At 45.9% G+C, this 51,171-nt stretch overlaps 2 protein-coding genes across 3 annotated transcripts in view; one reads left to right on the forward strand and one right to left on the reverse strand.

The window, feature by feature from the left end:
• sfrp1a (secreted frizzled-related protein 1a) overlaps positions 1 to 7,772 on the reverse strand; it is a 10,955-nt gene extending 3,183 nt beyond the window's left edge. The window contains exons 1-2 of the mRNA XM_070834425.1: positions 6,977 to 7,772; positions 4,422 to 4,502 (exon numbers count right to left, since the gene is read on the reverse strand). Of these exons, the coding sequence (XP_070690526.1) occupies positions 4,422 to 4,502; positions 6,977 to 7,499 (604 nt within the window). The 5' untranslated portion in view covers positions 7,500 to 7,772. The remainder of the gene's footprint in view (positions 1 to 4,421; positions 4,503 to 6,976) is intronic.
• Positions 7,773 to 24,111: 16,339 nt separating this feature from the next.
• Positions 24,112 to 38,887, forward strand: LOC139203870 (golgin subfamily A member 7-like). Of its 2 annotated transcripts, none has more exons than XM_070833766.1 (6): positions 24,112 to 24,160; positions 25,836 to 25,961; positions 28,965 to 29,117; positions 31,536 to 31,637; positions 32,947 to 32,997; positions 37,319 to 38,887. In XM_070833766.1, the coding sequence occupies exons 1-5, from the start codon at positions 24,152 to 24,154 to the stop codon at positions 32,986 to 32,988; spliced, it is 432 nt and encodes a 143-aa protein (XP_070689867.1). In that variant the 5' UTR covers positions 24,112 to 24,151; the 3' UTR covers positions 32,989 to 32,997; positions 37,319 to 38,887. The 2 variants fall into 2 exon arrangements, with proteins under 2 accessions (XP_070689867.1, XP_070689868.1); XM_070833767.1 differs by having other exon boundaries at positions 37,322 to 38,887.
• The last annotated feature ends 12,284 nt before the right edge of the window (positions 38,888 to 51,171 follow it).

Genomic DNA, 51,171 nt, shown 5'->3' on the forward strand with positions numbered 1-51,171 from the left:
GCAAAGATCTGAGCTGATAAAATTCTTTTTCTCCACCGTTTAAACTCCAAATCCCTTTTGACTCACTTTTAACACAATCGCTCTTGACTTACAAACCAGATTTGGCATTTTAAGAAACTTCCAAATGTTTCATCTCATCCTTTGCACCTCCATCTCCCCGTATTAGTTAAGTGTTAAAGAAGAGTCGCCCTGTTTTTCCCAGTATTAAGAGTGCACATGGTAGGGATTAAGACTTTTATCCTCTGTCTCTAGTCTCTCAAGCGGTCTCTGTGAGGAGGCTTAGTGTTCACTGAAATCAAAATGGGCAGCGTTCATAATTAGTGAGTCACAGAAGAGAAGGCCTGGCCCACCGCTGAAAGGACTTCATGTCGAGAAATCCTCCATCCTCGATAATCCTTTGGCGCTATGAACTTTCTTTGCACCTCCAGTTGTCTTAATCTCTCCAGCAGCAGTGTACAGCAAGAATGGAATCGTTGAACTGCTCGTTAACAACGCTGTCTGCTTTTGCTTACGGCGGGTGAAACTCTCCCTGTATCCACACACAATTAGAATGTGCGACAGAGCAGGGGGATGTTGCAACTACTAGTTTGACTGTAACATGAATCCACGCTGGAGGTGGTCTGCATCTCTTTGCTCCTACAGTCTGTGAAGCTCAGTGAGCTGCCAGTGTTTCCATCACCACACAAAGGAACTGTTCTGAGAGAATAAAAAGGACTTTGAGTGCTTTAGTTTACTTCAGTATTTCCCCAATAATTCATCTTTCCTTCCCTGTATCTGCTGCAGATAGCAGAAATGGATTCTACACAAAAACATCCGTTCATTATCTATAGCACTCATCCTCAGAGGGTGGTGATGTATAAGATGGCTAACAGAACAGGAACCAGACATAAAACATTGTTCTGTTCCTTGTTTCTACTGCTTTATTGAGTAATTTGGACCTCTTCAGGCCACCAAACATAGAAGAAAAGAAAGCAATCAGTGGACATGTGCAGCCAGTAACGGCGTCAAACTGACACGTGTCAAACGAAAACTGGCAGCAGTTTGGTTTTAGAATGATAAAACCGAGGTATTTCGGTATTCATGTTAACCTGACTGTAAACTTTCAATAATCTCATGTAATGCAGCCTTTTCTGCTGAAACCTGAGCTGCTTCAGAGGCACAGGCAGGACCTGCAGCTCCCGGGGTGTCGTAAACCCAGCAGGAGTGCGAGGACTGCTCCCCAGTCACAATCATGGAAACACAAGCGACCCAATCAACTGGAGTGATCGGTCCTCCTGCACGGGACTTGCCCTGCTCTTTACTGCATCGCCGAAGGAGAGAAGAAAAGCAAAAAGAAAGAAGCAATTTGGCAACAGCAACAAAATGAGGCTGAGGGGAGATTTAACTGGAGGGTGCTGGAGGCTGTCGGGGACAATGACGTCCCGTAAAACCTTAAGCACAGAGATAAATTGTGGTGGGAACAAAGTGTTGAGTGGGATGAGTTGTAAATCTGTTACCAGCTGAGTACCACAAATAGTGTGTGTGTGTGTGTGTGTGTGTGTGTGTGTGTGTGTGTGTGTGTGTGTGTGAGAGAGAGAAAGACTAACAGTGCTGGACAGAGTTACTGGTTAACTAACTGCTGTATTAGTTCCACGAACCTTTCCACCTAAGCCAGAACAATTTCACATCCAACCACCCGCTGCAGCGTTCTCCGCTTTTATCAGGATCAAACTGCACGGAGAAGTCAGATGTGCAGCTGATGGGAAGCATTAATGTGGGGCGTCAAACCATAGAAAGACTGTTATTACAAAAAACAACTTCACACTTAACTTTTACCTTAAGCGAGAACAGACCCTTGACTACTTCCAGTAAGTGAGTTTTCAGTGAAGAAAAATGCTAATTCACTGCCAGGGTGGGGATATTTTACACATGATTGGTCTGTGCGGATTAATAAAGACTTCAGTGCAAGTCACTGATTCATCCCTCAGGCCTCTCCCTGGTTTTCCTCCCCCGTGTTCCATGGAGGAGAGCAAGAAATCTATCATGTCTATTTTATGGTCTTCTCCAAACAGTAACGGCAGGCTCTTCTGCTCCCAAACCGTGTCCGTGCACCTTCAGACAAGTCTAAACTAGCAGAACGCAGTCAGGACAACTAAGACATTAACTCGTGTTTGGCCTCACATGCATTCATAGGTGCAGTTTTCTCCTCAGACCAAAACCGACTTCCAGCATCGTGGAAAAAGCAGCAAACAAATGTTCAGCCCGGCTGGTGATACAGGTGCTGATGCTGTCACTTGTCAGGCTGCGCACTAGTCGTTTGCCCGCTGTAATCTGCTAATAAGCCACACTGACTCACATTCCAGAGGAGATCACTCCCTTGTGGGTTCAAACCTGCAACATAAGCAGCTCAGTGTCTCGTCCTCAGCCTGATAGTGAAACTGTCTGTGTATCCTCACATGTCTGCTGGTTGGGAGGCTTATGACAAGCCAGCAAAACAACATCCATCTCCATCTGAGATGAAACAAGCCGATGATGCCACTCTCCTCTTGGCAACTCGGTGCGCAGACCGAAAGAGGCGAGTCCCGTCGCCGCAGCATAAACAACAAGGCAATTCCTTAAACAAACAGAACTTTAAACTTTTTTCGGAGAACTGCAGAGAAGTCTGTTTCCAATGTGCATCCAGTCTGTGTTTGCTCGGCATGGCACCTGGAATTCAAGCTGCCACAAGCTTTGGTCCAGCCAGCGAAATAAAACATGAAAGCCAAACATCTTGCATCTTGTGTGCATTGTGCACTTATTATTCCAGGAAGTCCTCGTAGCTGCAATTCAGCTGATGTTTGTCTTTTTAATTAAACTCAAGGCTTTCAATGTCTTTTTAAAGCACCAGCCTGGTACAGGCTTCATCAGGCAACATTTCAGACTCAAATGGAGTCCACAACTAAATTAACCACAGCTGATCAAATGCCTCCATCAGCTAAAGACAAATTGTCTTTCCTGCTTCGTTAATTATGTTCTCATTCTGGTTTCTGATTAAATGAATGTGTGAGAGTTACATGTTACATGCATCATTTTATTTTCATGAAAGGTGATCCTTCTCTAAAATGTCCAAGCATTCCTATTTTCTCTAATTCCCTGATATACCTCTCTAAAATATAATATATATATATATATATATATATATATATATATATATATAATAAAATATATAGCATTCCATCCTTCCAGCACGGGAAGAGGCCGACTCTAAAGGCCAGGAAACAGCTACCGAATGGATATGATCATGTCGTGTGGTTGTTAATCTGAAAACGGCCTGTTGTGAACACCACATTAACATATCATCACCTTTGGACTTGATATGGTGAAGTTGTTAGGTGTTTATTTCCATGTCCAGCACTTCCACAGCAAATGACCACCCTTGTGGAGTCACGTTTGTGTTCCATGATGGTGGTCAGTCCAGTCTGTCTCTCTGTTAGCTCTGTGTTTGGTCTCCACCACCTCCTGAGGGACACACCTGGCTCTTTACCTGATAAATGCTTCACTGTTTTTAGAGCCTCTTCTGTGGAAACAGATGCCATAATGAGGGTGGTGAGACACACGGTGAGAGTGAACAAGGAGCTGGGAGCCAGGTTAAAGCTTTGTGAGGTACAAACATCGCCGCTTTAAGATTCAAGCTATCCAAGAAACCTGTCAAACCACTTAAAACAACGTCTGAGGGGATTTAAAGAAATGCCTCCTGTCCCCGAACACTCATCTGCCTACTATGAGCACATACTGTGCTTTCAGCATTTGTCACTTCATCTCACACTAGGCTGCAGAGTTACCGTTGTTCTGTTGTTCTGTGACAAGTATCCCATCATCTTTTATCCATATCAAGGTGTCAAACTGGAGCAAAGTAAGTGTTTGTCATGTCCTCAGTTTATGTATATGAGCAAAGTCAGTGACCGACTGATTTATATATCATTGCATTATTTTATCATTCAGGACTTACACATTTATAGGTGTTAGGTCTTAAATGAAACAAATAGACATTAACTGCATCTTCATGTGGATTATCCTCCATGTGCAGAAGGTGTTCTGCAGCAGTGCCCAGACAGCAGAACAAACATCCCACTTTAGTACTCCGAGGACTTTAATGGCCCCAATTCATTAGTCACAGAACATCATCCCGTACCAAAGCAGACAGGCGGCCTCCTGCTCCTCCGTCTGACCACCGGCCCGAACCAATAACAGGCCGCGTGGGAGCAGACGCATCGTTACATACTTTGTTAGAAATGTAAGGACAGTTTCAAAGCTTGAAAGATAACATAGGATTGATGCAACCTCATGGTGTCCTTCTGATTTCATGGAGGCCTGTGATACATGTCGAGGCGGATCAGAGCGGAGCGTGTGGACAGCGTTTCACATGGTGTGCTGGCGAGCAAGCGTGTTGGGAGGATTCTTACCAAACTCGCTGGCACACATGTGCTCCAGCATGGCATCTGTTTTCATTTCATTGTCACATGGAGGGCAGATGGGAGAGTAACCTGTGGATAAAAGAAGGGACACGTTTGGAAAGCAAGCGGAGAAGAGGCTGAACGTTATAATCAGAAAATGACATCAGAAATTCTGCACATCGCCACCCACGGGGGGATGTGGTTAGGAGAAACAAGAGGGAAACTAAACAGTCATTTCTCATTTGAAATGAAGAGGAGTTACCTACATTCCAACCGAAATGATTTATCCTGTAAATGTGAACACCCAGCTACCCTGAGCCTAACCTCGCCCTGCAGCCAGAGGTCCTGTCTAGTGTCTGGTGTCAGTCGCCTGTCTCTTGGGCTTCGTACGCTCTGATGACCTGACCTCAGTGAGGAATGTCTTCAGCTTTTATAGCCAGCTGTAACTAAGAGCTGCAGTAAACACTCTTCCTCACTCTTTGCTACAGACACAGTCTTCAAAAAGGGATCTTTCCACACTGCTCTACAGCAGAGTGTACGCCCTTAAAGGCAAAAAAAAGAGACGTATTAGAAATGTGGAAGGAATAAATGGTAATGATATTCAATCCAAGCTTAAAGGAATGCTCTGACGTTCCAAAGGAAGGTAATAGCCGGCTAAAAGACAAAAATCCAACTTACGACAAGGAGCCAAAATGTGTTTTTGCCAAAAAGTAATTCAGTCTAGAGGCATATCTGAGAATATTTTCAGTTCTTTCTTATACCTCAAATGATCCCATCGCGCCAAACAGCAGAAGTTTACTTTCCAAACAAACTTGGACCTGCACTGCGATGGCAGAATCTTGCAGCATTTCATTCAGAGCGACTGCATGTCGCAGCGAGGCTTTGGGTCACCGAGCCGAGGGCGAAAAAAAGGGGAAACTAATAGATTTGTCTGCTGCCAGTTGTCCATTACATGTGTTTAACAAAAGCTTGTGAAAGTAACACCCAGGTGGAAAGAAAACAGAGTGTTTACAGAGTCCCCTTTGCCTGTTTGAGCCTGGTTCACCTTTAAATCCATTATGAGCGGCCTGTAGTGAGCGCTGTTAGCTGAGCTCTATTAACAATCATTAAGCTTATTACGCTCCCCACTTTCCAGGTGCTGCTCTAACAACGTCTGTATCCCACTGGATAACAGGAGAGCTCTGAGATCTGTGTGATCTACCAACCCTGTTCCACCATGCAAGTCAGTAACAGCCACCACACACACACACACACACACACACACACACAGGGGGGACCCCACAGATACAGTGAGCACTGTGTAATCACTAGAAGATCCACAGTCTCCCCATTCATGGCGTACATGTTCAGCAGAAAACGTCTTCAAGTGGAGCATTTACAAATAACCCCCCCACCCCCGGCGTAGAGCTGAGCCAGGAGACCGGCAGAGACACTTCACAAAAGAAGTGTTGTGGACCCCCCCGAGCTTTTCTCTCTGGTCCTCTGGTATTTGTCAGCCTGCCCCATTAGGTTAGAGCTGGAAGGTTTTTCTGGTCTATGTCACCCCCCCCCCCTTACTGATGCTCACACAGCACCAACAGGTTTGGGGAATCTCTCGCCCACTTCCCCCCCCCCAGACAGGATGTGGGTCTGCCTTCACTTCAGTGCATTTGACAGTGCTGCTGTGCAGTGCAGTGAAAATGGGAATTAATGGATGCAGGTATTGACTTGTGGCTGCTGGACGTCTCCCCCCCAGCGTTGACCCCCCCCCCGCAGCGTTGTCCTCCAGTTCAGCTAACACCTTGAAATAAATCACTTCCATCTGCTGGACTTTTCAATATCCCAGCTTCAGTCAGTCAGCTGCAGGCAGCTCTACACTTTGTACACAGGACAGACAGACAGGGCTGTGGGGGGGGGTTACATTGTTAGAAGGGGCTCACAGCTGATCCCCCCCCCCCAAAAGGTTGTATTTGACTTGTTTGTGTTGGGATTTGCATCTGAAAACACACCTTCACCCCTGAAACAACATTGGGGAGCCCATTTAAGAGCACGGGTGTCGGCGGTGACGCGGCAGCAAACTGTGGCTGTTTGCTTTCTCACTCAGCTGCTTTCTGATGGTGGGGGGGGGGACGTGAACAATCCCAAATGGCTGCACTGAAGCCGATTCCAGATAACAGAGATACAATGAAGTGCGACCAGATTTATAAAGAGATTCATCTGCTGAGTCAATTATAGAGGGGGGGGGGGGGGGGATCTGCTGGTTTTCCTGTTTTCTGTCTCAACACCACAGATGTCTGGTCTGGTAGTCACATCATCCTCAGCTCTGGGGGGTGGGGGGGGGCGCAGGGGGCAGGTCCTCTGCACTTTTCAGACAATTAGGAGCTTTTAGTGACTTTTAGTATTCAGTATTTTCAGTTCCTGGCTTTGAAGCACATTAACACCTGGATGGAATTAAATTTGTGTGCTCAGATTTCTCTAAAAGGGGGGGCTGGGGGGGGTATTTCACATCCACACATTGGACCACAGCATGCACACCTTGCTAGTTTGACAAACGTGAACATGCAGCAGTGGAGAGGCTGACTGACCTGTGGGCTTGGTGGCCTCGGTCGCGTTGGGCTGCGTCATGGCGATGCACACGTCGTCTTGGGGAAACTTGTCACAGGTGAGCATCTCCGGCCAGGGGAAGCCGAAGGCCTCCATGATGGGGGTGCAGCCGTCCCGCACGGCCTCGCACAGCCAGCGGCACGGGTAGATGGGCCGCTCCAGGCACACGGGCGCAAAGAGCGAGCAGAGGAAGACCTGCGTGCCCGGGTGGCAGCTCTTGTGCACCAGCGGCACCCAGCTGCTGGCCTGCTGCTTCACCTCGGCCATGGTCTCGTGCTCCAGGAGGTTGGGCAGCAGCATCTGGTTGTAGCCCACGTTGTGGCACAGCCGCAGGTCGTCCGGGATGTCCACGCACTGGGGAGGCTTGCCGTAGCTGCGCCCGCCGTTGTACGCGTCCGACTTCCAGCTGAGGTACTCGTATTCTGACGCCGTGCACGCGGACATGAGCGCCACTGTGAGCGCCAGCCGGATCATCCTCCAGGAGGACTCAGGAGCGGACCTCATGGTTCTTGTTGCAGCAGTTAAACGAAGTCAGCGCAGCTCAGAGCGGCTCGGAGGGCGACTTCATGAAGAAACTCCGCGTGAGAACAGAGAGAAAAAGCAGAGAAACGCGTCAAAGCTGCTGACTTTCCGCTCTGGGTGAAGCCCACAGGCAGTCTCCTCTGGTGCGTGTGGCTCCTGCGGGAGTTTGGGGGGGTAGAGCCTCTGCCTGAGCCGGGCCTGGAAACAAGAGGAGACTGTAAGTGCGCTTCGGCCAATCGGAGTGCGTCTGCGCCTTTTGGCACTCTGCTGTCAGTCAAAAAGCTTAATTACCCAGTGCGTAACCCCCCCCCCATCGGCACGCACTTCTGTTGCCCAAACTAACCACCATGTAATAAAGTATCCCAGTAACGAAGGGAATGTATGATGTTTGATAGAAACCTGGAATTGTGGGTTGTGCCTGAGTTGTAATGGAAGCCGTTCAAAATAAAAGTGTGTTACGGACTCCTTGTTTGTTTTGCTTTCATCCCTGGTCCCAGATGATGATTAATCCCACTGAGCTGAGCATCATGTCCCCAGAGGGCTGTTACACAAACTCCTTTCCACAAACCACCAAGCTGTGGTGATTTAGCTGGAAACCACGGATCTCCTGCTGCTTTATTATTGTGTTTGAAAACGTAAGAAAATGTAAAGTAACATCACTACAGACAATATAAAAATGGTTTTTACATTGCTTTAAAAAAGTGGGAACCATCTTTGTTTGGATTAGTGAAAAGAGGAGCAACTGTGGAGATCCGTGGGAAATGCTCTTGATCTTACAGCCGATGGAATATTTTTTCACCCAGATCATTCAAAGAGCCTTTGAGGGTTCTGGATTTGCCTCCAGAGCTGCAGGAAGTTGTGTTAAACTGTCCTCTGGGGTTTGAAAGATTGCATGCTCCAATGATATGATGATACATTCGAGGTCTGGGCTGGCTCACAGTGAACACAGTGAGTCCCTGGAGACACTGACACAAGACCCTGAGAGGAATGAGGAAAATGAAATGCTCCTTCAAGAGAAGAAGAAGAAGAAGAAGAAGAAGAAAGTAGCGAATCAAGTAGCTTGGATCAAAGCTTTAACTGTGTATGAAGTTCATATCTGACAGTGAACTGTTGTCTTGACAGAACTTTCTCTCACCAGATGGGGGTTGGTGGTCTGTTTGTGCTTCTTAATCGGCCTAATTACACACTCCAGGCTGCTGAGCCCCGAGCGTCCATCTCCTCCCCGCTTTGCCCTGTTGCATGATAAGACCTGAGGTGTGAGATCCTTCAATTTAAATGTGGCCCATTTGCATTCTATTGTGTCGGTCACAGCTCCTGCAGAGCAGCAGAAAAAACAAAGCACCTAATTTGACTTGAAGTGTGGAAACAGCAAACACAGAGCTTTAAGAGTAATACTTTTGTCAAGCTTATTTATCCAATCAATGTGTTTTACAGCTGTGTCCACCGCTGAGGACGGCACTCGCTCTCCTTCTCTCACTTCTTGAAGTGCGGCCAGGAGAAAGCACGGTGCAGCAGCAAGCAGAATGTGAAAAGCATTACACAGGACGGATGGATGGTGACGGATGGCACCAGAATCCAAAAAGTGACTGTAAGTCCCTGCGAGCCAAGTCAAAAAGAGCAATTAAAGTGTCAGCGAATTGCTGTAAATCATTTTTGAGCTGTAATCAAATCAGAATCAAGTTGACATGACATTTAAAAAAGAATAGAAGCTTAGATTGCCATCAGGTGAATTCTCCTTGAAGTAAAAGCCTCTGTCACAGTGGTGATGTGTGTTGAGAGGGAGCCCTGCTGAACCTCCAAAGTTCTTTAAAGACAACACCTCTGTTAATGCTGATGGTTTAAAAAGGCGCAGCGGCTGCTTTATGGGCTCATGGCATCCAACAACAGTTTGTGCATAGATGGTTGCTAAAGCAAACTTCAAATTTAAGAGACAGGAGGGTTTTTACTCCAGACTAGACCTGGCTTTGCTCAAATGCATGTCAGGAGTGATGGACCTGCTAGCAAACACCAGCGGCACAAAAACGAGCCCTTACTTTCCATACCAAGTGTACGGCAGAGGAATGGAGGGAAAAAGCTTGTGCAAACAAGCGCAGATATCGCAGATAACGTGGATGTCACTGTTATCGCTTCCACGTTCACTTTCCAAACTTTGTGCTTTGACAGTGTGTGGCTAACAATAGAGAGACTAAATATTTGGACTTTCAAGCATCTGCGAGGACCGAGTGTCTTGAAGACAGGCTATCCATCTCTATTCACCACTGTTTAAAGTCACCATCTCGCCTACATTTGCACGCATGGCCATGAAAGGGCATTTTGGCCCCAGCAGAACAAACACATATGTCATTAAGCATGTGTCACCAGCGAGCGCTGGCTACACACTGGATCTGCTCCAGAGCACAACGTGGGCCGCAGACTGACAAGGTGTGTGTGCATGAAAGATGCTGCGGTCGACAAAGCTCCATTATAACTCATGTTAAAATATAGAACTAACAAGCACCCCTGTTCTCTGTCAGGTAGCAGCTGGAGTGCAGAGAGCTATGTCCAGCATAGCTTTTCCTTCACTTGAGTTTGAATGGCATCATTTTACTTAGTGACATATTGTCCACTGCTCTCATTTTGCTTGCTCTAAAGTCTCTTGAGAACTGCTGATGTCCTAAAGGCCTCAGTATGTTTAAAACAAGGTGTCCGTGGGAATGTCTAATAGCATTTGAAAGCTCTTACCCGATGGAGAAGCTTCCAACCTACCAAACCAGGCTCCTGTTGGCGTCTGCAGTTACCTGATGTCCTAAATCTGCAATAACTGACTTTTCAGACATGTCACCCTTTATGATTGAGATTGTGAACTTGTCAGCAAACACTTTCTTATTTCCACATTCAGCAGTCATTCAGCTGGAGTCGGGTTTGTGTCACCTGATGAATGGAAGTACGGTCCAGTCGTCTTTTAGCCCTGTGTTTGGTCTCCACCTCCTCCTGAGGGAAATATCTGAACCTGTAGCTGCTAAATGCTCCTCGGACTCCATCTGTCTGCCTTTTGAGTTCCATTTCAACAATGAGCTAAAACTCACTATAAAGGTCTTTGAAGCCAAGCAGGTGCTCTTCTGTAGGGTCATCACTCTGGCGACCTCATTTCACATGTGGCCATGGCTGAGCAAGGTCATTGGCTGTCAACAGCAAGTTAGAGATGCATGCCTGTTTGGCCTTTTGTTGTTCTCTTGCTTTACGTTCAATCAATCAATCAATCAATCAATCAATCAATCTTTATTTATATAGCGCCAATTCATAACAGCGTTATCTCAAGAAAGAGCAGGTCTAGACCAAACTCTTTAATTAGAGAGAGACCCAAAGATTCAGGAATTCAACATTAAGGATTCAAGAATCCCCACATGAGCTGCATCAGATGTTATATTTAATGATCCTTTAACAGGAAGAAACCTGGAACAGACCCAGGCGCTGGGGGGGGGGGGGGGGGGGGGTCCGTGTTGGGTGGAGGTTGGACAGAGAGAGAGAGAGAAAACAAACAGCAGCTATAGTATTGACAATAGGAATGTGACTAATAGATTAACACTATGGTAGCATTGAAAAACATAATGAGTGGCTGACGATCCGCAGCAGTGATTCATGAAGCCAGAGAACCACAGCAGGAGAACCAGGACCAGGATCCACAGGAACCAGAGAACCACAGCAGGAGAACCAGGGCCAGGATCCACAGGAACCAGAGAACCACAGCAGGAGAACCAGGACCAGGATCCACAGGAACCAGAGAACCACAGCAGCAGAACCAGAACCAGGATCCACAGGAACCAGAGGGATGAGAAAAGCACAGAAAGTCTCCGGGGAAGATACCAAGTTAGTAACGTTAAAGAGACATGAAGCATCTGGATGGAGAGGAAGAGGAGGAGAGAGGAGCCCAGTGTATCACGGAAGTCCCCTGGCGGTCTGAGCCTATAGCAGCATAACTAGGGGCTGGTCTAAGGCCTGATCCAGCCCTAAACTATAGGCTTTATCACTAAGGAAGGTTTTTAGTCTACTCTTAAATGTAGAGAGGGTGTCTGTCCCCCGAACCCAAACTGGAAGGAGACTCCACAGGAGAGGAGCCTGATAGCTGAAAGCTCTGGCTCCATCACTGCTTTAGAGGACTTTAGGAACCACCAGTAGGCCTGCATTCTGGGAGCACAGTGCTCTAGTGGGGTAGTACGGTACTATGAGTTCTTTAAGATTTGATGGAGCCTGAACATTAAGAACCTTGTAGGTGAGGAGAAGGATTTTAAACTCTATTCTAGATTTTACTGGAAGCCAATGAAGAGAAGCCAGTACAGGAGAAATATGGTCTCTTCTCTTAGTTCTCGTCAGAACACGAGCAGCAGCGTTCTGGACCAGCTGGACAGTCTCAGAAGTAATTCTTCAGATGGTAAGTGCAAAGTAGGTAAGACCTTTGAAAAGACAAGTAGCTGACAAGCATATCAAATGTACCAGAGAGAGAGGGCAGCTCAAAGGTCTTACAGCGAAGTACTCAGAGAGCAGTCATACCCATAACTGAATCCTATGAGTTATATCAGAGCTGTCCACCAACTTGACACATCTTGATCAGTGCACTTGTCAAAATGGCCTGTATTACTCAGCCTGTGAAGGCAGTTATACAGGGTGGTTTGTGGATCTGCAGCCTTTCTTTAGTCCAAAAACATCCCTGATGATGTCATTGGAGGTTATCTGGCCCTGGGTGCAAAAACTCTGAATTTAATTTTTAAAAGTTTAAAATTGGGGTTTTGCATTTAAAAAAAAACATGGGTACTCACCAAGCATGGGGTTTAATTAAAAGATCCTATTGGCTGCATTGTGGGAAATGTAGGGTACCGAGCAGAAACAAGTCCTGTTATGTTAACTGGATAGAGTCCAGCTCTAAGCCGTAGGCTAGCAAAAACATTGCTTTGCAAGCCTCCTGTCAGCTCCAGGTATAAATCACATTCAGGCATAGTCAAATTAACAGCAACTAACTGTGACTCTTTCTCAGAGACTATATGTCGAGGCAGAGTTAAATCAAGCAGTTGCCTCCTGAAACGGAGTTAACTATAACGGGAGCCATGCAGAACAGAAACCAAGTTTCTTTCAGTGCTCTGAGAGGCACACTGGTACATACTGAATCAGCACTCTGTGAAACCATGCTGTATGTTAATCCATATCAGAGATCTGTGCAGCGATGATCACACTCATCTTCCATGAACAATTTATGGTGCAGAGGCAGGTGTGGACCGTGTGTTTCTCCACAGCCACCAGGTCTGATCTCTACAATCCAAGCGAGCGCTGCTCACAGTGCTTGTCTGCCTGTGATGACTTGCTCTCACCATGACTAATGCAGGCAATTTTGCCATTTGGATGCAGATGAGGAGAAGAAAACATGCTGCAGTTACTTTAATTTGAATACCTGAGAGCTGATGCTGGGGAGGCATCGTTGCTGCTCAGCAACGGCTGCCCACAATGTTATTTCTTCAAAGGTGGGAGCACGTTCTTTCAGCTTGACTAGGGATGTCCTGTTACTCCATCCCTCTAACTCCCTATAACTAATAATGAGCAATATGGTAACAGTGAATAACATGACAATCAATGTTAATAATAACATAAAAAGTGGTGGCTGACGATCCAACGATCCAATAATTCATGGAAGCCACAAATCACTGCTGCAGATTGTCTGCTTATTCAGGTCTCATCACGTTTTCTGTTTGCAAGCCAGAAAAGACCGATTGTGTCAAGTAGAATGAAACATGCAAACAAACAGCGCTTTGCATTCCCTCATACATGGCAGTACGTACACTGTATAATATGCCATGTGCAAGAATCGCTTGCCTGTAGTTTTGCAAACCTTCACTATCCAGAGAGCAGAGCAGGCCTCCTCTTCTCTCTCCTCCTCTTCTTCCTCTTAGATCTGAGATTTGACAATTGGGCAGAGCCTCCATTCCAGCACCCTGGGGTAGACTTTCCTGGGGATGCTAAGTAGTGTGATACCCTGAAAACTGGACCCCTTTTTTGAAAATGGGGACCACCATCCCGGTCTGCCAATCCACAGGTACTGTCCCCGATCTCCATGCAAGAGGCGTGTCAACCTCGACAGCCTTCAGCATCTCAGGGCGAAGCTCATCCCTCCCTGGTGCATTGTCACCGCGGGGCTTCTTAACTATCGAGGACCTCTGTCAGGGACATGTGCTGATCGGGTTCAGGAGTTCCTCAAAGTGCTTTTTCCACCACCCAATGTTATGTCCCCAGTCCGGGTCAGCAGCTGGACACAGTGTGAGCCAAGCCCTGCTTTCCCTTCCTGAGCCACTGAACAGTTTGGGCACTGGGCACACCAGGCTGTGGACACAGAGATGGACACTGTTGTACCCACAACAGCATCCAGGTTCTCCCAGGATACATGCTGTCTGACAATTAATGAGTATTTGTGACCAAACAAGCCCCAAGTGCAGCCCTCCAACCCCCCCGCCCTCCCCTCAGCAAACTTAGAGCCATTTTTCACGCCATCGGTTATGTAGCATAATGCTGCAATTGCAATGCACGACAATAAACAAACCTAGCTGAACTCTCCCTCCTACCTCACACCTCAGCTGCCATGGCTCTGCTTCCTACTCAAACAGAGACTGTGTGGGGCCTTTTTTTCTTCTCTCTCCCGCTGAAGAAATGGAAACGGCCCATACTGTGGTCACTGTGAGCAGCCAAGAGCTTTTCAAATGCAAAGAAAGCCCTACATCACTTCCACTGGTGCTCCAGCTCACATGTTGGCAGCTGTGAGGGATTCATGTGAAACAAGCACATCAGTGAAAACACAGACTGGAATTCGAGCTACGCATGAGATTAGATTAAAGCCAATTTAAATTATCCATTTGCCTGCACCAAGCATCAAAAATAGCACTGAGGAAAGTAAAACGAAAGGAAGAGCAGCTACGGTGGCGGAGCTTAAAGAAAGAGCTTGTGTGCCAGCCGCTTTAGTTGCATCGTATCATGAGCTGTTGCCTGTAGCTGGGCCAGTGCAGGCTAAAGTCATCATTCCTGTCTCAGAACAACCCAGTTGGAATCCTACCAGTTGTTTTCCTTTGCCCCACCAAAGCGACCCCAGTGTGCTAATTAGGGAAGCATGTTGCCCCAGGTTCATCCACTACACCTGGAGATCCTCTGCACCGCTCCACCCTTTCCCCCCATGACACTGTTGTTGGTAATGTGTCACACTCATAGCTCACTTTAACGTCCCCCTTCCTTCCTTACTACCCAACCCCAAACTCCTGCAGTTTTATCAATATGTTGTACAACATAAACCTGTGCTGAACTACAACTGAAGTTGTATTGGACATGTTTGGGTGACAATATGCTTGGAATGTTTGGTCGATGGTCAACCGATCTCAATGATCAATCAGTCAAACATAAGTTAGCACATCTTTCATCAAAGGTTTCCCATTTGGTGTGTTTGTATTAGCTGCATAAAAGCTGCTGCTGTTCTTATCTTAACAATAGATTAAATCACAGTGTGTCACATGAAAGATGTGACTTACAGTGATGAGCCACAGGGGATTACCACCAGCTCTGCAGCCCTCAGCTCCGTGGAGCGTTTTTCTGCTTTTTCCAGTGAAAAAGCTCAGATAAAGCCACTGCAGGCCACTGGACTACCTGTCCAGCACCACATGGCAGGCAGACACATTTAGCATCTAGCTGGTGGAGCATTTTATAGCTAATAAGCTACAAAAAGAGAGGATATTAGACTTCCATTCCTCAGATAGCCAGAAACATGACTCATGTTGCTGGTTTGTGGCCAAAAAATCAGCATTGCAAGTTTATAAGGGAAGTTGTTTGAATTCAAAAGAGGAGAGGAGATTTAAAATGCTATACTGGTGTGAAAAGGACATGCATCCACTCTGACATTTCCTCTAAATACAAAGACAGGAAGAATAAGGCTATATCTTTCATTTGTCTTCCTCTTTTCAGTTGGCCAACACTTCTCATTTACGCATTTTTCTCTTTGTGTTGTCAGATAACTGAACAAGTATGAAATGGTCACCTAATCACACCTGCTGCTAGCAGGCACCTCCCAGTCTGGTGTTGTGTGGTGCTGATCAAATCATTGTTGGATAATCATGATATCGTTCAGCAAAACAAACATAAATACATCTTACTGACAGCAGCTGAGCTGTGTGATCAGCTGTATTGGATTTAGGAAGAGGCAGCCAATGGCAGGTTTAAGTGTTGGAGAGAGAGAAGAAGACCAGAGAGAAGAAGATGCAAGGCCTAATGTTGAATTACTTGACTCAACTCAAGCTTCCCTTTAACCCTAGGAGGCCCTTTTATATCCAAGTACTAGAGGCAGAGATGTGGGGATGGCTGGAGCTATTCTCAGCCACCCAGTTCCCAGCCCCTAAGCACCATGGGAAAGCCAGCCAAGTGAGTGTGGGTCAGGTCAACCTTGTCTCCTCGCCTGACTGTCAAAATCACAGTACCTTCCCCTCCGGCTTCTAGCACTGTCCGTCAGAGCCGGGCTGCTGGGAGCTGTGGCACAGAGGGGTGGAAAAGCAATTAAATCTAACATGGGTGAGTAGCTGCAGGACAAATGCCTCGTCAGCGTTTCTCAGCTCAGCCGGAGAAAAGCTGCAGTGTTGTTTTGTTTTTTTCCTGGAGAAAAAGAAGGTATTGAAAGAAGGCGTATTCAAAGTGAACAAGAAAACCCTCCAAAAGAGAGCCAAGACATTTTGTGTCACTGGGTGACCAATGCAGCAGTTAGCTAAAGCTTTAAGGGAGACACTAGCCCGATTCAGAGCCTCTTTCTTCCCCAGTGATGGCCCAAAACTTGGGGTCAGACGCATACTCCGACCCCTGACCCCCTGGTTCACGTCTCCTCGTAATTACCTTTGCGCATCAACCCCTCGGCCACCCCCACTCAAAGACAATGTAACAATTTGTCTTTTCAATTGTCTGTCACTCACTCTCTCATGGGCCTTTTCAGTGGGCGTATATGGTTTCTTTTTCCATTTGTATTTATTTATTTATCTTGTGTGGAGTAGTGGGGGTTGTCTGGCCCCAGAAACAGGGAGTCTTTGTTTGGGCTGGTTTCACATGGATATAACCCCCCCCCTCCTCCTCTGCTCCCCCTGCCTTCTATCCAGCTCCCCATAGTCAGACCCCATGGATTTGTTCGGGGGCTCGAGGGTGGCTGATCTCAGGGTCATTGTACGTGGCATTTCCATAACCATTGGCCAATCAATGAGACTTTTCTCCTTCCCGTGGACCACTGAGGTGCTTTTTAAGGCTCCCTATAAGGTGCATACTGTCTACTGTGACGCCCATGCTCAACTTTGTCTCCAAGTTTACCTGCAACCAAGCGGCACGCTGCCCAGACTCTCCAAAGTGTCCACTCACACCATTGATTCCGTGATTTTTTTTTTTACATAATACATTTAAAATGACAAATGAAAGCTAAACACACTGAGCAGAAATCTCAGAATACACTACATGGTCTTCCAAAGACAATACTTCAAGGTGTACTTACTAACTTTTTCAGTCTTTCATCTGCATCTTACCATCTCCAACAGGGGATGATATCATCTCCTTGATATCTGATCTAATGAAGACCACAAGAGTACAAGAGTAAGTGGACCTGTAGCTGACCTTGACCTCCAGCCTCCAGTGTGCCCTTTTTGGATTTATTTATGTCAGGTTTTAATATGTAGGCTCATCTAAAGACGAACATTTTTAAGCCTCTCTTTCCCATATCCTGACCCCGATTTAGCTAACTCAGACATGGGGATTTTGTCCCTCATTTCTTGCAGTGTAGTTGTACGAGAACAGGATCACTTCACGGCCACTGTGGACAGGAGGAATAATTACAGCAGATGTAAACTCTTGACACAGATAACTATGTGAGTTTTGTAGGAAGACAGACTGAGAGAAATCTGAAATGAGCCTTTAAACCTTTTGACTCTCCCTGTGTGTTTTTTTTTTCACTTTTTTATGGTGAAATTATTACTGCGCCATTAGTTTTTATTTTAAGGTTTGGTCATAACATTTTTATCACTTTTGGTTTCATTGTGTATGTGTGTGTGTATATGTTGGAAACATTACCAGTTAGAAATGACCAGTTACAGCTTATTAGTTCAAATAGAGCACAGGTTCTCTTTGAGTACTCCTTAAGAGAACTCTTAACATTAGAATAAGAGTGCAATGAATAAGAGTTCAAAAAAGGAACCTGCCTTGACAACAGGCTCCTCCACCACCTTCTTGTTGAAATGACTGCATGAAATGAATAAATGTACGCTTTCCCCGCAGAAGAGCTCCGAGGCGAGGTAATGAAAGCCAGAGGAGAGAGAAGATGATTCAGTCTCAGACCATGTGAGGTCACGTGGTTTTTGGAGGATAAACATGATCGGTCTTCCAGACAGCTTGGTTTGTGCGACTCACTCACTCTGATTGTCTATGGTGTTTCTTATAAAGCTCATAATTACGACAGTTGTTGGGAGGGAGATCTGTAGAAAGACTGTGGTTTGCTTTGATCAGTCTAATTTGCTTTCTCTGAGAGGGGTGAGAATTTGCGCGAGTGGTTGCAGTTGGTACAAGTGGAGACAGAGCAGCGAGAAGTCCTAACAACACTGTGCAATTAATCCCCTGTGGTATTTCAAATTGTGCAACAGGTATGCATTTAGTGGGCTCCCCGAATGCTCTCAGTCCTCCACATCTGATGAGGGACGGGAATAGAGCGCGAGTGGGGAAAGCAGTGGGGCACTGAGGGTAAACTAGGCCAGACTGAGGTTGGACTTGTACAAACAGAGCTGCTCTGGTGGGCGAAATAATCCCATAAGTTGATTTGAACCAGAATGAGACACAGAGACAGCTACAGATGAAAATGGTGTGACATTTTGTGTATTTTTGCTTTCTATGAGCAAGACACAAGCACGGCTCTTTTCTGTGCTCTACTCATTGACTTTTAGCTGTACAAGCAGGGACAGGTGGGCCTCCACAACAGACTGAAACATCTCAGCGACGTTTGACTAGCCAGCTATGAAATATTCGTGACATTCGTGTTCCCCAGACGATGAAGGCAGACTTTGGTCCTGATGTTCCCTTGAGCGTCACATTCCTGCCAAACTAAAGACATTTCCATCAGCCTCTGCTGTGCTTTGTGTTTAGTGCTGATCAGCAAACGTGAGCATGCTAGATGATGAACATGGTAAATGCTGAACACAGGTTAGCACTGTCACTCTCAGAGTTTTGCACAGCTGTACACTCTGCAGGGAACTGGCATGAGCCTCTAAAATCTGTAGACTACAAATAGCTCATTCATCTGCGGGACCCCCCAACCAGTTTACTTTGTCTTCCATCTCACAGACAAGACGACACAGACAAACAGAAAAACCAGCGTATGCAAAAGGACAAGAGGAAGCAAACAGAAAAGAGCACACATGCACTCATCAGAGGAGATGCTGTGTTGGACCTCGCTGAGAGCCTGGGCCTCGGTTTGGTCACTGTCAGACGTCTCCATGATCATCACAGGCCCTGTTACAGGAAGTGTGGCGCGCACAAAAAGCGACTGATCAAACGCTTTCCGTTGCCTCGCATGCTGTGTTTACTCGAACACGCCACAAAGACGAGAGTGACAGGCAGCTTGTGGACATCCTACATTCTGTGGCTGCATGAGGGGAAATAACTAGCCATTCATTCGTAACCCCAAAAATATTGTGGAAAAGCCAAGAAAATAAACAGTTTTCATGCCACTGTGACTCTGATTAAACACTCGCTGGAACACAAAGTGAGATGTCTGGTGAGTGGTGCTGTCAGCCTGCAGTCCTCTGCTTGTGGAAAAAGAAAAGAAACGCTGGAGACAAAAATAAAGAGAAACTCCACAGATGTGGTAAAATCACTGATTTACTTGGCTGAGCAGCTAAGTCGGACGGTCCTCAATCACTGACTCTGACACCGATCCTGGCGCTTGCTAGAGGCTGGCCGGAGGTGACAGAGCTGCACACGGACGCCACACTGGACGTCCAGTCAGTGACCGACAGGAGGGCCTCAAACTCATTAACAGGATCGCAGGAGCAAGGACCTCGAAGCCACCACAGAGGCACGTTGACCGTTTCACACAGGAAACCATGGGAGTGTGGACAGATATGGATGTGTATTTCATTATTAGAGCGCAGATAAAGCAATTGTGAGAAAAACCTTTTGTCTCTTGTCTGAACAAACACTCTCATGTGTCATGTGTCAAATGACATCAGACTGAGGCCTGGATGAAATGGAAGAGGAGAGCGAGGAGGAAGCTCATGCAGCCGAGCCCAAACTAAATTATCAGTCACTTTTTATTTAGATTTTGAACCAGTAATGATGAAGAAGGCTAAGAAAGGTAGTCCAGTGTGTCTTTGAGCACTGAGCAGTAGGTCCTGGTGGCAGGTGTGCAGAGGTTCATGAAGCAAAGAAAAGCGCAGAGCAGCACTGGACTGAAACAAGGGAAGACGTGGAAGCTTGTATTCACAACGTAGCAAATGAATTTTTACAAGATGCTGGCTATTCCTCCAGTTTGCTAAACATGTCAAGAGATGCTGTGTCTGCTGTTATTGATTGAAAAATCTGCAGCCAGGTCCGGCTGGACAAAACAAACAAGACGTTTGTGTCACGGCTCAAACAAATACAGCTTCTGATTACAGATATGTTTTAGCACAAAGTCTGCTTTGTTTAAAGGGAGGGTGAGTATGTTGCCAAAGGCTACCATATTTATGTACAACATCTGAGTGTGTGTGTGTGTGTGTGTGTGTGTGTGTGTGTGTGTGTGTGTGTCTAACCAATCAACACCACATGGCCGTGTGGTGTTGATTGGTGGAGACAAGCTTCTGATTTCGATTTCTTTTAAACCTGGTTGCAAACGTACTCTGGCTGAAAGATGACCTCTGTCCTGCAGCACACTGCAAACCTCAAATACAATATTGTATATATATATATATATATATATGTGTGTGTGTGTGTGTGTGTGTGTGTGTGTGTGTGTGTGATCACACCCAAAACTCTCTCCAGATGTGTTCAACGTCACTTTTGATCACAGTTTACTTCTTGAAGCACAAAACATAAATCATATTGTTGGACAAATTCAGAAATGAAAAAAACAAAATATTCACTCACGCTCCACTTACTAGCCTTTATTAGAGCTTTTAACTACATCTAGTGGTCTTCCTCAGCAGATGGTGTTTGTGTAGCTGGAAAACTGAATGGAGTCCCCTCCAGCTCCGATCTACATAGACCAATACACACCGTGGATCTGGGGGGTTTGTAGAGATGCTGCTGTATAGTGTCCTCATCATTTCCCAGGACGTCCCCCACTAAGAACTATGCAATATACATTTGAACTAATTAGAGGGATTTCCTGCAAAGACCAACGTAATTAAGCAGTTATTATGGTGACAATAGCTGCTCTGTTGAATGTATTCATTATTTTGGAAAAGTTTTATTTTATCTGAGTCCAAAAAGCCAAGTAACAATCCTAGATTTGGGACTGATGTTCACGTTGTGAAGCGGTAGTAAAAGTTTTACTGTGACTTAGCAGATCCTTGTTTTGGAGTTTCAGTCACTTCACTGTTGTCTTTCTATCCAACAGCAGCAGTCAGACAGGCACATAGAAGGCAGGAGTGAAATGAGTTTGTCAGTGAGAATGTTTGGCCGGCATGCAGCGTGTTGGTCAGTGGGACGGTGAAGGAATGCCCAGCTGCTTGTTAAGTCGGACATTTGGGTCCATTGTCTGCAGTGAGCAGCAGAGTTATATGGCTATAAGCGCTCTGACACCCAGAACTATAAACCTGTCTCGATTTAACGGGATGATTAATGCCTCTCAGACTGCTGGATGAAATATGAGGCAGTGTGACTCCACGGCCCAGTCAAAACATGCCCAACAGGAGAGCAGCCCACATCCGCCTGCAGCCAGCAGCGCCGCCACCACACAGCCAGTGCAGAATAGGCTGTGTGTCTCAGCACATAATGTGCCATGTGACTGTGTGGATTCTGGATTTCCTCAAGGCCCAGTCGAGTGGGGGGCTGTGGGGGGAGGGAGGGGGGTCCAACAGGAAACGGTGACTTAACCAACGGACTTAACAACACCAAACTGATATAAGACGCCCTAAGCAGGATATTAAACAGCTAATAAACATTTGGGGGTGTGTATGTTCCCCGTTAAATCCTCCCAAGGCATCTTGAGGAAAGTGATGCTGTCGACCACATCTGATGTCATTACACTGGTGATGGGGGCTGGCACACATACATGGAAACCATGTGGGACAGATGCATTCGGCCATGAAATACAGCAAATTCCTCTCTGTGTGAGTTCATGCTCAGCTTTGAAGAAATGCCTGTTACGTGGTGGCTCATGTGGGTGCTGATGGATGATAGGAGGACAACGTGACTAAATAATTACGTGGGCAGGTGCTCAGCAGAGGAGGAGGACTGTCGAGGATGGAAATGCCTTCATCAGGAAATAGAAATGAGTACCTGCTGGGGTAAGCACAGACAAGAGGACATGTTCTTCAAATGATGTGTTCTGAAGTCTTTATAGTTCTACATGTTAATGACATAGGTGGTTCAATCTAAAACAATAGTAATACATAAATAAATAAAAAAAAACATAAAATAATTATAATAATTATATATATATATATAATAATTATAATATTCCGCGACTTATGTATTCCTGTATCTACATTTCTATTATTTCTTGTTGATCAAATCAACATAAGTGGCACAGTGAGTCATGGTTTGAAAGCCTCTAAATACTAATACTGCTACTAATAATCTCTGCTATAATGTCTAATGTGGCAGCTCTGGTAACGTTCATACGGTGACCTGGACACCTGGACCTGAAGGACACGCTGCTTTCAGCCAGAGAGGACCAGAAAAGCTGGCAGAGTTCCACCACAGCGGCACGCGAGGCAGCTTTGACTTTCTGTCAGGGACATGAACATGGCACTGCTTCCCACCGGCTGAACTCACCGGCTAGAACTCTCCTTTTAAAAGGAAGCAGTGTGTGGATCTGCCCGGGACATGGCAGGCCTCGATCTTCACATGCTCAGTGGTGGAAGTATAGAAATATACTTCCTTTAGTTGAGTAAACGGTTCATGACCACAATGAAAAACGACTGCTGCGTTCAAAACGTCACTAACAAACGTGATTGATTTTGGGATTCTCAGTGAGGGAGTGGGTGTAATTTTTTATTCAATTTTTTGTGTAATATTCAAGTTGTTTTAAATGTAACATTACATTATTGGATTATTTGTGTTAGTGACGCGTCAGCACGCAAGCAGCGTTTTTATGTTGGTCAGCGGGGAGCTGCTTTTAACGACTTCTATCAAGACGTGAGCACTTATAGTTCAACACAGGCGCTTCAAACAGTGACAGTGTGAGGCCAATCTCTGCCCCCAGTGTTTACAGTGATGCTGGGGGGGGGGCCACTGTGAGTCCACGTCACTCTGTGAGAGCGCCACCGGAATCAAGCACTGAGCCCTCAGTGTTACTACACACACACACACACACACAGTCCCTCCAGGAGCAGCCTGTCATGGGCCGAGTGGTCCAGCTGTGGTTTCTCTCTGTGAGGGAGGGGGATGGGGGGGGACAGCAGTGGTCATCTAGGGAGGATGCGTAGTGTTTCCTCACTGGAGCAGGAGCGTCGAGAGCAGCAGTAAAACCATTGTTGTGGGCTATTAACCAGTATGTGCTGTAAATGCAGGGCCCAAATGGTGCTCATTAGTGGTCCATCAACAGAGGAGGAGGCCAAACAGGACCAATGCAGCAGCAATACTTGGATTTTGGATTCATTTATACAGACTGACCAGTTACCCCCTGAAAGCCAGACTCGAGCCTCGCCATGCAGGTCCCTGGCAACTTGTCCACGGGCTTGTTCTCCCGTCTAATACTGCAGTGTTTCTGCTGATGCCTCATTAGAACACATCATTTTTAGAGGAGTAAAGCAACATTACAGTCATACAAGATTCTGACGTGTGCTCTATTTTCACAGACGTGTGGGCCCGTTTGTGTCCAGTCCAGTCCAGTCCAGTCCAGAGCTCTTTTTAAAAGACGGACTTTAACTCAAATACGCATCTAACGTGAACACGGCCGGGAGCATGTGCCTCTCTTGGGTTTGACAGCTTGATGCTCTTGTGGAAACCCAGAGTGAGCCCTGTGCTTTTCCTGTCTTCCAGACCACCACTGGTGTTCCTTAATATCTGCGCCTTAAACTTGGATTGACATGCAAACCTGTGACACTGGCAGGAGTTGTTATGATTGCAGATGAGATGAAAGCCATCACAGTGATCAGGACTCTCGTATAGATATATAGATGATGTACAATCATGCAGCATTTGAAGCCACACACCATTGCATTTTCTTATATTATTACTACACTGGAAGTAACTCCATATGTGAATTGCTGGACTGGTTGCCAGTCAATGAACACACAGAGACCGACAGCCACACGTGACTTTGTACTGGGGGAGGACGCCTGGAACACGAGCAACCAAATCCCTCTGGTTTGAACATACAAGCGGAACCTTTGTTATGCACTACTGTTCCCACCGGAATGCTTATTTCGTCGTACTTGCTAAAAACTGCTAGTGGAAGATAAACAGAGATCGGGTCCAACATGGCAGAGGTAAGCTGACAGTGGTTTGGATCTCTGGTGATGATGTCTGGGGGGGGGGGTCTGGTAGAAAAGCGGTTAGCCGCCTGTGCTAGCTAACTAGTAGTAACTGTTCACGTCACTGCTAACCAGAGAGCTCAGTGCTCCTACAGCCTCACACACAGTCACCGCTGGGCCAGCGGACACACACGGCTCCCCCAGGGGCACGGAGGGAGGGGGCTGCGGCTACTGTGACCCCCTGACACCCAAACATGGTAGTCAGGAGGAGGAGGAGGAGGAGAGGAGGAGAGGAGAGGAGGAGGAGGAGGAGGATGACTGATGACTGGACTCCGTCACCTTTGGTAGTCAACACAAGCTCAGTACAGCCGACAAGACGAACCCGGTGTGGAGGTTATTCAACCCTCCAATCTTTATTTATACAGCAGCAGTCTCTCAAGGCAGCTTTTTCATTAAGGATCAACTCCCCTTTAACGGGATCAGAGAGAGAGAAAACAAACAGCAACTATATTACTGACAATAGGAATGTGACTAATAGTTATTCTGGTTATGGTAACAATGACAATAGTTAATATGTGAGTAATAATAACAGGACTAATATCAGTAAAAAGTGTTGGTGGCTGACGATCCACAGCAGGAGAACCAGGACCAGGATCCTCAGGAACCAGAGAACCACAGCAGGAGAACCAGGACCAGGATCCACAGGAACCAGAGAACCACAGCAGGAGAACCAGGACCAGGATCCACAGGAACCTGAGAGATGAGAAAAGCACAGAAAGGCTCCGGGGAAGATAGCAAGTTAGTAACAGACATTAAAGAGACATGAAGCATCAGGATGGAGAGGAAGAGGAGGAGAGAGGAGCCCAGTGCATCATGGGAGTCCCCCGGCAGTCTGAGCCTATAGCAGCATAGGCTCCAATACCTGATCCAGCCCTGAACTATATGCCTTATCACTAAGGAAGGTTTTTAGTCCACTCTGGATTTGACTGGAAGCCAGTGAAGAGAAGCCAGTCCAGGAGAAATATGGTCTCTTCTCTTAGTTCTCATCAGAACACGAGCAGCAGCGTTCTGGACCAGCTGGAGAGACTTTAACGATTTATTGGGGCAGCCTGAGAATAAGGAACAGAAATAATCCAACCTGGAAGTGACAAATTACACAGCTGATTGGCTGCTGCTTTCTCCAGGATCCTCTGTTAGACTTTATATATCTGAATGATCTGAGGGGGAAGGACACAGTCTGTATGGGATGTTGGTGGGTGACTGTTCTAATGGAGGAAGAAGCTCTGCCTCCTGGTCTCAGCTCTGGATTGTCAAGTTTTAGGACTAATAAACTCAAATCAAAGCCAAATTTCTCTTCTAATCAGACCAGGTCTTCCCCAGAAAGACTGCCAGTAATCTATGAAGCCCTCATTGTTTGCTGGGCACCAGCTCCACAGCCAGCGGTTGAATGATGACATGCGGCTGTACGTGTTCAGCACGTTTAACATTCATCTGTAGGTCTGACTTAAAATGTTGTCAATTTAATAAAGTGCAAAGCCGCTGTGAAGCCAAAACACATCTGCGTATATAAATGACACATCTTTTGTGGTAGTCAAAGGTGTTTTTCGACAGAAATGAAAGAAATCCCATTATACGCATGTTTTTGTGTCGGTCGGGGTCATGTCTCAGTTGTAATGTCCTGTTTTCACAGACTCACAGCTTGCAGGACATGAGGCAACAGGCAGCCATCACTGCCAAAGTCTTCATTCAGAGAGACTACACCAACGGCACTGTGTGTCAGTTCCAAACCAAGTTCCCCTCCGAGTTGGAGACCAGGGTAGGATACACCTCTTCAGCGTGTTCTTCATGATGGCTTGTTCAGGCATACCTAATGTGTTCGAGTGGTGAAGTGGTGGCCTCTGTCTCATCTTGTGGATGAATTGATGCTGGTGTCCGGACTGAGCAGGGCTGGGTGATACGACCAAAGCAGAGAGATAAGTTCTATTTCTCTGCTCTTTGAGTGCCTTTGACCCATTTCAGTGGAGATGCAGCGGAACCGTCTGCTCACTGTTCGCACACTGTCCCCTGGACAAGTACATTTTTCATCAACACACACAGACGGAGCCCACCGATCAGTGTGCTGTCCTTTCTTTTTTTCAAAACCAAAATTTGAATTATGTGAATGAATTTGGTGTATCGCACAGCCATACCCCTGTCGCTATTGACATGTATTGTCATGTGTGACAATACACACACACACACACACACACACACACACACACATGAGGAACAACTGGATTATCAGACCTACATGTTGCTTGTGGCCTACGTCAGGGTCATCCTGAATCACATTACGAAGAACTTTTAAATGAGGTGAGTGTGAAACAAAAAAAAGTCCAGCCAAAGAGGAGGTAACGTATTTTTGACAGGAAGAAGGTGAGAGGCATTTTGGATTTTGTGTTATCTCCAAAGTTTATCTCCGGGGGTCATGAGCACATCTTAAGTCAGTTATTATAGTGAGTGAGTTCTTAAATATTTCCACATTTCTTCTTTATGTGGTTTTATAATGTGGGTCATTGCTCTCCTTCTTCTGGGTGTCTTTAATCTTAGCTTTCTGACACCAGTGAATGCACACAGTAACCACGTAGCACCTGTTTAAAAAGTCTTTACAAAGACCTCCTCTGCACAAGCTTTGGTGCTGTCCCATGAATGGCTTTCTCCTGTCTGTGGACCAGACACAGTGTCATCCATCACCATCTTTGGAAACTCATGTGAAGACTCAGGCCTTTTGCTGTGATCGGTGTCTGTGCTGTGCTTTCAGTTCAGACAGCCCGCTGTGAACCAGGTTATTGTCATTTTCATTATGAAAAATGACATAATAAAATGATTGCAATGGCTGCTTAAGATATAGATGTTTATCAAATGCTGTCGTTCACTCAGTGTTCTGTAAGAAGCACAACACTGCTGAAATGATGGCCAGCAGCCATATCAGAAACCACATGTGAAAAATACTGTCAGCCACTTGTCCAAAGGAGCCGTGCTGGACTTTGTCCTAATGCGAACCGCAGTGGAAGTGGGTAAAGAGCAGGCATGGGTAATGATGTGGAGGAGCAGGTCACAGGGACAGAGCAGCCTCGCCGCCAGCCAAACACTTCAGAGTTTGCAGGACGGAAAGCTTCAGTTTTGAAAGGCATGCACCACATGAAAAGAGCAGCTTGACAACACTTAACCCACTCTCTGGTGGTTTAATGGCACTTCCCTCTTGATTGGGTGGTCTCCCATGTTTTCCGCTGGGATTCAGTGCACACACACACACATACACACATACACACACGCACACACACTGGCTGGACAAACGCTTCTCCTCTGGGAGGTAAAAGCTAAGCCCCCATCATAAAAACTTCTTCCCACATGTATTTTAATGTTTTGCTCAGTTTGTGGAATATGCAGTATAACGCCAAGCTGTTTAGTGGCTTCCATTTTTAGGACAGTCTTTATGTCACTTGGTGACATGTTTGCAGAACATAATGTTGGGAAAAAAAAACCTCATGTTCCTTACAGCCAACATTTTTTACTCCAGCGTCTTTGCCATGCCGGCTCGGCCCTGTTTTGCAGAAGTTTGCATGCAGTAAGTTCACATTCTTGCAGACAATTATCTCAGGCTGTGGGATTTATTATTTTTGGTAGCCCTTTCCTGTTTTAATGCTTTCGCAGAATTGTGCCAAAGAATTGGGAAAGCTCTTAGTCTTCTAAATGCATTTGGCAGCTAGCTTTCCAAACCAGTCAAGAGAGTTTCATTAATTGTGAACTGACAGTTTTCACTGACCTGTGTCTAATCTTTATTTCCTCTGTTCACATTATATTTAGTGACAGTTACAATTAACAGAATATCCTCTTCCTCATTGAATTTTTAAACCTCGGTCAGTCTTGCACTCATCTAACATTTTTGGAATGCTAATCTGGCTGCGCCAGACGTAATGGAAAGATGCTCAGGCAGTGAAATGTGGTTTTAATCACAGTCTCTGAATTGGAAAATTAGAAGGAGAACAAAGGCTGTCAATGGTGGGCACCAGACATGCCTAAGACCACTGATGTGTTGGAGCTTGTCGCTGCATTCCTTGGACACAAGGGAGCAGAACATTGGAGGGTTTACAGAGGCTCGGGAGGTCCCTGCCTGGCCCCTCATCTGGTCTGGAGGCTCCTTCCTTTACCCTCAGAATCGCAGAGATCTTCAGATCCATTCTGGACACCATCATGAGACTAGTGTCAACACCCCAGGCAAAACAGTAACTCCACTCTCCATCAGTCTTTACTGCAGCAAGCCCTCATTTTAGGAGTTGTTGAGAAACGCTGGCGTGATTATCAGCCATTTTGTATCCCAGAAGCTGTCTGTGGAGACATGTTTATCTTATTCTGGGTGCCTGGGTTCCTGCTTTGTCACTTGGGGGGGTGGGTATTAGTATTTGGCAGTGCGCCAATGGCGGCTTTCAAATCACAATGTTGATCCGTTGGCCCAACCCTACCTGTCAGTTATTAAGTGAAAACATTCACAGAGCATATGGCCAAGACATCCTAATCATTTCAGGAGGTGTTTCCAGTGTGGGAAGGAGGCCCAGCTCTCCCTTGATGCTTGACCAGTCCAAGAAAATTCAGCCCCTCATTTATCTAGAGATGGAAAGAATGGGAGAAAACGATTGGGGGCTAATAAGACCAGTTTCCACTCCAATATCCCAACAGAGGCACAAAGCTCTCACACTGCTGTCCAAACACACACCTGGCTGCGTGCCTCGTCTAATGATTTTCACCCTTTGGTCTTTCTTCGTGTTTCCGTGTCTTTCAGATCGACAAACAGCAGTTTGAGGAGACGGTACGGACACTGAATAACTTGTATGCTGAAGCAGAGAAGCTGGGAAGCCAGTCATATATTGAAGGCTGCCTGGCCTGCCTCACGGCGTACACCGTCTTCCTGTGCATGGAGACTCACTATGAGAAGGTGAGACTATGAGTGGGGCTAGGCATTGAATCTCAGTACTGTTTTGGTAACATCCAAAATGAGGGTGGATCACCTAGAGTTAAGGGGGGGGCTTTATGCATAGCAATAAAATAATGTCATACAATGACTGTCGCACATCACAAATGTGATCACAAATCAAAAAATGTAACTTTAGTATCTGCTGACTGATGTTAGTTATATCCAGCAAAGGAGTTTTTACTTCTGTGATGTCACAAACATTTAAACTACAACCTCATTGATCACCATCACACAGCTAGAAGACAGTGTTGATTAGAGCAGGTTACCAGGTCACTAGCTTAGATATCCCTGTACCTGTTGTCCAAATCAATCAATCAATCAGACTTTATTCATACAGAGGCAATTCATGAGAGAGATGACAGAGAGACAGACCAAGTTCCAAGTTAGTAACAGACATTAAAGAGACATGAAGCATCAGGATGGAGGGGAAGAGGAGGAGAGAGGAGCCCAGTGCATCATGGGAGTCCCCCGGCAGTCTAAGCCTATAGCAGCACAACTAGGGGCTGGTCCAAGACCTGAGCCAGCCCTAAACTATAGGCTTTATCAAAAAGGAAGGTTTTTAGTCTACTCTTAAATGTAGAGGGGGTGTCTGCCCCCCGAACCCAAACTGGAAGGAGGTTCCACAGGAGAGGAGCCTGATAGCTGAAAGCTCTGGCTCCATCACTGCTTTAGAGGACTTTAGGAACCACCAGTAGGCCTGCATTCTGGGAGCACAGTGCTCTAGTGGGGTAGTACGGTACTATGAGTTCTTTAAGATTTGATGGAGCCTGAACATTAAGAACCTTGTAAGAGAGGAGAAGGATTTTAAACTCTATTCTAGATTTGACTGGAAGCCAGTGAAGAGAAGCCAGTACAGGAGAAATGTGGTCTCTTCTCTTAGTTCTCATCAGAACACGAGCAGCAGCGTTCTGGACCAGCTGGAGAGACTTTAACGACTTATTGGGGCAGCCTGATAATAAGGAACAGAAATAGTCCAACCTAGAAGTGACAAATGCATGGACTAATTTTTCTGCATCATCTATAGACAGGATGGGCCTGATTTTAACAATATTACGGAGATGGAAAAAGGCAGTTCTAGAAATCTGTTTAATGTGGGAGTTAAAGGACAAATCCTGATCTAATAAGACTCCCAGATTCCTCACAGTGGAGCTGGAGGCCAGAGTAATGCCACCCAGAGCAGTTATATTGTTAGAAAGAGCAGAATAACTGAGTTTAGCAGCAGAAAGTTGCTGGTCATCCAGGACTTTATGTCCTTAAGCATACTTGGAGTTTAGTCAACTGATTGGGTTCATCTGGCTTTATTGATAAGTATAATTAGGTATCATCTGCATAACAGTGGAAATTAATAGAGTGCTTCCTAATAACATTACCCAGACGACACCGACACTTCTTTATACAGACTGATACCGACCAATCAGAGGACATATCCTTGGGCAAGATACTGACTCCGAAGTGCTCCTGAATCTGGGCTTTCAGCAAGTGTGTGAATGTTAGCCTCTGACCAATGAGGGTCCCCCTGCCGTCAGTGCATGAATGGTGTGTGAATGGGTGAACATGAATGTAGTGGTACAGAGCTTTGAGCCAAAGGACAAGAAGGGAGCCACACAAGTACAGTCCATTTACCATAATCATCGTGAACGATAGAATATGGCACAGCCCTAATTTAATTTGGACAAGTCTACTAGTCCAATATAATAATCTAACCATACATTAACACATCCTGGGAGGGAACAGTATTCACAAAAAACGACCACCTGAATGTGGTTTTATTACGTCATATAGTGTTACATTTGTTGTCAGTGATTGACAAATACAAGAGGGCGAGTCTTTAAAAGTGGAAACATTGACTCATCTCTTTCTTTGATGAATTTCACTAGTGGGCTTCAAGCAGACAAATGGAGTGAAACGCAGTAGCAAAAAAGAAACATTCGTTCATTTATAGGAGAACGTCATGACTTAACGAATGACACAGGGTGGATGGGCCCATTACACTGGAGCCAAATGATGTCAGGATTCTCCCACTGTGCAGGCCTGCAGCTTTTCCCCAGCTAAGCTAAATGTGAACAAAGATGAGTCATTTCCAACTTTTTTTTATGTCAAACCTGATTTTTCTGTGAAGGCATGATTTGTTTTTAGGATATTTCTTATGTAATTAAAGGTCATCACAGCTTACAATAGAGGGCAGAACACAAACAGAACAATATGGGGTTAAAGCCAACAAGAGGCGAGCTGAAAACATGCTGTAAGTTGATTCGCTGATAATTCGTTGGACAATAAATGACAACTTGTGTTGTGTTGTGTGTAAAGAAACGATGTCTGTGCACCCGTGGTTTACTATCCATGAGAAATGTTTCAGATGTGATTGCTGTGCTCTTTTAGGTTTTGAAGAAGATTGCAAAGTACATTCAGGAGCAGAATGACAAGATCTACGCACCACGGGGCCTCCTGCTCACCGATCCCATCGAGAGAGGCCTTCGAGTCGTATCCTACCCTTCGCTGTCTGCTGGAATGGAAGGCCCAGCAGTTACAGCAAAGTGCAAACAGAACAAAGGTTTGCAGTTTGTTTGATCCACCTCTGTGGGGTCTGAGGTGACTTATCAGTCGTAGAGTACAGTTAGACTATCTTGTTATGCAAGAATTTGCTCCAGTAATTTGAATAATGACTTTAAGTTGTTGAACATAGTCTGAAATCAGAAAATGTAATCACACCACAGCTTTAAGTAAAAGAAGAAGCTTTCCCAGTGACCTAATAGATGTAGTGATTTACAGGCCACCACGCCTTTGTGAGGAACTGCTGGATGAAAAAAGGAAAGCAGCAGTCTGGGCAGCTCACAGGAAATCCAGCGCTGTGTGCGGATAGCCTGTGAAAACGGCAGATTAAAGTTACTATGTAATCCATTGCATCTGCAGAAAATCAGTGGGTGCACCAACATCCTGGCTGCACAGTTTGTGTGGGGGGAGCAGTTACAATTAATTGTAACTGGGCTGCAATGGGAGGTTAGGGATAACAAAATATGACTGAAATGGTTCCCAGCTGAGCTTTGCTGCGCCCCTGCCTGTGATTTTTATATGGTTGACAGTGATCTGGATTATTTCTCTGCCACTGTCGGGCTGCTGTGCTGCCTTTGGCGCGGCAGTGCTGAACATTGACACTGGAAAAAGGGAAGCACAATGATGGTGTCAGCACTGTCTAGTGATCGGAGCGTTTAATACTTCGGTCTGAGTGTGGGTCCTCCTCATGCTAAACAGAAGCTGATGTTTTGCTAATTTGGTACGGGTGGGGCTCCTTTTTAAATTCAAACAAGTTGTGTCTGTTTTAATGCAATGCTAGCGCCCCCTACATCTGTCGGGAGGCTTATATGATTGGCACAGGTACTTCTAATGACACGCCTCTGTTGTGACAGTTGAGGACGAGGTTCGTGCGTTGTTAGCCGCTGCCCCGCGTGAGATTCCAGGTCTCCCTTTGTTTCACGGTGAGTGCGCACGTTAGCCGCTCTGTGTCCTAATGCCTGTCATGGGATAGTGCAGAGCCATGAGGTTCCAGGAGCGGGCAGCGCAGTGGGTTTCCACAGTGGGATCACTTGCTGTCACCACAGACGTACCCACGCCTCCATAGAAGAGCTTCCAGTGTCCAGACGTACCACACCTGACAAGAAACCTTGTCTTGTGCCAACACTCTTAGGCTTTACAGGGCTGCGGCATGCAGCAGCAGCAGCCCTACGATGTCAGTTGAATGTAAAATGAACCCAGCCTTGCTTCAGATGCTTGTCCTTGACTGAGTCCTGTTCAGATTGAAGTCACCATCTTTGAGGACAGAAGCCTGACAAGATAAAAGCTGCCGGTGAGTCTCATCATTAACACTCCTTGTACAACATGGGCTTACGCTCACTCACTAGAATAGATCTGATGCTACATTTTGAATACGAAACACATTCTCCTCTTAACATTTGGTAAGTATTGCAAAGGAAAGGGGCGTTCGCTCATCATGTGCGCTGCAGCTCTCGTAGACAGTGGCTCCTCTGAATTCAAAGAAAATCCCACATGACAGTTGAAAGCCTCTTCATCTGCGAGTGAATGTGGCGAACTGCTTCACAGCCAGGAGGACGGTCTCCTGGAGCACGTGCAGGATAGCTGTGTTCATGACTTCATGACACGTGGAGGTCTGTTGGAGCGCCGCTGTCTACAGCACACGGCCGAGCCAAACCGGGCCGCTGAACCCATGAAGTGATTAAGTGACCTTTCAGCACAACAGCACACTCGCTGCAGTTCCACGTCTGTAAGTGGCTGTAATCAAACAATTATCACATTTCAGTTAAAATAGCCCATTTCCTTGTTTACTCTGCTGGCTGCTACCACGTTCGTGTCATATCCCCGAGTTTCACGGCCTCAGTTTGAAAGCCTTGCTCAGCCCAGGGGGAGATTCTTGTTGGATTTGTGTTTTAAAAGCCCTTCTATATTGTTAATGTGACTGAATCTGTAGCTTTAACTCCCCTTGCTATAAACGTCCGCCTGCTGCCTGCCTGTTTCCACAGTTTGTCCCAGCTGTCTGGTTGCTGCTTCTTGTCTAACTCTCTCTGGATTGTAGATGAGTTTAGTCCGTAAATCTCTTTCTTCTAAGAACTGAGGATGTCGGATAACATTACAGACAGACAGAGCTCCAGGTGTTCCTCATTCGCACTAGTGCAGCAGGTCAAACAGCTAAATCAGCTGCTGAACAAGAGATGTTTTGGGCGGTGGCAGATATTCTCACACACACACACACATATGCAGGGCATTGAATAAGTTCGCTTGAACTCAAACAGTAGATTTTTCAAGCGGTTTCATCTGGTAAAATGTATTCAGTGTCACCAAACATCAGTGCTCTGTTCCTGTCTTCCCTCTCATCCTTAACTTTGATGACACTGGAATCATTGCAGCAAGTCATGACTAAAATGTGAGTGCGCGCAACCGATTATGTTTTCCAACAAAGAAATCACTGTCTTCCCCGTTCGCCCTCTTTTAGAATCAGTTTCATTAAGAGCATTCCCAACAGTTAGCATTCCATAGCAGTTATTGACTATCCCACAGTGCACTCTGTTTGCTCTGAATGCTATTCTGAGACGGCACAGCGCGACCGTCAAACACAGATGGCTTTCATATCTTTATATCTGCAAATCTTTGACCTTGGCAGACGCGCAGTGGACTTTGCCCGAAGGAGTACATCTCATCTCATAAATTGTTTCAAACTCTGTTACAGTAAAGCCCTTCTTTTCCTCTTGTGTAGATGGGAAGCTCCTTTTCACGGTGTCATCCTGGGGCGTGCTGAGCCCACAGCATACTGAAAAGAAGTTTGGTTAGAGGCTGGCCAGGGCCCAGTCTGCACTGTAGCATCAGACAGAGGGAGACATACCCCATAAATATTTTACCTATGGGGAATGTTGTGTTTGGCCACACGCTTGAGACCACCGACTCCTGTGGATGGATAAACCGTTGCCCCACTACTACACAAATGCACACAGGGATTAATCTTCTCGTTTGAAATTCCTGCTGAGTGCCTCGTTATATGTTCATGTCCGATTGAGGAATGTAAACCCAGGACTTTTCTAAGTAGCTGTTGAGAGAAGAGTGCATTGGAGCCTTGCCATAGTCAAAGGCAGGATAAACCACACATACAGAACATCCGTAAGCCTCTTTATCCTGTCAGGGGCCGTCGGCTGTCTCCTCCAGGCCAGACTGATAGTCACACCAACGTCGGTCTACCCAAAGATCAGAACTGTGCTTTTCTGTGAGCATTGATGACAGACAGTGTTTCTACGGAACCGTGGGTCACACGAGTGGGGCCACATCACCAGACCCTGCTGTCCCCCTCTGCTCCGTGGAGGGTTTTAACATCTTTCAGCTCATTATTTTGATTTCAAGTCCTGCAACTTTACCGTTTTAGTTCACCTTCATCGGCTCTTTTCAGCCACAAAGCAACCGAGGGTGCGCGAGGCCGCCTGTCCAGCACCAAGCGCTGCTGGTGGACAACCAGCCGGTAGCATAACGGAGGCTGTAGCTGCTAAAGAGTTCACATTTATGGCCATATCTGTGGATTCGTAAGTAGGCAGTTTGCTTCCAAAAAGATGCTAATATGTCAATATGTATACGTACTAAGATGCTCATGGGATTTTTGTCCCTCAGGGACAATGTAACATTCAGAATGATGTTCAGGAGTGTGTAAGCACCTGCTTCTAACGTCTAATGGTGTTTTCCACAGCTGAGAACGAGCCGTTCTGTCCACACATGGAGCGGCTCCTCTTCCACGCCATGAGTCCGCCATGTTGCATCGCCATGTTTCTACAGTAGCCCAGAACAGACAAACAGGGTGCGGCAGCTCGGATTTGGAGCGAATGCAAGTTTGTAGCAAAACAGTTTCAGCATAAAGTTGTAGGCCAGAAAACCAAAATAATGAGCTGGAAGATGCTGGAAAAACTTGAAATGAAATGATGCTGAAAAAGGAGTTGAAGGGAACTCACTACAAAGCCCTTTTACATCACACGCTGTGGTTTTCTCCATGTCATAGAAAATACTGATTAGTGAAGTGTGACGTGTCCTATGGGTGGATAAGTTAGGATTGATTGAGTGCTCTGAGGAGAGTAAATCTGGGGTCAACACTTTGAACTGGCCGCCAGACTTACATATTTATTTGCAGCTTGTTATTCATTTTGTTTTCATTCCTTCGCTTCTTTAATTTTTATACTTAAAAATGAATAAAACCAAACAAAAGAAGAAGTGTTGACTTCTTCTTGGCCATAATAAAAGCCATGCCGGTATGGAGCCTCATCACGAATCTATCAAGATCCCCCCCCTCCCCCCGTGGCTGAGAGCCCAGCTGGCTTAAAGCAGGGCTGTTTGTCTGACTGGGAGCCTCCAGGACGAAGGGGCTGAACAGCGTGATGGATCGGCCTCCAGTGGGATGACTGCAGCGTAGAAAAACCAGACTTGGCCCGAGCAGCTCCTGACTGCTGAGCTTTCACTGGCGCAGAGTCTCGTCCACAAGGCGTTCTGCTGCTGATAACGTGTCGTTCGGCTCTACGTACAAACTCACCGCCTGACCGCATTACACCAACAGACCTGTGAATTAGGCTGCACACACAAGAGAATATTAAGTGTCAGAGGCAGTGTCGGACACCATGAATGCATACAGGGTGTCCATCATCACTTTCCTCACCCACCTAGAATATTCTGTACAGGCCCATATTTCATTGAAATGCGTCACTTTTGTAGTGCCACCCCGAGAACATTTGTGTCTCGTACTAGTACCAGCGGCTCTCTAGAGCGCTCGCATTCTGCATTCAGCCATTCATTCAGGAGTCGGGATCAAACCGCCACTCTTCTGATCGGTGGATGAACCGCTGGAGTCGCAGCAGACATTTTATATGTCACGCTAAAGTGTAACTAGGAGATGCTACATGTTTGATACCACTGAGTGTTTTCAGATGTGTCCGGTGTTTTCAAGGCCACCTCTCTGCATGAAAGGGTTTTCAACGTCACTAGAAATCATTACTATTATTATTATAATAATATAGTACAGCTCCTCACTCTGAGTGTACATGTTGTTATATGTTATTGTTGGTAGTAGTAGTAGTGGTAGTAGTATTATTAGTATTATATAATACATCTCCTCACTCTGAATGTACATGTTATATATTATTATTAGTAGTGGTATTATTTGTATTATTATTAGTAGTAGTGGTATTATTTGTATCATTATTATTATTATTATCATTATTATTACTTTTGTGTTTGAAGTTTATTCTTATTCTTTTGGAGCTTTGTGTAACAAAAAGCAATTTCCCCCTGGGGATTATTAAAGGAATTCTGATTCTGATTCTGAAAGCAGTTGATGGTGAAATGAGAATTGAAGAGCTAAAAACAGCTGATTTGTTAGTTGGAGTGGAATCACTGACATCAGCAAAAACCATCAGCCAGTGGGTGAGTTTGTTCTGTCCTGAATAACATTGTCAAGGTTGTACTTTAGGTGAGCCACCGTCGCAGTGCATGCTGGTTCCTGCCGTGGCTCCCCCCCACGAATGGACACGTCGTGGTTGTAATTAGTTACACTCGTGCTTTCCCTGCTGTGAGTCAGGGTTTATTTAATGCTCTCAGTGTTGTGACACTAACGAATGTGTCTGTTTGTGCAGCAGCTGTTTGGCAGAGCGGAGCTACAAGGTCTGCAGCGGCCCAGCACCAGTGCCCACCTCCCTGAGGACCACCCAGCCCACCCGCACCCTTAAAACTGCGTCTCTACAATCTGTCCCATCCCACCGACTATTGTGTGTGTCCCATTCTGAGCATCCTCTGTGACCAAGTGAGAGATTTCATACCTCAAGCTGTTCTTTCATCATCGTTCACCGATCAGGGCCACGGTCTTTGGTTGGAAAACAGACTGACTAACTCATTCTTCTAGCAGTTAGTAATTCTACTTTATTCTAAACTTTGTATTAGTCGTGTTTGTGAGCTTTTGTATACTCCTTTCTTTTTTGGACACTCGTTTTAATGAAGCCAACACACAGGGTAATGTGTTTTTCTGAAGGACTTTGGAGCTCAGCCATACAACATGCTGTAAGTGACCGTCCTGGCCAAAGAGTCAGGAAGAAGTCACCCCCCCCCCCCAAAACAGAGAAGTCTAGTTATTAGTGTGATTTGCTGCATGTGCCACACCTCTGACTTTGCTTCATCTTGTTCCATGTGTTGTGCTTGGTACTTTCTAATCTCTCCTGCATGTTTCCTTGTAGTGTTTTACCTTGAGATTAAAAACAGCTCAACTTTATCAGGATCCAAACATTCCAGTCAAACGTATGCCATTGATTTAAGAGAACCAAACCTCGTGCTCTCTCTGTATTTAGCATGTAATGTTGGCAATGCTAGAACTACAGCTCGTCTTCTTCTTTGTGTAACCTGTGCCATGCATAGTGTTTGGGGAGTACTGCTGATTTTTGACCCCCGCTTATTTTGGCTAATAAGTGTGTATTCGTATATTGTGAGATTACCTTTGACCGAAGTATTCAAAGTGCTCTTGTTAGTGACAGTGCCTGTAATGGCTTTGAATGTTGCCTTTGTTGAAGTCTAAAGGCCCGGTCACACCAGGATTTACAGCGAGCAGGATTTCACCGAGGTTTCACTTCATTCCAACGGGATTGCTGCTGTTTGTGGATTTGCTCATGGTTAAACCAGTCCTAATGTTTTGGGTCAGTTCAACACTGATGAATTTCACCCTCAAATTTGTGTTGGTGACCAATAGCAAGCCATCTTGACGATGCCGATGTTCAAAGTGGAGGACGCTGTCTCGGCCAATTAGCTGCATCGTACAATCAACTTCTCTCGAACGTCGTGTGAACGTAGTGACTGCTCCACAAAAGAGTAGTGAGACAGGAGTCGATGGCACAAATGTGAACGTGTTACCCCCCCCGTTCCAGTCTGATCTAAGGATTCATTTTCCTGTAGCACTTTCTGGTGTGGCCGCGCCTTACCTGTGAAGTCTTGGCTTTGCTCACTTATTGCTAAAGACATCTGATATAATGTTATTGAAACCTTAACAAAGGCTGAGTACACTGTAGTACAGCTAATGTGCAATTATGAAACAAGTACATGTACAAGGAAAGATTTTGGATGCCCTAGCTAAAAGATCAACTATCTAAATCATGTAAATGAGGTTTCATGAATGATTTAGCTCATACTTTATTTATCTGCAGGTCGGTTCATTGAACTTTGCCATGGTCTTGTTTTTTTTTTTAAGTTGAATGTAACGTTGTATTAATCTAAAACTTGTATGCTAATAAAATGTGTACATATTTTACACCATGCTGGCTTCTGGTGTCATGTTGGTGAAGAGAGTTGTTGGGCTCCTGAGGTCCTGACCAGAGGGAGGTGTTGCGGCTCCAGGTGAGGTCCTCGGTCAGATGGACCCCCAGGTACCTGAAGCTGGAGACCACTTCCACAGCTGCTCCTCCGAGGGGTCGTCTGTCCCTCCTGAAGTTCACCACCATCTCCTTGGTTTTCTTCTCCTTCGTGCACAGGTTGGTTTCTCTGCACCGACCCACCAGGTGCTCCACCTCCTCTCTGTACGCGGACTCGTTGTTGTTGGTGATGCGTCCCGCTACTGCTGTGTCCTCCGCCAACTTCACTATTATTGCCGCGTTTCCACCGGCTCGACTTGGCCCTACTCGACTCGGTACGCTTTAGGTAGCGTTTCCACCGGCCCTAGTACCTGGTACCAGGTACTATTTTAGTACCTCCCCAGCCCACAGCACAAAGATTTTAGGCAATAAAAATGCTTTTTTATTAACTAACTACAACAATAGAAAAAAAATGTAACAGTATAAAAATAATAAAATAATTCTTCTTGATTAAGATGATTAAGTCTGTAACTGTAATCTGCATATAGCCTAAATAGGAATACTATTTTTCCTTCAACAGTTAACACAAAAGGGTTATTATATTCAGATTTCAGGTTTGAGGTATAGAGCCTATCTTTATATGGGTAGCTATATTTTTGGGTTCCAGTAAAACAATTAAGATTTTTTTTCAACTGGCTGAATATATGATAACAATTTAACCAGTCTGCTAAAACTGATCACCAATTACACTGTGAAAAGCAGATTACCTGGATATTCTTGATTTTTTTGGCTGAAAAGCCTCTGCCAGGGAGCTCTGTCTGTGTTGGGGGTCTGGCTTGCGAAACAAGGCGAGTGTGATGTTAAAGGGCCAGAATGTGAGTGTCTCACTGTGTTTTTCCCATCATGAGTGTTGGAGAGGTTGGTGTTCAGCGTGGAGCTGCAGCAGCAGCAGATGACCTCCAGAGGGCTCCTGAAGGTCTGCTCCCTGTCAGACGCCGAGGAGCCAGAGGACGGGGTCTGCCTCGCTCGAGAGGAGCTGCAGCAGCTCAGCCGCAGGGCTCAGCTCTGGCCTCTGATGGAGGAACTCGCTGTGCTCAACCAGCTGCGACTCAGCACTGACCTGCTGCACCTGGCTCTTTCTCCCAGGTAAAAATCTATTTTCATCGCAACAAAACCGAAATATTTGAGGACTGATCTTGAAACAATTGATGACTGGACCTCTTTCTATTGACATACAGTGACCAGGAGGCTGCTTACGTCGGGAACTCTCCAGACATCTGCGCTACTGCCTGTACATGCCGTACATGTTGTACGTACAGAGTTTGGAAATGCAAAGTCTCCGTTGTGAGGCTGAGGATGGACATTTCAGTGAAGCAGAAGACCTCCTGTGTCCAGCAGTTACACTTTTCTAATGAACACTATAACACTATGGGCGTATCCGTAGGTTGAAGAGAGAGACATCATTTAAGAATGAAATAATATGTGATATCATATCAGACACAAATTATTATTCAAAGCAGAATATTTTAAGATGTCTCAAGACATGTCGTGAGGAGATTTTTTAGTAAAACTAAAGGAAAGGAAAAAAAAGAAGAACGCATCATTAGATTACAAAAAACAGGAACCAGATTAACAGCTAAATAAAGAGGCTATTTCATGGGTGAGTGAAATCAATATACCATACATGAAGCATAGTACACACTGGAGAGCTGAGAGATCACAGAGGGAGAGACGGGGAGGGCGATTTGAACAGCGATGCTGTCAGATGAAGAAAAAAATGTCTACATGTAAAACTCAAACTCAAAGCTACAAACATAAAGAACACCCCTAGTGATTCTTCTGCCCTCCAGCCGGATGAAGAGCTGCAGTTTGTGTGGTGTGAGCTGCTATCCGAGGCCCTGTCTGCCCTGTGGATCAGCAGTGTGACCTCAGATCCTGACCTCTGGCTCAAATGGGACCCACTAAGACCTGTGACCCAACCAGCTCCAAAGCCGCACCACGGAGCAGACAACATGGTTCCGGTCTTCAACATCTCCTGCTCTGGTTATCTGAGTAATCTCCTGCTGGGTTAATTCATGGCAGCGTTGTTTCCAGGGACCAGCCTTGCTGAGCAAAGCCGTGTGTTTGCACTGCATGCTGGGTGTGCTCAGCAGCAGTGAGACTGGAGGTCGATGGGAGCCGTCAGAGGCAGCCCTTCTCTCAACCTGCCATGTCACCCTGGGGGAGTGGAAGGGGAGGATTCAGCAGCTGCAGGATGTGTCTGCTGTGTTGTGGGACAACATGGCCATCCCTGCTCTGGCTGAGTTCAGGTATATTACACACATTCAAAGACATGCTTCACAAGCGTTTCTCATTTTTGAGTTTGCTAATCTCCCCCTTAACTCCTCAGGGAGACAGACTTTCGGCTCCAGGGTGCCGTCCTGCGTCGCCAGCTTCAGAGCATGGCTGACCTGCTGTCCCCCAGCCTGCAGGAGGGCTACATGGAGAGCAGTGAGAGCCTGGTGGAGGACTCCGACCCTCTGATACCCTCTCAGGAGATCCAGACCGTCTTCAGAGACTTCCTGCCTCCCAGTTTGCTCCCAGACGGCCTGGTGGAGGCCTGCATCACCTGCCTGCAGCAGTACGTCCAAAGCAAAGTTCAAGGCTCCAACCCGCTGGCCCACTCGGGAGTGTTCTGGGTCAACATGGGCCTGCTGCAGATAAAAACATGGACGCCACAGACCATCTTTGACCCAGCAGTGAAGAGGGCCTACAAACTCAACTATGCTCAGCAGGAGGTCAGCAACTGTCTGGTTTGGGGTTTTATATCACATGTTGTCATTTGATAATATAACTATGAATTTTAATCCAGGACACTAAACACAAGTGAAGGACTAGAAGGTGGTTAAAACCAGAAATCCCTTGAGCAGACTGTATTTCCGTGTCTCTTGCAGCTGGCTCTGCAAGGAGGAGTGGAAAGGACGCAGTCTGTCGTCTCAGCTGATGACCGGAGCAGAACTGGAGGAGAGCAGCACCACCGATGGCTTCCAGCATCCCCGAATCAGGTCAGAGCCAGCTGCAACTTGGCGTTTTGAAATATGGTCATTTTTGTTCAGATATCACACGACTGTCCGTATTTTGGCATCGGCGCTCAGTAAGTTTATTTTGCTCTTGCTCTTTCACATTTTCATCTAGATAGTTAAGTTGTGTTGAACCTATGCTTCTACCACTTGTATCTGACTACTTGTTGTATCTGACTTGTTGTCTTGTAGGTACCTGTGGATCCGTATGCAGCAGGTGAAGGAGCAGATAGCGGAGCTGTCCAGGAAGCAGGCATGTCGCCCTCATGAGCCCCAGTATGGTCGCCTCTTCCAGGAGCTGCAACACTACCTCTGCAGCATCGGCCAGGCGTCCGCAGTGGAGGACCTCCTGTCCCACCTGCTGAAGGCCCTGCAGGAGGAGGCCGTGTGGCAGCACTCCCAGCAGCGCTTCTGCCAGAGGCTGCTGGAGGACTTTCCCTTCTTGTCTCCCAGCATGCCGTCCTACCTGGCGCGGGCGGACTTCCTCTGCTCCAGGACTTGTATAGACATTCTGCGCAGAAAGACCCTGAGCATGTGGTCCCCCAGTCCCCCACGCTGCTCCTGAACGCACTGCTGTATGTGCAGTGCCACGCCTTGTCCACAGGAGAGTTCAGCCACGAGACGTGCAGCCTCTTCAGACACATCTGTCAGGTCAGAGCTTCAGTTCAATCCGAGTTAAAAATTGTACTCCTTTTTTAACGAAAAATTCAATTTGTGTTAACCTCTCCAAGTGAAATGCACGCCGCCGCTGCTGTGTTGACTCTAACTTGGTGCTTCTCAGGCTCTGGTGGGACGAGCAGGAGAGACGGAGAAGAGAGCGAGCTGGAGACAGCTGGAGGCCAGTCTGTACCACAACCGCAGTCAGCTGCACGGCTCAGGACTGACTGAGGAGGAGCAGGAGGAGAGGGACTTCAGGCACCAGTTCCCTCAGTTCACCAAGGTATCCATGTAGAACTGTTAGATAAGATGAGTCCATCTGTCTTGTCTGTCCTAATGATGAACATGACTTCTCCAGTAAGCAGCCGCTGGTCACATCTTGGTGAAGCAAGACGGTCAAAACTCACTGTGTGTGTCCATGCTTCATCAGGACTTTGCAGACCTCACGTCCCAGCCCACTTTGGAGACTCAGGACTTAGCAATGAAGAAGAGAATGTCCAGGAGGAGTCCAAGAGCAGCTCCTTGTCCCCGGCTGCCATGAACACAGTGGTCCAGATCCATCAGTGCCTCTGTCTGGGATCCGCCCAGTCACACATTAAAGCCCTGGTCTCCTCCTATCGGATCGCTTCCCCTATGATGTCACGCTTCTATCATCTGATTGGTCAGTGTCCTTGTTTGCCGTCACTCATAGGAACTCACAGCCAGAACAATTTTCATCATTTTCTGGCGGGAGAAGCAGCATGCAGCCGATGTTCCATCCTAAATTGATTATTGCTTTCAAATCCAAGGTGGATTGTAACCTCTGTGTTTCCCCCACAGACGCTGAACTGGACCAGCAGCTGACAGGCAGTGAACTGCTGCTCTCTGCCCTCCTCCAGAACACAGTGCAGGACTCGGGGGGGTCCTGACGGTCTGGCTGTCACCTCCGAAGGACCTTACGGCTTCTACCACTAGATGAGAGAGATTAAAGCTAGAATTGGTCCTGGAACTGTTTTTTTTTTTTTCTTATCCAGGATATAAGGTGATGTTACAAGCTGTTTCCTGTTCCTGTGCCTAGAATGTATATGTGTCCTGTCGCTCTTGTAGTTGCTGGTCGAGCAGTCTGGACAATGCAACGAATCATCCAAACACTGGTTCTCCATCTACCAGCTGGTGGAGAGGTACCTGGAGGAGCAGAGGATGGATGCCAACACAGGTGCATACCCATCGGCTATTGTGTCACAGTGTTGTTATCAGCGGAATACCAACCGATAATAGAAATGTTTGAGATGACAATCAAAGTGATATTTCCAGATACAAACTATAGCAAACAAAGGTCTCGTTTAAAAAGTGTTTCACAGAAAAACACGAATGCACCACTCAAGATGCTGTGACTGCTAAGACATTCTCTTCTTCTGTTACTGTCGTCATCAGGGGAAAGGGTGGAGCGCCTCTCCCTGTCCTCGGTGTCCTCCACTGTCCAGGCCTTCATGGAGGGCTCCACCCTGGGAGAGTTTCACACCTGCCTGGCCATGCTGCTAAGCTTCCACTGTCACCTCCTGCTGGTCCCCAACCAGACCGGACAAGGTCAGCCACCTGAACCGCTCTTATGAAAGGCAATGTTTAGCTCGGTGCAGCGGTGGGGGTCAGTGAGGAAACATCTTTGAACGCTGATCTCACATGAATATGAGTGCTTAGTGTCTCCAAGACAGAGCTGTTACACACATGTACATTAAAGCTTATAACGTGAGGAACAGTGGTAACGTTTAAAAGACTGGCTTTGATCTTACTTTTCAGATGTTACCATAGACGGGTCCCTTTTACTAGTATATCACTGCATAATCACAGTGTCCCAAGCACATAACTTTATTATCAGCTCAAAATAAAAACGCCTCATAGAGGCGGTCCTGCACAGAATGGGTGAATGGAGTTCAAGCCGTGGACTATCCAAAATGTATCTGCCATCAACTTGCCAACTAATTACATCATGATTGGTCACGTAGACACCGTCTCGCACCACGAAGAGAGGATGATGTGTCAGCTCTTTCTGTATTCTACAGAGTCATTGTCCAGTCTTTTGTGGGACCTGCACAAATACTATAGTCAGTTCTCCGACTGCATCCAGACCAGAATAAGTCAGCTCAGGCAGCCCATCGAGAAGGAGCTCAAGGTTTGTGTTGGTGTCCTTTTTTTTAGTTATTGCACACCAGTATTCCCAAAGCTTGTCTGTACGTCAGAGTTCATAAGCTCCACTGTGATGTGCATTGTCGTCCTTCAGGACTTTGTTAAGATCTCCAAGTGGAACGACGTCAGTTTCTGGTCCATCAAACAGTCAGTGGAGAAGACGCATCGGTAGGATTTGATACGTGCTACGCCATGTGGGCTTTTTTTTTTTTATATGAGAGATGGCTGCCCTGCCGCCAACGCCGCTCTGCCTGTCTTCCTCTCTCCCAGGACTCTCTTCAAGTTTGTCGAGAAGTTTGAGGAGGCTCTGAATGGTCCCAGTGTTCCCGCTCTGGTGGAACAGGGAAGCAGTGCCAGCTTGGACAGTGTGGAAGCCAACCCAGAGGAAACGCCGCTCCATCGGGTTAACTGAAGAGCACCCTGCCTGGGAAGGGCAGAGATCTGCAGGTTCAAGTCTCACAGAGCACATGGTGTTTCTATCATTATCTCAAAAGAATGATCTCTTTTCCTTTTTAGAGTTTTTTTTTTTATTATCCTTATTTAATCAGTTATTGTCGCGGGTTTTATGATAATAGATGATAAATGAAATAACCTAAATTGAATTTGGTATTTCAGAATGAGAGCCCAGATGAAGCAGCTGAGGCTTCATCTCTACAGGGACGTCTGCCTGTTCTGTCCGGGAAGATGAAGAAACTGTGTGTGCAGCTGCTGAGGACAAACCCAGCGCCCGAGCTGGCTGAAGACCTGGACTGCTTCACTGATAAACCACTTCAATGGGCCGATGACATGATATTTACTGAGCACGCTTATGCTGGCAAAAGGATAAACACTTTTGATGTTCTGTACTTTGTGCTTACCGCGATAGACAACTAGCAAACAACAACTAAAGGTATATTATAGATCATTTAAAATGATTAACTATGTGGATTTAAACTCCACATCCCCCCCCCCAGTTCTTATTGATGCCGTTTGTCAACCACATGCTGCATAATTTTGCATATCCTGCTGCCTTCATGACAATTAATTGGCATAATCAATAACACATTTCACATTTAGGCCTTTCTGCACGCTGGCATTAATCAATAATTGTCCTTGTTTGTACAAGGCAATGATCTCCTCTCTTAACTTTCTGGACACTTCTCTTGACTTACCCATATTTCTGTCAATCAGTCAATCAATCACTGCGTTGGGGTTGAATAATTTTGAATACAACTGTAGTCGGATTGGATTTTTGCGCGGGAGCCAGCGACATCACATCAGAAACCAGTGTCAATGCTGCGTCCTCTTCTTCTTCAGGCGAGGTCATCAGCAACCTGCGCGACCTGCAGAGCCTCGCCGTCAACCCATCGGCAGAGAAAGAGAAGCAGAAGGCAGAGGTGAAGCACATCCTGCAGCAGAAGCAGAGAGCGCTGTCGGACCTGTTCAAGATGCTCGCAGAAATAGGTGGGTCTCCCTCTCTGATTTGCCAGTTTTTCACCCAGTTGTTTAAATTCCAAACTCTCTCTTCATGCTTCTGTGTCTTTATCACGTCCCCATTAAGGTCTGTCGTACCGCAAAGGCCTGACGTGGAGCAGGATGGCTGCCCCGGAGGACACCCTCTGTATGCAGCCGCTGGAGATGAGCACCGCTCTGTCTGCTGCCGGCAATAGAACCTGTAAACATAGATGTTTTCTGTGATTTCTTTTGGTTAACCACTACCAGTTAGTGTTATTTTGCTTGAAATTGCCTGCTGTGAATTATCGTATTTACCGGACTATAGAGCGCATCGGAATATAAGCCACATCCACTAAATTTTAAAAGAAAAAAATATTTTTACATATTAGCCGCACCAGACTATAAGCCGCAGATATACAGTCGTATGAAAAAGTTTAGGCACCCCTCTGAGGCTGCATAATAATTTACTCTGTCTGCACAGAAAACGCTCACAGTGGCATGCCATTCAGTTACACAAGCACCCTCTGCCCTGTTCTTCAAGCACACCCACTTTACTAAAACTAATTAAACATTTGAAATGACATCACATTTGCCAGCTAGCCTACTGAACGCCCACTATTCAACATCTTTTAAGCTATGGGCTATTTAGGCTTGATGTCAAGTATACAGCTATAGCCTACTACTTTTCTATTTCATTATTCATTCATGTTTATTTTAGATTTCATTCTGTCACCTTGAAACCACACAACCATGTAGTGTAGTCGGACAGGAATGAGGACGGAGAATCAAATCCCAAACAATCCATGAACCAAGAAATGACACGTCTCGGTTGCACTTAATCTTATTGACCACTAGATGTCCTACTTGAGCACTGTGTCGTTGAAGCACATAACATTCTACCTATCAACCATACTATTATATTTTAGCATTATCATCATTGTTGTAAACTTTATTATTATGTCATATTGAACTATCATTAACATGGTTGTTATTGGAACTGTCGATATCATTATTATTATAATTGTCATATAGTATATTATTATTATTACTATACTAGTAGTTATGGTTGATGGTAGTACTGTACTTGCGCATATTTATCCATCCCATAATTATACTATTATACCAAACAGCAACACATCAGGCCTTCACAGCTGCACTATTCTCACACCTGCTGCTAATTATATATGACGTCACTGTCATACATTGACACGTTAGCATGGTTAGCTAGCGTTAGCTAATTCGCTAGCTTCTGACCACCATGTGTTTGTGTTCGGCCATTCAGCCTCAGACTGACCTCATTAACCAAAGCCAACTCCGCGTCTTGACGATGTTTTCCTCCGGTAGTTTTCCAGTTTTCTTCTCCTCCTCCAAACATCTTTTAGAAACAGAAAAACGAGCTGCAAAAACGCTCCAACAATCCGCTCAGGTTCTGACATCATCTGCTGCTGCGGAAGTGTCCTGACTTAATTTCCAGTGTTGTCAACTTGGCCACTTTCTCTGGTGTTATTGGAGACTTTCTCTGGTGTTATTGGAGACTTTCTCTGGTATTATTTGAGACTTTTTCCGGTGTTTTGGAGACCCTGACGTGAAAGCGCCTATCACTCTGCAGTCACTCCCCTCAGTGGTGGGTGCTGCCGTTAGCCCCTCCCCCTCCCAAAGCTCAGCAGTCTCGCGCAGCCGCAGAGAGGACAGAGGAGAGCCGCTCCACTCCGCGTGCACGCTGCTCATGAATCGCGCACGCGCAGAGCCGCCACTGATCCCGCCCTGGCTCACAGAGCGGGATGGAAATGTGAATGTTTCTTGGCTGTCACACTAAAATAAATCATTACATTTGAGCCACACAGCTTCAGTCACTTCCTCACCTCGTCCACTGTGTGTGTGTGTGTGTGTGTGTGTGTGTGTGTGTGTGTGTGTGTGTGTGCCTCTCTGACAGAAGCTAATCTAGCTAGCTGGCTCATCATGTCTCAGTCTAAAGTGGACGCTCAGAAACAGAGAAAGGAGTGGGAATCAAACCTGAATTCAAAGGCTGGTTGAAGCCGTTTATTGGAGACGATACACGGGCATGCTGCCTGGATTGTAAGGCTGATTTCTACACCAAACTTTGTGATATTAAAAAAACACGACAACTCAAAAACATACTCAAAAGACAAAGCCTTCCGACACTTCCACCCAAAGCAAGCTGCCATTAATGAGGAAAACACTAACTGAAGCCTCCATGATATTAGCTACTGCTGAACACTGTTCCATGCTGCCATGTTGACCCATAGGTTCCAACCCCCGACCTTCTGATTGAGGGACGACCCACTCTACCACTGATCCACAGCCACCCGTGTGGTCCCACTGGTGAAGTGTGTGAAGCTGCTCTCTCAGACTCCACTGCTGCTCCTCACTTCAAAATGCACAGGACAAAGTGCATGGAAATGATTCATGGTGTTCTAGCACCACACTTTCTAAAAAAGTTGGTGGCAGATGTGGGTGAGCAGCATTTCAGCCTCCTCCTGATGGAGGTGTTTCTAAGTACTGGGGGTTGTGATGAGGTGCTTTAGTGACACCAAACACACAATTGTCTCAACATTTCTGGGGCTTGTTGAGTTGGAGGGAGGAGATGCCAGATCTATAGCCCGAGCTGTTGTGTTGCCATCATTTTCTCACATTGCCATTGACAGTTTTTTCTATTGTCTCTTTTTTGGTCGTTATCGGTTGTTAATGATGTCAAGTTAAAACCGTCTATACCAGGGGTGTCCAAACTTTTTTCACCGAGGGCCACATACAGAAAAACATCCAAAGGGCTGGGCCGCTCACTAGAAGTGAGCTATGCTGCTAACTTTAAACCACAAGAGGTGATGTATATCGCCTCACCTCTAGTGGATTAAAGTTGGCAAAATCAATCACATGTTGGTAAATTCTGCTTGATAACTGAATATGATTCAAGAAAAAAAACAGCCTTTCCATTAGTGGGCTTTCATTTATTAGTTGTGGTACAAGCTGCTCTTTGCCTTGTAGGCTCTTGTTCATTGTGTTCAGGTGATCAGTGAGATCCACTAAAAATGCCAACCAGAGAGGGTCACTGAGCTCATGAAGAGCTCCTTCTCTCTTCAAAACTGCTCCATTTCTGATCTCAGGGAAAAAAACCACCACGACTTAGCCAGCGCACATGACAATGGTGGTGTGCTCCAGCTTAGTTGTGTTACACTAATGTGTCCCCCATAAACAAATGACAGGTGGGAACTAATGAGCTAAATCATGAGGCCACCCACCGTTAGGGAACTGACACAACAGGTTAACTTTGAAACAGTATTCATAATAACTGAGAAGAAAATAAAGAGTAAATCTGGCTTCACTTAGTGACATTTATTTGTATTTTCCAACATTTGAATACTATTTGAATTACTTATATGAACAATCTTTTTTCAAAGAATAATTCAGAACATTCTCTCTTTGTCCTCAAAAATGACAAATAACTGCACATCCTTAAACTTAAAAAGTGCCTGCTGCCAACTATTACTCAATAATGAAACAAATCAATTAATTAATGGGGCACGATCAGCCAATCATGCTTGTTATTCTGAGACCGACGTCATTTGTATCCAGGTGCTCGTATCTCACGCTAAACCAATTACGATTGGTTGGAAGTGTCACATGATAAGAGATGCCTTCAGAGTTCACAAAAACTGTACGGCAGATTTGAGCAAAGCTGATTGGAACCACACCTTCACAAAAACTGTCAAATTATCGTACAGAGGGCAATTATCGTACACCTGGCAACACTGGTTCCGTATATCTTCTTCTTTCTAGGTCAAGCGGAGTGGTTGAGTGTCCACCTGACACTGAGTCTTCAGGTCATTTCTAATGTATTTTAAATCCAGTGGTTTTCTATTAGCGTTGTTTTGCGCTACATGGCCGCGGGCCCTGAAGCTGCTCGGTGCTCCGTTTAAGATTCCCGCCACTTCTATTTTCGATGTCGTCACGACCACGTCATCCAGCACCAGCGCGTCCAGATGAGGCGGGCAGGAAGTCAGACAAATAAACGGCAAAGAGAATCCGGTCAGTTTTCAAAATAAAAGCCCCAGTGCAGACTGTGAATCGTATATTCCACCACAAGATCAACATTATTTTATAATCGGTGGCACCAGTGCCAGACATTAACTGGTCAGAGGGCTTTTAACACCATGTTCACCATGCAGAACACCTATCTGCAACTACAGTGCAGCCAGCGCAAGACATCATGACAGTGGCTGTCAAGGTTGAGTTAACTGCAGTGAGTCAGTTAACTAGGAGTTAAGGGTGACTCAAATGTCAGTTACACAGCAAAATCTAGTTCATCAGCATGAAATGGCCTGGGAATGAGTCCATGCTTCCTTTGCTCTGGTAGATGCGTCTGGTCCCCCCTCTCGTTCATCTAACATGGGACAGGTTCGATTGGATGACTGACAGAGCAGCACTGCTGGGGCATTTTTGGAAACAACCAAAATGGCTGCTGATGCGGATCATTCTGTCGTTGTGTTCCACAGGATTTGACCAAAGTTTAATTCATATGTCACAAGAAAAAGTAGGATGAAAAAAAGGACATTACTGGTAGAGGGTTCCCCCCTGCGGCTGTAAAGTATCATCTCCCGGCTTCCATAAAACCTTTGGTGCTCGTTTTACGGTTTTGTTCTACTTCTCTACTGGTTCGTTGATGTTTTCCACCCCAGGAAAGTCAGAAAATATGAAAGCAGTTAGGATCTAGACCAAATAACATAAAAATGAATGTATTCAACAGCGTAATCAAATGGAATGAATGTGTGAAATAAGTGCTACAGTATGTCTTTTGGATCAAACTCCAACACTCCTCTGTGTCAGCTC

Source organism: Pempheris klunzingeri, chromosome 7 (assembly GCF_042242105.1).
Source record: "Pempheris klunzingeri isolate RE-2024b chromosome 7, fPemKlu1.hap1, whole genome shotgun sequence".
Lineage (NCBI taxonomy): Eukaryota > Metazoa > Chordata > Actinopteri > Acropomatiformes > Pempheridae > Pempheris > Pempheris klunzingeri.

Coding starts and splice junctions, on each gene's coding strand:
- LOC139203870 (XM_070833766.1), top strand. Junction 29,118..31,535: donor TGGAGACTCACTATGAGAAG/GTGAGACTATGA, acceptor GTGCTCTTTTAG/GTTTTGAAGAAGATTGCAAA. Junction 31,638..32,946: donor TCGAGAGAGGCCTTCGAGTC/GTATCCTACCCT, acceptor AGTCCTGTTCAG/ATTGAAGTCACCATCTTTGA.